Source organism: Triticum aestivum, chromosome 3B, assembly GCF_018294505.1.
Source record: "Triticum aestivum cultivar Chinese Spring chromosome 3B, IWGSC CS RefSeq v2.1, whole genome shotgun sequence".
Taxonomy (NCBI): domain Eukaryota; kingdom Viridiplantae; phylum Streptophyta; class Magnoliopsida; order Poales; family Poaceae; genus Triticum; species Triticum aestivum.
The window spans coordinates 412,170,918-412,243,006 of NC_057801.1; the positions used below are offsets into that span (position 1 = coordinate 412,170,918).

General features: G+C 45.5%; 2 protein-coding genes across 8 annotated transcripts; both read left to right on the forward strand.

Annotated features, from left to right (window-relative positions):
• Nucleotides 1-7,034: 7,034 nt before the first annotated feature.
• Nucleotides 7,035-11,488, forward strand: LOC123070114 (uncharacterized). 7 transcript variants are annotated; one of them, XR_006433395.1, is made up of 6 exons: nt 7,100-7,486; nt 7,640-7,800; nt 8,546-8,717; nt 9,106-9,544; nt 9,791-9,920; nt 10,907-11,488. XR_006433395.1 is itself a non-coding variant. In XM_044493139.1 (4 exons), exons 2-4 carry the CDS (start codon nt 7,776-7,778, stop codon nt 9,254-9,256), a joined length of 348 nt encoding a protein of 115 aa, XP_044349074.1. In that variant the 5' UTR covers nt 7,104-7,486; nt 7,640-7,775; the 3' UTR covers nt 9,257-10,844. The 7 variants fall into 7 exon arrangements, 1 of the variants encoding a protein (XP_044349074.1); XR_006433396.1 differs by lacking the exon at nt 9,791-9,920 and having other exon boundaries at nt 7,101-7,486; nt 10,907-11,046; nt 11,149-11,482; XR_006433393.1 differs by having other exon boundaries at nt 7,101-7,486; nt 9,106-9,920; nt 10,907-11,485.
• An 8,408-nt stretch (nt 11,489-19,896) lies between these two features.
• LOC123070115 (uncharacterized protein At1g03900) lies at nt 19,897-23,344 on the forward strand. The gene is made up of 8 exons (XM_044493140.1): nt 19,897-20,285; nt 20,405-20,436; nt 20,881-20,981; nt 21,062-21,134; nt 21,264-21,295; nt 21,559-21,649; nt 22,061-22,172; nt 22,772-23,344. The coding sequence occupies exons 1-8, from the start codon at nt 20,193-20,195 to the stop codon at nt 23,159-23,161; spliced, it is 924 nt and encodes a 307-aa protein (XP_044349075.1). The 5' UTR covers nt 19,897-20,192; the 3' UTR covers nt 23,162-23,344.
• Nucleotides 23,345-72,089: the final 48,745 nt, after the last annotated feature.

Here is a 72,089-nt window from a genome sequence, read left to right on the forward strand (position 1 = left end):
GGCACAAGCGGGCACGGGCACGCGTTAACGGGTGCTGGGGCGTGCGTACCCAGCGACCAGTACCCGACGGCTGGGGGGAAGGAGTGGGCGAGGCCAAGCGGCCGGACCAGCATGCCGCGGCGAACGCGGCGCTGACGCGGCTTGCTAGAGCCGGCGAGGTAGGGGGGAGGGCTTGCCAGCGGAGAGGGCGGCGATGGCCGGGGCGCGGGGAGGCCTGGGGCCACGGGGCGCCGACCGGTCGCCGGAGAAGGAGGGGGAGGCTTGCCGGAGCGCGGGTGAGCAGGGGGCCACGGCGGCATGCTCGGGCGTCGACGGGGCGATGCAGAGCCGCGGCAGGGGCGCACCTGTGCGAGGACGAGGCCAGGCGCGGCGCTGGCAGATGGTTGCGTGCGCCGGCAGAGGCGGCGTCGGGCGCGGGACCGTTGTGAGCAGGGGAGGAGGAGGAAAGGTGCTCACGGGGAGGGGCGCGTAGGGTCTAGGCAGTGGGGGTTGAGGAGGAGGGCGGAGACGACGGCGTCGAGGAGGCAGTCCAGCGAGGGAGGGCGAAGCAGTCCGGCGGGGGAGGTTCGGCGAGGTGGCCTCCGGTGAGGTCCTCGGGCGGCGGTTGTGTCGTACGGCGACGGCGTCGATGAAGGGGGCATCGGGCTCATTGCCCCTTCCCATCGGATCGAGGAAGAGGAGCGGGGGGGGGGGGGTAGGCGAGCCGGAGACGGGCGGCGGCGGCGGCTCTAGATCGAGCGGGAGGGGTGCGAGAGAGAGTGGGGGGGGATCAATCTCGATCCAGGGGAATCTGGGGAGGGAGTAGAGCGCGTGGGGGGGCGAGTGGGGGTGTGGTGGTGGATTAGGGTTTGGGCAGGGTGTGTATAGGGAGTGGGGTGGGCCGGTTGGGTCGCTCGGCTGGGCCTTGGCCCAGTTGGCCAGTGGGAGGGGGGTTGTTTCCTTTTCTCTTTAGTTTTGTTAGGTTTTCTTTTTTTTATTCCTTTTCTTTTATTTATTTCCTTTTATGTTTTAATTCAATTTAAAATATTTATGTATTCTGTAAAAGTGTGTTTCCTTCACCTTAAATATCTAAACATTATTTGGCACAACCAGAACATTTTATTTTTAATGTTTGAAAACTTTGATGTTTGCCTTTAATTAAATTTGAATTTGGATCGGTTTTGAACTATCGAGAGTTTATCAACAGTAAGCGAGGTGACGTGGCATCGTTAACGTGGGATTACTGTAACCTGATTATCCGGGCGTCACAGAGAGCTCGGGCGTTTGGATCGCATGCCAAAGGTTATGCATATTGGGTACGTTTTGATCGCTATCAAACCTGTCCATACAAAATATTGGCATGATTTATCCTGCTGTTGGCTAGATCTGAAGTATTACCTATCAAATCAATGTTTCTTTCTGTTTTGAGGCCACATGCATGTTGATTCTGTCAACACACGAGATCCCTGTAGATAGAACCATAAGAGGACTGGTCCTCTGATCATTGTAGGCCATCAACGCCCATTTAGGAATTAGGACACACATGTTATGTTTTGTTAGCAGCTGGTGAAGTTAATTTCGTAAGTCTACAATCTGCATGGTATACATCAGTTTAGTCGCTCGTTTGTGCCATCGTTGAGCTTGTCATGTCATGGTACGAGATTTTGTACCATCTATCTTTTCTATAGTTATTTTAATCTTTCATCGAGATGGACGAGGGTGGTAAAAGATTTTTTGAGATTATTGTTCCCATCTTTGCATATTGCTTGGCTCTCGACATAGTGCTTATCAACCAAAGTTGAATTCTTGGTAATGTGACCTTCCTTTTAGATTTCAGTTATGTGCAACAGTAGAAGATGCTAGCCTTGTAATATAGAGCGAATGTAGAGAAAACATTTATACAGATGTATTAGTTATGACTTGTTATAAATATGCCCCACCACCTATGTAATTCAAATTAGTCAAACTTTAAGGAGGGTGGAGTCATGCTAGATTTATACTATAATATCCTTAATGTCTATAACTATAAGTGATGTCCTCTTTTATGCGGGTTTCCACTTAAAGAAATGATTTTTGAATCCTATTCAATAGAAATGTGAAAATATGTAAACGAAATAGAAGAAACAAAAGCATATAGGATATTTATTATATTATATTATATATTCCTAGGTTAGATTCATTATCTACATCATGTTCTCCGATGTGCAAGTTTTCGCAAACATTTCTATATTTCATTTCTAAAATGGACAGGCGCGGCAACACTTGCCTTTATGATAGAAGCCTGACCAAGAACTGTCAGTGTAATGAAGGATTTTTCGTTATTTTTGTGGTATTGGATTTTATACAGAATGACAGGGATGGGCCCAAAATCAAGGATATGTTATATAGCCCTTGTTCATACTTGGAACTCCAATCTGATGGATTGTGCTTGTTATTACTAAACAAATGATACTATTCTTTATTGTATTGCAGATTATCAAGACATTGGTGATCACATTAAACCAACATAGTATTTCTTAGTTATGCTGAAGTAAGTACTGCTATTGACCTTTTTCTGGGAACAATGTTTATCATTAGCAATATATTTTCACAATGTTGTTCTGTATTTTGTTTTCAATCAGATTGGTATTACTTGGAAAATATATCGCACAAGAAATCAGAGCATGGATATATAAACCAGAGCATCCCAATGTTGATATTACTTGGATTAGTATTTGTCTATTTACCTTTTATTAAAATCTTCTGCATGTTCTAACAAGAATAAAATCTGATAGACTACTGAATGTACATGTACGTATGTATTTCAATAAAATATGTACTGGTAATTCTGTTGGCATAGCATAAATTTGCTTTTGTCATCTATAAAATCATTACTGACAGTTTTGTGAATGTCAACACATGTTAAGATGTCTTCACTAAGAAGATTGAGTCTATATATAATTCTGCATCTTAATTGTCTGATTATTGGAGCATTACACGACATTGTCTGATTTGTATCATGTGAGAGCAGAAGAATAGGCGCAATCAACTAAGAACCATGCCAGGTGGATGGTGCAAGTTGTTGTCAAACGGACATATATATGGTGGTTATCCCGGGAAAAGTTGTTTGTTTTGATAGAAAAACTAAGGGAAAAGGATCCATTTGTGAAAAAACAAAGCCATTGGTTCGCAATACTGGGGTCATATCCAAGATTCAGCAGGAAGATAAGGTTAACTTGTTATCTACCTACTGTCTATCTATTCATGTTGGATGTTGACTTCTCATTCACCATCCTAGCGGCAGTTTCATTGTTTCTTAATATAGGCCTCTGATGTGGATATATTGGTAATCATTCTTCACCTGTTATGACTGAAGTTTGAATTCCACGTTGTATTGCCTTGATTTACAAATTGGTTTAAAAAATGAACATGATTATTGCCTACCATTTGTCCAAAATCGGTATATACAGAAGATCAGAAATCATGGCATGGTTCCTTGCCTGCTTATTGTGATGTGTAATTATTTTTGACAATCTGATGTTTTCACACATCATTACAAGATTCTTTAAAACTACCTTTGTAGAATATTTCAAACCCCGGTCTAGGATTATTCAGCTAACCATGTTTTTAAACCAACAGAGAATGTGAGAGAAAATATGTTGCTCGATACTGGTGAGGATAGTACACTATTTTGCTCGATATTGAAGCATCAGATCCTTCTTGTTCTATGCAACAACTAAGACTATTTTTCGCCACTACAGCCGTGAAACTTCAACCAATACATATGTGCTTGAGTTGCTTTGCAACACATAATGACCATCCAATGTTTGCTGTGGGTGGTCGCTTTCATCGTTGGAGTGAGCAGCTTGGCCTGGTACCATGCGCAGCAGTCCCACGGGATCTACCATCGCCTTCATTGCTGCCAAAGCCGGTGTAGTGTGCCGAAGATGTCAATGGTGGCGACACAAATGGTGAGCGGCTGATAAAGAGAAGATTGCTGTTGAGGTTTTTGTGCGGGAATGCTCTGATTATTGATTAGGGGAGCATTGTTTTGATTTAAGAGGAGATTAGTAGCTTATTTTGTTCACACATGTTTAAGAGGGGACCGAGAAAATTTCTTGCTAAGCTTATAACGGTGTTGCACGTGCAGGCATCTGCCATAAAGAAATATAACTACAAACAAAGCATTTTTGATTAGGAGTAGATGTATCTTTAAAAGGAGTTTTAGCCAAGACGTGTGTTGCACGTGCAATCTTACTATGCCGCAGAGGACGATGAGCATGAGGAGAAGCTGAAGAAGGAAATGTTTGTGTTGTTCGTCTTAGCTACTTGCACGAGCTCTCACCTTTTTGATTCGTAGAATGATGAACTGACCACGATGATCTCACACTGCTTTGGTTTGTAGATTGACGACTTCCCCACATATTATGGTTCGTAGGTTGCTAAATCACCCTTTTTGTTGCTTGCGCTTAATTCGGTAATCCATCTACTAGCCTTTTGTTGAACAACACAAGTGAAATGTATGCAAGTACACAATTTATTTTAGGTTCGAAAGGCACTTAAGAGTTAAGACACTAGCTATAAACCTACTAACAAGGGGAATGTCTATGTGTCTGTGTGCAGTGTCCTTCTAATCGGTGGGGTTTATAAAGTGTGGCTGTGGGCACTTAATTAAGCATAATCCTGTTGTGGCAGAGGAGGAACCGGATTTACCTCCAATGAAGAGAAGCATTGTTAGCTAATTTTGCCTCTTTATCGAGTGGGTTATTGTATTGGGAGATGCCAGTGCTTATTGTGGTGTCATATACCAAAATTTCTTTTTAGTTCATCAGTTTAGTCCAATCTTGCAGAACAAAAACAAATAAAGTGCATAGAAATATTGCATTTGATAGAATTTATATGATGTTTCAAGGAACCGCGTGCTGCACTCTATGTTGCCATGTTGAATGGAAGCAACAACGGCACCGAGGAAACATGAGTTTATCGTTCAAAAGAGGTCTCTGAAATTTTAGAGGGTTGTGGTATATGAATCATTACTGGATGAGGAAAGGAGTGGGGGAGGATCTGCAGGTGTGTATTGTAGAACTTTACTGATGTAGGCGTTGATTTCATTTGCAAGATCCTGTATTGTTCTTTACCCATCTGCTCCTGGAATTGTGTACTAATTATGATTTGTTGAAGTTTCATGCAGCATTGTACGATGGATTTATATGGCTGCCTCACTAGGTAAAAGAGCTATATATTTTAGCATTTCTAATTCAGATAATCTATTTCTTATGGACCTATGAAACCTTAATGTTAATTCACAAAGCTCGGTCTTGCAAGAAAAACAAAAGGCAGCATAGCTGTGAGAAGATAACATATATCTTGTTTACTTTGTTGTAATTTGTGTGCTAACTTGGTCAGAGTTTTCCTATTTTGTAGTTTATGAAAAAAAAATCATGTTGTAGAAGATTTGCAAAATGTTCATCAAATTTTGGTTTATATTTCTGCCTAATATAAGAGCTCTATTTTCCCTGTTCATCCAACACTGCCCTTTTGATTGCAGTTCTTTCCTACACATACAGCCGAAACTTACAATTTGAACCCTTGGCCGATGCAAGAGATTAAGGATTAAACTCATGGCATCTAAAAAATTAGCTTGGGCTGTAAAAGGATCTAAAAAACGGACTCCGAATGTCCTGTCAAAAGTGACTGACTCTGATAAACATTGATAATGGCATTTTGATCTAAAAAGTGGCCAGCCGATTTCCTAATTAACTAACTCTGAACGTCCCATAAAAAATAACTCCAAACGTCCAACTTATATTATGTTGGTGCTTAATACTAGGATGCTAGTGCCTGCATACGAGCTGATGTTCGGGAAGCCATCCCTCCACAGACTCTTTGAGGGCTACTTCAATCAAGCCGGGAGGGGGAACACAAGGGGTCATTTTGAAGATGCTGCAAGATCCTCATGTTAATTTGATCACAACTATAGGAAACGCCCTGTGGGTGTCGTTTCTTCACACATAAAATATATATTTTGGGCACTGACAACCATGTGCTCACATTCTTACATATTTATTATTTTTACAGGAAAATGTGACACCAACAACTAATGATGAACACATTCGTTCACTTATTTACATTGGCATTTTTTTGTCACCGGGACAATTTTATTGCCATGCATGATTTTGTTTATGAGACTGTTCAGGCATTTCCGAGCTTCTGTAAAGATGAGTACTATAAACCTTGCTTGTTCTCTCGGACTAGGCCTACCGCAAGCTTACCTCGACTGATTTCGGTGGCCCAAAGTGGCACTAGCTCGGAGACGACATCAACAAGCTCCTGAAGACTTGTTTGGTGGTGAGGCGCCTAGGCGATCTTGTGGATGGCTTTGAAATTCAATGGCATAGAAAGTGCAGAGGGAGAGGCGTGAGCAGTGGCGGTGTGCCTCCAGCATCTCTCTCACACATGAGCATTTGTGGCTAACAGAGGGCATGCGAGAGGAGAAGCGGGCGTTTGTCTGTTTTGGGAATTACAAGGATGGCACAATATCCAGGGTATTGTTGGATGTTAATTTATTTCTATGAGTTTGATCAAAGTTTGACTTTTTTGAACTGAAGTTTGACTTTCATAAACCTAATATAACATAGCGATACAAAGAAAGAAACTCAACGGTATTCGTCAAAGAGGCGAGCACCTGGAGCTTTCTTGGTTGCGACTGACCCTCCCCCGTGCTATAGTGACAGGAGAGGCGAAAAGGAGGTTCCCCTCGATCCCTCGCTCCGCCGACGGCTGGATCGACGGTTCCCTCCCTCTCTGGCCGCTACTTCAGCGACAGGGGAGTGGGGGGACCTCAGATCTGTGCTTGAAGCGTGTAGATAGTAGGGTAGTTGTCTCCGGCGGCGTTGGCTGTTTTTTATGTATGTCATCTTATACTACCATCAACAACATAAGTATACATAAGTATGAGACATGCACACAAGGTATATTTGATTGGGAGTAGATGAATCTTTGAAAAGAGCATTAGCGGAGACGTGGGTTGCACGCGCAAACTTACTAGTCTTCGTTAACGCTAATATGCACGATCCACTTCGCCAACTGCCCGCCCACCCGCACCACAGTTTCCCCGCCTCCGCTCGCTGCCCCGCCTCCGCCGCTCGCCCCGCCCGCCGCCTCCCCTTCACGCCGCCCCCGCTCAGCCCAGCCTCCGCCCGCTCGCCTCCCTCCCCGCCCCCTCGCAGCCTCGCCGGATCTCCCCGCCGCCTCGCCGGATCTCCCCGCTTCCCCATACATCGCCCTCACCGCACCGGCGCGCTCCTCACTTCCCCGAGCAGGCGACCCAGGCTGCCTCTGCCATTGGAACCACCACCTCATCCTTATGCGAGCCGTCGTCGGAGCCATGACTGTGGGCCGACTTTTGCCGCCGTTGCCGCCGCTGGGATCATCCTACTTGTCCCTCCACGCGCCACCAATACAAGCTGCGGAACCGCTGCCGGCACAGCCCTCAGCCGCATGAAGGAATAGTCGCCACCTCTTACAGGTAAGCAACGAAGCATCTCGCCTCACCAAGTCGCGTCCCGGTGCGCCATCACCAACAACCGAATGAAAACTATTCTCTCTTCATCAAGCTAAGAAATAATTCCTTCATGAACTGATTTCGCTAATGACATGTTGATTTTGCGTTGTACTGAAGTTGATGGCAAGTTGACGACATGTTGATTTTCCGTCGTACTGAACTTGATGGACAAGTTCTTATATCAACCACAACGAGCGAGAGCAATTTATAGGGCACCAGATTTGCACAGCAAGATCTAACATCGACAGGGTGGATGCATGCACCTTCACCGCCTGCAGGTAACCACTGCTTGCTTGAGTCTCCTTCCTATGTGTGGGTACTGTATTTGTTACTTGCGTGGATCCACAGACCAAAGTGTCTTGGTTGCAAGAACTGCACGAGTAAATGGTGATTGGACAATGTCTTAAGATGACTGACTTTTCTACATGGAAGTAAGTGATTATGCAAATCCAAACTATGTATGTATAATGGTTTGACACTATTATTAATACCGATTTAGGTAGCATCATTTAGTTCATGCAACTGTAAGGCCATTTTGGCTATCACTACGAGAAATAACACCTATACAGGCTCCACCAGTAAACATCACAATTCATGTGTTGTTTTGGAAATTGACATGACAACAGTATGCTCCTCAACCTTGTAATCCTATGTTATGGGGGAAGAACAATTTTCAGTTATTTTCATGACTGCACATTTGATGTTTTCTGTTCAATGTTAAATCATAACCATTTGTGTTTTTAAGACATATCTAGACTGCAAAAACTTAACCATTTAGTTTTATGTATGAAAAATTACAATACTTTAATGAAATTCTAGATAGACAAGTTTGTTAAGGTGATTTTCTGTACAAAAAACAGTAAGTATGCAGCCCTAACTTGTTATCTGGATGGTTCAGCATGTGCATATAAGCTTTTGGCCTGCAATCAAGTTTGAAATTAAAAGTTCTGGAAAAATATACATGAAGTTCAGAGTTACTTTCTAAAAGTCTGATGCATCTCAAACTCTATTGCCTTCCTGCAGAGGAAATGGAAAGAGAGGTGGAGCTGGTGCAGGCTTTCCAGGCCATCGAGGCGGCCGCGCAGAGGTTCTTCGTCACGTACCAACAGGTCGTGGCGGCGGTGTGTGCCATGATGGAGGTGTCGGGCAAACGGGCGCTGTTCGTGCCAGCGAGCTCCACATTCTGGTTCGACATGTATGTTATTTTTCTCAATGAGAATGGTGTTAAATTAGATTACTCAGAATCCCGGTTTTGGCCATGTATGTGCATTTTAAACGTTTGTTTATATATGAACCAAAAACTGAGGTGAGTTGTGATTTCCGAATCTGGTGAGGGAATTAGAAAAACTTAAGACGAAGTAGGAGAGGGTCTTGAAGTATACTGCCATCAACCTGATCGATATGTTCCTCCTTGCATTTGCTCCATTACATGAACTGAAAATCCAGCAATGTTGTAAAAGAGATAAATAGTGAACTTATGGGTTTTTCATTTGTAGATGCTTTTGACTGCTATAAGTTTCATAAAATATTTTGTCCATCAAACTCTATGTTTCTTATACATGAAAAAAGATATGCAACTGCAGGAAGAAAGAGTACAATGATCGTTGGAGAGTGGAGACGGTGGAAGAGGGTGGGAACCACATGATCATTGCAGCGCTTTGCTACTTACCATTGTCATGTAGAGGGTGCTCCCGGGTGATTGGCAATGCATGCCAGTTACCATTTGTTGGTTAGGTATTTTTACAAATTGTAATAGAAATGGTATGAGTTCTCAAGCAGGAGCTGGAGCTACTTTTTGTTCGTCAGTTTAATTTTTACTAACCTGTAACTTAAGCTGCAACTACTGTGTCAAGTGGCAGCTGGTGAGCCAGATCAAAAATGGATCGATGAGTGTCAACATCCTTGGTTCTGAAGCAATTCGTGAAGCGTCTCCGGCCAGAACAATCTGCTGCTTACAGAGTATTGTCTGCCTAGAAGCCATGTTGCTAGATAAGTATAAACACTGGGACTATCAAGAAGCTGGTGAGTTTCTACCATCCTTCATTGTTAGCATGATTAGACATTCAATATATTTATTCATATTCATATATTTTTTAAATCTATGCGAAGCTCATGTTTAGATACTTGATGCTGACATGTGCACCAAAAATCTAAAATGAACACAATTATTAATGGATGATACTTTGATCAATAATTTCTATGGCTTCGGTCATGCACTGATTTTGCTATATTCTGTTCTTCTAAAAACAATTCATCACAAAATTTCAGCTGAGCTCCACTGCATCTTATCCTGAATCTCCGTCGATTATTTTTTCAAAGATTTATTGCATTTATGACTGCCTTGCCGGCCATCATCCCACTCCCCATGGCATCGATGGAGTCTTGGGGCAAAGTTTAGGTGATTATTTGGCAATGCAAAATTAGTACGCTCGTCTAACTTGGCTACCATTGGTGCATTACTTTCTTTGACAACATATTTGGACTTTGCATGAATACAGAAGTGATGGTTGGAGTAATAGTTGTGGAGAAATAGAGTTGCATTTTAGGATAATGGGTAAAATTGGAGCTATGATTAGTTGTGGGTTTAAGAATTGAGATCTAGAAAATGCATTGTTCATTTACTTCATTTAAACTGGCATGTCACTTGTCACATCCATGGAAATAATTTGCTGAAGAGACAACAAAGTTTAGTTTCAGGTCGTGTCTTCTTTTGTTTCACGGTTGTTTAAACTTTGTGGCGTCGCTGTTCCTGTCGGCCTTCATTAGGTTGATGTACTATTCTCTTCTTAATAATATATTTATACACGTAGCATGTTCATGGAAAAAATGAAATGAGTTTTTGCTACATTTGAGCATTGCATTTTAAAGTAAAGTTTCAGCCATTATTTTCTACCAGAAATTTAGTGATCTATATGCAAACAATCTCTCTATTTTTAGTAATCTTGTGGGACGTCAGAGAACAGATGACATGATCACATCCCCAGTAAATGTGTCAATCATACTAAACCATTGACAATTTCTAATTTTGGATATTGAAAGAATGATATTTTCTCGAGTAAAATGAGAATGCTGATTAATCCATTTTCTATTTCTGAGCTATCTTGATAATTCTTAGCTATTTTGATGTTTCGCTTGATAGCAATTATTACTGTCTAAGAAGACTTAAGTGTGGGAGACTGTGGTTTCAAATCAGAGAATTGTGTTTCGAGATTACTAACATACTACTCCCTCCGTCCGGAAATACTTGTCATCAAAATTAATAAAAGAGAATGTATCTAGATGTATTTTAGTTCTAGATACATCGTTTTTTATCCATTTTGATGACAAGTATTTTTGGACGGAGGGAGTATTTCATATGATTTTTTTTTCTTCATTTACATATAGGCCAAGATGTTCTCAATATGCCGCATCTGGAACGTCTAGGAAAAGATTAACCATCTGAAGACTCGGTTACCTGGTTTTATTTTAAATGAAGTTGTGTGTGTGAGGAGAGCAATAAATTCGTGCATGAACTACCTGTGTTGGTAAGAATTTAGGTGTTCCTAAAATTGATTAGATGATTGACCCGATCTTGTTAGTCAGCTGGTTGTAACTAACATAGTACACTCTTTTGTTTCCATCGAAAGATAAAATATGCCAGGAATGATGTGTTATCGATAATTTTTGGGTTCACTGAACCACGAGCGAGGTGGGAGGAGAGTCAGGCATATTATTCTGGAGTGGCATATTTTTGGGTTCACTGAAGCAGGAGCCCAGTCTGATCGTAGATGTTCTTATCCCCTTAGCAGGAGAGGGTAGGAGAGAGAGAGCAAATCATAGCTTCTTAACTATATGTGCGTTGCACGTGCATGTTTACTAGTATTGGTGTTAAACCTACTGTATTCCAACTTTTTATGGATTATAAACTATTTTACTGTGCGTTGCATGTGCATGTTTACTAGTATTGGTGTTAAACCTAATGTATTCCAACTTTATATGGATTATAAACTATTTTACTAGCCATAGATTCATCAAAATAAGCAAACAACACATGCAAAATAGAATCTGTTAAAAACAGAACAGTCTGTAGCAATCTGTAACTAACGCGAATTTCTGCTACTCTAAAAATCCTACCAAAATAGGAAGTACTGGACAATTTGTTTATGAACAGCAGAAAAAAGAATCAACGCAAAAGCACGTTTCTGTGATTTAATAAAATTATATTCGTGCGTGCAAAGTTTCTGCTTTTCAGCAGAATCAAATCAACTTATCATCGTAGATTATCCTATAAGTTTTACTTGGCACAAACACTAATTAAACATAAAACCACATCTAAACAGAGGCTAGATGGATTATTTATTCCTAAACAGAAGCAAAAACAAAAAACAAAAAATAAAATTGGGTTGCCTCCCAGCAAGCGCTATTGTTTAATGCCCCTAGCTAGGCATAAAAGCAAGGATAGATCTAGGTATTGCCATCTTTGGTAGGCAATCCATAAGTGGCTCTCATGATAGATTTATATAGTAATTTTATTTTTTTTCTAGGGAAGTGTTCCATGCCTTTTTTAAGTGAAATTTGAATCTAATATTCCCTTCCTTCATATCAATAATTACACCAATCGTTTTAAGGAAAGGTCTATCAAGAATAATAGGACATGAAGGATTGCAATCTATATCAAGAACGATAAAATCTACGGGCACATAATTCCTATTTGCAACAATAAGAACATCATTAATTCTTCTCATAGGCTTTTTAATAGTGGAATCCACAAGATGCAAGTTTAGAGAGCAATCATCAAAGTCACGGAAATCTAGCAAATCACACAAAGTTTCTGGAATAGTGGAGACACTAGCACCCAAATCACACAAAGCATGAAACTCATAATCTTTAATTTTAATTTTAATAGTAGGTTCCCACTCATCATAGAGTTTTCTAGGGATAGAAACTTTCAACTCAAGTTTTTCTTCATAAGATTGCATCAAGGCATCAACAATGTGTTCGGTAAAGGCCTTATTTTGACTATAAGCATGAAGAGAATCTAGCACGGATTGCAACAAAGAAATACAATCAATTAAAGAGCAATTTTCATAATTAAATTCCTTGAGATCCAAAATAGTGGGTTTAGCAACATCTAGGTTTTTATTTCTTTCAATCCCATATTTATCAATTTCATCATCAAGATCTAGAAACTCCGAATTCTTAGAACGCCTTCTAGGTAAAGGAAGATCATATTCAGTTTCATCAAGATTCATATTGCAAAACAAAGATTTAATGGGGGACACATCAATAACTTTTAGATCTTCATCTTGATTTTCATAGGAATTGGAAGAACACGCTTTAATAAAGGCATCTTTGGAAGCACGCATCCTAGCAGTTCTTTCTTTGCACTCATCAATGGAAATTCTCATGGCTTTGAGAGAATCATTGATATCATACTTAGGAGGAATAAATCTAAGCTTTAAAGAATCAATTTCAAGAGAAATTCTATCAACGTTCCTAGCCAAATCATCAACTTTAAGCAATTTCTCTTCAAGCAAAGCATTAAAATTCTTTTGTGAATTCATAAACTCTTTAACACTACTCTTAAATTCAGAGGGCATCTTATTAAAATTTCCATAAGAGTTGTTGTAGGAATTTCCATAATTATTAGAAGGATTACTAGGATAAGGCCTAGGATTAAAATTCCCTCTATACGCGTTGTTTCCAAAACTATTCCTACCAACAAAATTCACATCCATAGATTCATTATTATTCTCAATCAAAGTAGACAAGGGCATATCATTGGGATCAAGAGGAGTATTTTTAGTAGCAAACATCTTCATAAGTTCATCCATCTTTTCACTCAAAACATTGATTTCTTCTATAGCATGCACTTTTTACTAGAAGATCTTTCGGTGTGCCATTGAGAATAATTAGCCATAATATTATCAAGCAATTTTGTAGCATCTCCTAACGTAATTTCCATAAACGTGCCTCCCGCGGCCGAATCTAAAAGATTTCTAGAAGCAAAATTTAATCCGGCATAAAATTTTTGTATGATCATCCATAAATTCAAACCATGAGTAGGGCAATTGCGAAGCATCAATTTCATTCTTTCCCAAGATTGGGCAACATGCTCATGCTCAAGTTGTTTAAAATTCATAATATCGTTCCTAAGAGTGATGATCTTAGCGGGAGGAAAATACTTAGAGATAAAAACATCTTTGCATTTGTTCCAAGAATCAATACTATTTTTAGGCAAAGACGAAAACTAAACTTTAGCACGATCTCTAAGTGAAAACGGAAATAACTTCAATTTGACAATACTGTTATCCGTATCTTTCTTCTTTTGCATATCACACAAATCAACAAAATTGTTTAGATGAGTAGCGGCATCTTCACTAGGAAGGCCGGCGAATTGATCTTTCATAACAAGATTCAGCAAAGCGGTATTGATTTCACAAGACTCATCATTATCAAGAGGAGTAATCGAAGTACTAAGGAAATCATTATTATTGGTATTCGAGAAGTCACACAATTTGGTATTATCTTGCGCCATGGCAACAAGTAATCCAACACACAAGCAAACAGAAAGGCAACGGGAAAAGGAAAACGGGAAAAGGGGAGGAGATTGGGAAAGAGAGGGCGAATAAAACGACAAGGGTGAAGTGGGGGAGAGGAAAACGAGAGGCAAATGGCAAATAATGTAATGCGAGAGATAGGGATTGTGATGGGTACTTGGTATGGTTGACTTGCTCTTGCGTGAGCCTCCCTGGCAACGGCGCCAGAAATTCTTCTTGTTACCTCTTGAGCACTGCGTTGCATTTCCCCGAAGAGGAGAGGATGATGCAGCAAAGTAGCGTAAGTATTTCCCTCAGTTTTTGAGAACCAATGTATCAATCCAGTAGGAGGGCACGCACAAGTCCCTCGTACCTACACAAAAAGATAGCTCCTAGCAACCAACGCGATTAGTGGTTGTCAATCCCTTCACGGTCACTTACGAGAGTGAGATCTGATAGAGATGATAAATAATATTTTTGGTATTTTTGGTATATAGATGCAAAGTTAAAAGTAAAAGGCAAAGTAAAAAACAAAGCAAGTAATAAAGTAATGGAGATGGATATGATGAGAATAGACCCGGGGGCCATAGGTTTCACTAGTGGCTTCTCTCAAGAGCATAGATATTCTATGGTGGGTGAACAAATTACTGTTGAGCAATTGACAGAATTGAGCATAATTATGAGTATATCTAGGTATGATCATGTATATAGGCATCACGTCCAAGGCAAGTAGACCGAAACGATTCTGCATCTACTACTATTACTCCACTCATCGACCGCTATCCACCATGCATCTAGAGTATTAAGTTAAAAACAGAGTAACGCCTTAAGCAAGATGACATGATGTAGAGGGATAAATTCATGCAATATGATAAAAACCCCATCTTGTTATCCTCGATGGCAACAATACAATACGTGCCTTGCTGCCCCTTCTGTCACTGGGAAAGGACACCGCAAGATTGAACCCAAAGCTAAACACTTCTCCCATTGCAAGAACTACCAATCTAGTTGGCCAAATCAAACGGATAATTCAAAGAGACTTGCAAAGATAACTCAATCATACATAAAAGAATTCAGAGAAGATTCAAATATTATTCATAGATAAGCTGAATCATAAACCCACAATTCATCGGTCTTAACAAACACACCGCAAAAAGAAGATTACATCGAATAGATCTCCACGAGAGAGTGGGAGAACATTGTATTGAGATCCAAAAAGAGAGAAGAAGCCATCTAGCTACTAGCTATGGACCCGAAGGTCTGAAGTAAACTACTCACACTTCATCGGAGGGGCTATGATGTTGATGTAGAAGCCCTCCGTGGTGGATGCCACCTCCGGCGGAGCTCCGGAACAGGCCCCAAGATGGGATCTCGTGGATACAGAGGTTGCGGCAGTGGAATTAGGTTTTTGGCTCCTCTTCTGATCATTTGGGGGTACGTAGGTATATATAGGAGGAAGGAGTACGTCGGTGGAGCAACAGGGGGCCCACGAGGCAGGGGGCGCGCCCTAGGGGGGGGCGCCCGCACCCTCGTGACCGCCTCTGTTACTTCTTGGAGTAGGGTTCAAGTCTCCTGGATCATGTTCGGTGAGAAAATCACGTTCCCGAAGGTTTCATTCTGTTTGGACTCCGTTTGATATTCCGTTTCTTCGAAACACTAAAATAGGCAAAAAACAACAATTCTGGGTTGGGCCTCCGGTTAATAGGTTAGTCCCAAAAATAATATAAAAGTGGAATATAAAGCCCAATATAGTCCAAAATAGTAGATAAAGTAGCATGGAGCAATCAAAAATTATAGATACGGTGGAGACGTATCAGTAGGCTGTTGAAAGCTTCGGTCAGCTCGCTCTTCACGGACCGAACCTTTTCCATAACCGCACCCATCAGAGTGCGGTGTTCCTCGACAATGGAAGCGCGTTGCAGCGCTTCCTACAGAGTGTCAGCCGATGGAGCTCATGCTCCTTCCCCCTCTTTCAAAGGGGGTTGTTGGTCCGAACCTGGAGTCGTACTGGACTCCGGGACGGTGTTCGGCGGAGGCTCGGACTGTTGAAGCCCCCCACCCTAGGTGGTTATGGGGGTCGCCGTGCCCCGCTCTACGGCGTCTGAGGTGTTGTCCTCGGGCGCCTTCTGGACGGTATCGTCCGCCCCTCTCCGGCTAGGAGATGGCCTTTGGGATGACACCTCGGTGTCCTCCATGGCAGGGGGGAGAAGGCGCGAGATGGCCCGTCACTCTCCGCCTCTCTAGGGGCTAGAGAGTTCCCTTCCGAAGTGGAGGGAATCGGGATCTCACACGGAGGGCTGAAAAGCAAAAAAAAAGATTGGGCATGACAGAGGCAGATTAAAGCGATATGAACGAGTAAGTTTCTAACACTTATGTTTCGGCCATGGGCTTCTCCCTTTGGGCCCTCTCGGGGCTGTGTTCGGACTCCGAGTCTGAACTATCCGAGAGGATCGCTCTCCCCTTCTTCGGCGTCACCCCCTCTAGGTTCTCGGAGGCTGTCCTCTTTCCCCACCTCATCTTGAGGGGGAGGCGCTCTCCACTTCCTCTTCCTGCTCCTCCTTCCCCTTCTCCTCCTCTTCGTCCTCGTCTTCCTCGTGGGAGGAGACAGGCTTGGTCTCTCCGGACGCAGCTTCCGGAGGACCTTTGCAGCGGGGCCCGTCCTTGGGCCCCTTGCTCTTCTTCTTGGCCTTCTTCTCCGGCGCCTTATAAGGCGCCGGGACCAACATCTCCTCTAGCGCAGGAGTGACTGGGTCTTCAGGCAACGGAGTCGGACTCTTGATTCACTCCAACTTCTTGGTCCAGCCCTGTAACAAAAAGATGGGCTGATGAGTTCGGTATAGATCGAATATACATATATGAACTAGTTATGTCTTCGGAAATATCAAATACTTACCGGAGAGGTCGGATTCATGGCGTTGAGGCCGATTCTTCGGTCTCCATGGGCCAGCTCTTCGGTGCCTTGAAGAGTAGCTTCCACATCCCCTCGTGTGTGGTGCCGAGGAAATGTTGTAGAGTCCGCGGCTCCTTCGGCTTGAATTCCCACATGGGGGAAGCCCGACACTGGCATGGGAGAATGCGGCGGAATAGCATAATTTGAACCACGTTGGTTAGACCAACGTTCTTCCCCAGCACGTTGGTGATGTGCATTTGCAGCGCCTGCACCTCCGTCTGGGATCCCCAACTGTGGCCCTTCGCATTCCAGGAGGGGAGCCCCATGGGGGGTCCAGATCTGAACTCCGGAATCGCCGCCCACTTAGTGCGGCGGCTCAGTGATGTAGAACCACTCCTGTTGCCAGATCTTCACGGTCTCCACGAAGGCACCCTTGGGCCATGTGGTGTTCGGTAGCTTGCTGATCATAGCTCTGCCGCAGTCCGTGTGCTGCCCGTCGACCACCTTCGCTTCACATTGAAGACCTTGAGCCATAGGCCGAAGTGTGAGTGGACGCAGAGGAGAGCCTCACACACGACGATGAACGCCGAGATGTGGAAGAAAGAGTTCGGGGCTAGATTGTGGAAATCTAGCCCGTAGTAGTACATGGGTCCACTGACGAATGGCTGGAGTGGAAAACCTAACCCTCTAAGGAAGTGGGGAAGGAAGACGACTCATTCGCCAGGCTCCGGAGTGGGAATGACCTGACCTTCGGGGGGAAGCCTATGCTTGATGTTGGCGGCGAGGTACCCCACACTCCGGAGATCTTTTATCTCCTTCTCCATGACGGAGGAGGCCTCCCACTTGCCTTTGGAGCCAGATCCGGCCATGGTCGGAGGAGGTGGTGGTGGTGGTGAGAAATACAGAAACTTTGCGGGCGCAGAGAGCTTGGGAGATTGGAAGGCTGAGGAGATGTGAAGGCATGGGGGAGAAAGTAAAGATCCATTTCCCTCTTATAGGCAGTAGTAATGCCAACCGCCCCCACTCGTGCCTTGAATCTCGCCTATTCCCAACGAAAGCATGCATCGCAAACGGTTGGATTACCCAAATATCATTGATGTGCAATCCTGTATTAAGTGGGCACGATCTCTGTTTTGACAGGACGTGCCAATGAGGCGTGGCCTTGAAACATGGAACGCGGGGTGGGAAAACGGTTCAAAATGCCGAAGGGTCAAGTCTGACGCTTCGCCGAAAAAGTTGTCAGTAAAAGACACTGTTCTTATTTTTTTAATATATATCATGCCTTCGTAGCTAAGGGTTGTGTTTATTGTGAAAAGCCGGATACAGTTCTTTTACAGAGGAAATCCGATGTGTATTCTTCAAGGAACCTGCCTTGCAATGCCGAAGACAATCTGAACGCCAAATATATCATCATTGAAGACTGGTTCAGGGGCTACTGTGGGAGTCCTGGACTAGGGGGTCCTCGGGCGTCCGGTCTATTGGACATGGGTCGGACTGATGGGCCATCGAGATACAAGATAGAAGATCACCTCTCATATCTGGAAGGGACTCCTGTATGCATGGATGGCAAGTATAGGTGTCCGGATATATTATTCCTTTCGGTAAAACCGACTTTGTACAAGCCTAGGCCCCTCCGGTGTTTATATAAACCGGAGGATAGATCGGAGGCAGGATCACAACATTGCTGGGCTAGCCAATCTAGGGTTAGCCAACTCGATCTCGTGGTAGATCAACTCTTGTAATCCCTATACCCTCGAATATAATCAAGTAGGAGTAGGGTTTTACCTCCATTAAGAGGGCTCGAACTTGGGTAAACACTGTGTCCTTTGTCCATAGTTACCTTCGGTCCTCAGACATACAGCTTGAGCCCCCCTACCTGAGATCTGCCAGTTTTGACACTGACAATGGAACAACAAAAAATTATAGATACGTTAGAGACGTATCAATACCCCATCCACAGTCAATACATTCAAAGCAGAATGTAGGTTTTACCTCTTCGAGAGGGCCTGAACCTGGGTAAACATCGGTGTCCCCTTGTGTCATGCTACCATCTAGTCAAGACTACTAGATCGGGACCCCCTACATGAGATCTGTCGGATTCGATTCCGTCCCCTAGCCACCGCCACACCATTTAGAACACAGAGATAAGAGATCCAGAGAAGAAGAACCACCGGAGACCCTTCTAGTTTTGTTTTCCATCTCCATACCCATATTCATTTCACCTTCACCATTACAAGATGAAATCTTCCAACCCCTACAAACACCTCACTCGTCTTTTTTATACGCCTGGTCCTGGCGCCAGGGGGCTTGGACCACCCATACCGTGACATCGGCAGCTACATATTTACCTACTCCCTTTGCATCACTTTAATCCATACCTTCTCGTAGAGGGTGGTACATGCCCATGCCCTAGCTTTTCATGCCATGGTCCTTGCCGAGGTATGCCCCTCTTATGTCAGATCATCTTTCCTAGCCACTTGGGCGCGATCGAACATGCTGGGGTGCGGGACCTTCTCTCCCCGGAGAAGAGGGAGTTCCCCCGAACACTTCCCATTGCCCATCGGGTTGATCTCACGGAGGGCCCTCGATGGCTCCTTCGGGGAGGCCCAAGGGGTACCCCCGTCCTGATCCCGTCGACAACCGGTGACGATTATTGCGATGGCGTGGTGATGCTGCTTCAATGGTGACTGGTTTTTTCCTCATCGGGACACGCAACTCGAAGTAGGGTGGTTGGTGCAGAGCAAGGCAGTCGACACAATGAGTGTAGCTGAGACTAATGGCTAATGGCCGTCTGTGCCGCCACGAATTTGTGAGGCGTGCTGCTCGATAGGCGGCGGTAAGCGGCAGTGGGAAATGCGGCGGGGTTTGGCGGCAGCCGACGACGATGCCAAACGTCGAGCTAAGTGGTTACCCCGGCGATAGGTGCGGGAGAAGGGGAAGGGGAGAGGGGGAGGATCACACGGCCGCGCGCGCGCTCTCTCATCTAACGGGCAGGGAGGTGACCGGCCACGGCTGGCGCCGATCGACAAGGCCAACTCTCAACACCTTCCCTTCCCCTTCCTACATTCCTCGTCCTCCTCAGTCTCTCCCCTCTCAGCCCCCAAAGGATCCCTCCTCTTCACACTCCGTCTCACCACATTCGGAGCTCGGATTCAACCACTGCTTATCCCACCCGATCCCTCCCAAATCATCCCCGCACCCGATTCGCTGCTCCCCTGCAAAGAGAGGTCTGTACCCCTACCTTGATTCGGCGGCCGGCGCCATGGCGAGCGGCAGCGAGCAGCCGCAGTCGGAGACCGAGCCCGAGGCGGTGGAGCTCGTGCTGTTCCAGGTCGCCGAGTGCTACGTCTATCTGGTATTCGCCCTAATTTTCTTTGGTTTCAGTGACAATCTAGTGATGGGGATTCGCCGAGCGCTTGCTGTGCATGAATGTGTTGCCGACGGCCTGACGTTTTGGGGCCTTTTTGTGTGCAGATACCTCCTAGGAAGACGGCCGCCTCTTACAGGTTCTGCTCCTCTTAGTTCGTTGAAGAATCTGATAACGGTTTGTTAGGATTTGTATCTGTTGACTGTCAGGTTGAATAGCGTTAGTAGCTAAATAAACCACGAAAATCACAATTATCTAAAGGTTGCAGGCCTTGTTTCAGCATTTTTTTTCGCATTTGCAAACTTGATTGCAAAGATAATGCACTATTTTGCTTCACGATTGCCTGTTCGTCCTTTGTGGTGTTCGGTTCGAGTGATGGATTGAACATCTTTTGTTTGTTGTTGAATGTATCACCAGTTCGCAGCCGCGTCATTGCTTATACGACCGTGCTAACAGAAGAAAAGACTAGGAAGGAAATCCTACATATATCATGGACTACCCCACCATAGGATTAATCCACTCCTCAGACCATATCATGCCTTTCGCAATTTATTGAAAATGATCTAACATTAGTGACATCTAGGGCTGATGAGTGGAATGTCAACAAATGGGCTTGGGAAGGGGCACTTAAGGTTGCCAGCAAGGGAGAAGAATGTGTCATCAAACTAGAAGACAAGAGCACTGGTACAGTAATTTCGTTACTGCTGGCCATTCCTTTGTAGCGTTTGTAATCCTGACTTCTTAATTTCTCTTGTTCATTTCAGGTGAGCTGTATGCTAGGGCATTTCTGAGAGAAGGCGAACCACATCCGGTGGAAGCTGTAATTGATAGCAGCAGGTCGGTATATATTGCTGCCACAGGGCAGTCTAATTGTATAATGAAATGTGTGCCTTTGCAGTTTCATTCTGGGTTAGACACCGCAAAAACTCTATTAGCAGAACCTGAAACGATTCTTATTGCCTGCAGATATTTTGTACTTCGCGTTGAAGAGAATATAGGTGATAACTTGTCTTTCCCTTGAGTTATAAGATCTTGCATTTGCACTGATATTCTACTTACTGCTGAGTTTAGCCGTTTGACATAGTATTTGATACTTAGTGTCGAGCTGGTGAGCATAGTGTTTGTTAAGTTGTGTTGAGATGGTGAGCATGGTATTTGGCAAGTAGTATTGAGATGCTGAGCATATTGCTTGATCTGGTTAGCACCATTTCTTGCAATGGTTCGTATATAGAAGCATGACAATTCTTACTATACGCTGCAGATGGGCGTCAGCGTCATGCTTTTATAGGTTTAGGCTTCCGTGAAAGAACTGAAGCATATGACTTCCAAGCTGCTCTACATGACCATATGAAGTATCCTTTTATCTTATCTTGAAACACATTATGTTGCCTGTAATTATGATTGTCACATGAATGTTTCCCATGCAAGTAAGTCCACGACCAGAGACTATACATGTGGAATTCCATTAGATCAAAAAGTAATGTCTGCTTAGCACAATATATTATTGTTTTGAAACTTAACAATTTTAATACTAAGTGGGTCTACTACATGAATCCAGTCAGGTCACTGAGCAAAGCTCGGAACTTTGAACGCACTTCCAGTTGACAAAAATGTTTCTTTTAAAGTTATACGAAATATTTCTTGGCCAGTCACTTTTCTTCTTCTTTCCTGTTTCTTTATTATTTCTAAATATATTGGTGTATGGTATTAGAGTTGTACAATAAGTTGTTCATATAATCTGTTGTTCTCTTACATTATCAAAGATATCTGAACAAGAAGAAGACCGCTGAAGAGATGGTGCAGCACTATGAGAATACATCATCAGTGGATTATAGCCTCAAAGAAGGGGAAACTTTAGTTCTTCAACTAAAAAATGTAAGTTTTCATTGGACTTCTTATTCCAGGAGAAATGAATTAAAGCTTGGTCATGAGAGTATTTTTAAATGTCTTAAAAATTACTCCCTCCGATCCAAAAAAAGTGGCTTTAGTTCAAATTTGAACTGAAGCTGAACTAAAGGCACGACACTTTTTTTGGATTGGAGGGAGTAGCATATATGATTTCTTTATGCTTAACTAGTATTTTTCCTCTTTAAGATGCACAGTTATTCTGTGTGCAACCTCCGTTTCCGGTCATGCATGGGATTTATTGAATTGGAGTAATCTTCTTATCTTGACCTAGAAAACACAGTCTAGTGCATCTTCAAGGTTCCTCCAATGGCATTTGAGAACATCATATACCCTTGCATATTCGGGGATATATCAGTTTGAGCTGCTGTCACACAAGAACTTGAGAAAAAACTGAACCTTACTAAGATATAGTTAAGAATATTTTTGTTCATGCGGCAAAATGAGTTGACTAAAGTGTATTATGCTACAGTAGTAAATTTGTATGCATGCCTTTGATAAGCACTTGACTTGCCTTGTACTCATGTTCTTCACGTAACATGCCCCTGATTTTTGGGTCTGTTATGCAGAAAGAAAGTGGCAGCAAGACGAAATCTGCATTTTTCGAGCAAGGCCTGAACAAGCTGTCGTTCAATGAAAAAACAAACACCAAGGAGGCCACAGTGTCCCTCAAACTCCCACCACCTCCACCCTCACCCGTGTCTCCAACTGATTCTGGAGTTGCCATGTCCCCTTTCAAAGCAGAATTTCCTTCCCAGGAACAACCAGGCACCGGGGATGCTGGAGCCGCCGCTGCTCCTTTCAAAGCAGAGTTTCCTTCACAAGAAGAAGCACTGGATGATACCGTGGAAGCTAGAGCAGAAGCTGCTCCTCGTAATCAACCAGCCGCAGCAGAGAAGAGCAAACAAGGAAGCGTGGATGATGAGTTTGACTTTGGGGACTTCCAGGCTGCTGCTTGAATCATGTATCCTGTACATACGTCAACTTTATTACGTGGACACATACATGTCTCCTTTCTTTTTCTTGGATCTCCCGTCAGTTGTGACTTTTTTTCGCCACCCGAGTTGTTTGTTGTACAGAGAGCTGTCATATGATAAGCCGTATAAATTAAGAATACATATATAAGCCGTGTTCTACGTGGATGGAAACATTCTGGATTTTTTTTTGAAGCATGTATTTTCTATTAAATTTAAATGAGCAATACGTAAAAAGTAGCCAAGAAAAGAAAGAAAGAAAAAGGGAAAAGAGCCAGATCCTATCCAATTCATGCTATAGGTATCCCCATAGATTTGATCAACTAGAGCGAAACATCATCCCAGATTGGAAAATGATCCATCCTTGAGGGCCTGTTCATGCTTAATTTTGAAACTGTGAATTAGAAGGGTCAGGTTTTGAGTAAGTATTTCCAGGAATTTCTGCAAGGAACTTCCTGAAAATCATTGCCATTTCTTAGAATCCATAAGTTCCAGCACCCTAGAATGATTATATCCATGTCCAAGGCCTTGGGAAACTTCTGATGGGCTAGTAAAATCTCATCATACATATAAATTCCAGCACCCTAGAATAATTATATCCATGTCCAAGGCCTTGGGAAACTTCTGATGGGCTGGTAAACTCTCATCATACATATAAGTTCCTCTTTGCCTATAAGTGATTACAGAGGCCCAACAGTCCCGAGGAAAAGGACGGTCCCAAAAAAGATGAAGAGAGGGTTCTTCAGCACCCTCATTGCAAAAAAACAGTCATAGCAGTCCAAGTGCGTGATTTTCCTCTTAAGAGTTTTTTGTGTTGACCCTGTCATGAAGAAGTAGCTAGAAAAATATCTTATGCCTAATCTTGTCAGCACGTTTCCAGAGCCATTTGAAGATCTTGTGTGCTTCCACTCTATCTATCATAGTATTGTACACTAAGATGGAAGAGTAGTCTTATTATTATTAGAGCATATCCACCTATCTTGATTCTGCCAATTGGTGTGTTGAGAAAGCAACAATTGAAGCTCATTCCGTTGAGCAAAAGCTTGAGCTGAGAGAGGGGTGTGGAAGAAGACATAAATGTCAGCACTCTTAACCATATGTTTCAGACATTGAGTATCATTTCTAGCAAAGGAATCATGCCAGAATTTAATTGTGTGACCAGACCCACCCTTGCAAAACAAGATTTCTTTGAAAGTAGGGAATAGTTTGAGGTGTGCCTTCCAGTAGCTAGTATCCACCATCCTCTCACCAGGGAATTCCTCGGAGTAGTATTTGCCCAAATTAGTTGCACCCAAGGAAGACTTACTTTATTGAAGAATTTTTGAAGGTTTTCCATCAAGAGAGCTTTATTGTGGACAACCACATCTAGGATACCAATCCCACCCCGACTTTTAGGCTTGCGTACTGTGTTCCAGGCTATTAAAGTCTGCCTAGAGTTTTCTTGTCCATATTTCCTCCAAAAGAAGTATACGAGGTATTTGTTTATTTGCTCACTGACACCAGCAAGTAGGGCTAAAGCACACATGAAGAAAATAGGCATGACAGAGAACACAAATTTAATAAGTTGTAGTCTTCCATCATATGATATAATTGTGGAGCAGCCGGCCAACCTTCGCTCTATTACTTGACAAAATAGGATTAAAATCTTCATTTCTCAATCTTCCATCTCTTAGAGGAGGCCCAGATATGTGAGTGGAAACTTACCCAGCTTGCGTCCCAGGAGATCAAGAATTTTGTTTGGATTTCATCAGGCACATTCAATGGAACGAAAATTAATTTTCTATAGTTAATCTTCAGATTAGTTTGAGTAGAAAAATGAGCTAGAAGATTATTCAGCTGAAGAATTTGAGGTTCCTCTACTCGCATGATCAAGATGGTGTCCTCTGCATACTAAATCACTGGAAAAATCTTGGTTGGAATGTGGTAAATGGGGTACCCGAATCAAATTGGCATTCGTTGCTTCATTAGGAATGGTTTGCAAAAGATCGGCGACTAGAACAAAAATAAGAGGGGAGAGAGGGTCCCCTTGTCTAACCCCTCTTTTACAGTGAAATTATTTTCGTGAACACCCATTAAGCAATACAGATGAGAAGTATGTGCTATGAACCATGCTCATCCACCCAATCCATATATCACCGAAGCTTTTTCCCTTTCAGAATTTGAAAAAGAGTCTCATGCTCAATCACATCAAAGGCCTTCTCAAAGTCAAGTGTTAAAAGAATCATTTCTTGGTTTTGCTACTTTCACTGATGTATGTATTCAAAGGCCCAAGCCAGACAATCTTGGACTGATGTTTTCCTAAAAAACATATTGATATATGTGCACCAACTGGAGAATGATTTTCTATAGCCTGTTTTCCCATAACTTTGTGATGATTCCGATTGTGCAGTTGAGCAAAGAAATATGCCTAAAGTCACTAGGAAGGAGAAGATTGTCCTTCTTCAAGTAAGATGATGAAGGAGCTATTAATAAGCTTGAGATCAGTATCTCCATTGTAGAAATCTTGAATGAGCTCATAAAAATCATTAGATATGATATCCATCCCAAACAAGCCTTTATAAATGCACCATTAAATCCATTAGGACTAGGGGCTTTGCTAGAGGGCATATTTTTAATCATCCTATCTATCTCTACGCTTGAAAAAGGTTCTTCCAATTAATTAGTCTGAGCATTGTTCTGGAGTAAGCTTGGCGGGTGAAAGAAATTGGAAGTTGGAGAAGAAGTGCCAAGTCTATCTTTAAAGGCTCTCCACGGGATTGCAAGTTTGGTTTGATGATCGGAATGTTCAGCTTGGTTTTCATCCACGAGCATAGGAATATAATTATTTCTGTATTTGATTGTTGCTTTTGCTTGGAAGAATTTTATGTTACCATCACTAGATTTAACCCATCTTATTGTTGCTCTTTGCTTCCAATAAGCACTTTGATATTCCAAAAGGTTACCCATATACTTTTTGACAATGTTCCTTCCATTACATTCTTTAGTACTTAAGGGTCTGAATTCCTCTAAAATGTCCCTAACAAGGGTCAATTCATTTGAATTACTGATGTAATGTGCTAAATTTGAGAAGTTCTTAGCCCAAATCTCGAGCCCCTTTCCGAGCCTTTTAAATTTAACAGTAATTCTTTTGGCACTAGAAGTTGTAGACACCTCTTGATCCCAAATTTTTTACCACATCTCTGAATTCTAGGAATTTTAACCAAAAAATTTAAATATGAAAATATTAGCTTTGGGAATGTTGGATCCCACTTGAATGACACAAGGGACATGATCAGATATGGGTTTAGCAAGACTATAAGCATAAGTATTGGGGTAATTTAATGTCTAGGAATCAGAAGAAAATACTAAGCCAACTTTTCTACTAAGGGTACCTCTTGCATATTGCTCCAAGTGAGCTTTCTACCTTTGAGTGGAATCTCAATCAAGCTTAATTCACTGAGGTTGAGTTAAGTTCATCATGTCACTGAACTGCCTCCAACTCTGTTTCTGTCTTCAAGGTACCTGATGTAGTTGAAATCTCCTATAATTAACCAATCCACATGAGGTGGGAGTTGATGACACACAAGTATAGGGGATCACGACAGTCTTCAAGTGTAAAATTTCACCTCTATTTATTGATTCGACACAAGGGGAGCCAAAGAATATTTATGAGTATTAGCAGGTGAGTTGTCAATTCAACCACATCCGGAGAACTAAATATCTGCAACAAAGTGTTTAGTAGTACAATATTATGATAGTTTGATAGCAATATTAATAGTAGAAACAGGAACATGAAAAGGAACAGTAGCAGTTTTGTAGTGATTGTGCCAACAACAACAACGAAAGTAACTTAGCAAAGATCACTATGAGAAAAGCGTAGGCATTGGATGAGCGATGGATATTTGTGTTGGATGATATTCATCATGTAACAGTCACAACCTAGAGCGATATACAATAGCTCCAATTCATCAATGTAATGTAGGCATGTATTCCGTATATAGTCATACATGCTTATAATAAGAACTTCTATGACATCTTTTGTCCTACCCTCCCGTGGCAGCGGGGTCCAAATGGAAACTAAGGGATATTAAAGCATCCTTTTAATAGCGAACCAGAACAAAGCATTAACACATGGTGAATACATGAACTCCTCGAATTAGAGTCATCCCTGGAGGGTATCCCAACTATTATCACTTTGGGGTCTATGGATCAGAACAATAACAAGTGCATATAACTAGCAGATAGGATCAAGAACTCAAATATATTCATGAAAACATAAAGGGTTTAGATCTGAAATCATGGCACTCGGGCCCTAGTGATAAGCATTAAGCATAGCAAAGTCATAGCAACATCAATCTCAGAACATAGTGGATACTAGGAATCAAGCCCTAACAAATTGACTCGATTACATGACAAATCTCATCCAACTCCATCACCTTCTAGCAAGTCTACAGAGGAATTACTCACTCTCGGTGGTTAGCATCATGAAGTTGTTGTTGGAGAAGGGTTGGTGGTGATGATGGCGATGAATCCCCCTATTTGGAGCCCCGAACGGACTCCAGAACAGCCCTCCCAATGAAGAACAGGAGGTGGCAGCGGCTCCATATTGTAAAATGCGATGAAACTTCTTCTCTTATTTTTCCCCAGGAAGATGGTATCTATGGAGTTGAGATTAGGGTCAGCGGAGCCTCGTGGGCCCCACAAGGTAATAGGGCGGGCCCTAGGGGGGGTGTCGTGGTTCTAAGCCTGACAGTAGAAAGGGGGGTAGGTATGGAGAGGCAAGATCTTAGCTATGGCGAAGATGTACACACGAGGTTTACGAGTTCACGCCCTTCTCGGAGGAAGTAACAACCCTACGTCTCGGTGCCCGGAGGCGGTCGATTGGTTTATATGTGTTGTGTTACAGGGGTGCCAACCCTTGTCCCAGAGGAGGGGGGCGGCTTATATAGAGTGCGCCAGGACCCCAGCCCACCTCCATTACAAGGGGCTTAATGTACATAAAGTAAGGGCATTACTGGTAACGACAATCTTAAATACTCTTAATGCCCATGAAGACTAAGGAGTGAATGCTCGGCCGTTGTGCGTTCTTCCGACTCCTGGTCTTCGATATAGTCGAGTCATTCCCCATATGGTCGAGTGAAAGTGGGGAATGATGGTCGAGTGATTATACCGCCGAGTGGATTCTTGGTCTTCTTATCTTCTGGGGTAGTGGCCTTGGGTAGGACGTATAGGTCAGGCCTATGACCCTACCCCAGGTCTGTATCCTCATCAGTAGCCCCCGAATGGATTAAGGTGCGAGTGCAAAATGGGCTGAAATTGAACTTGTTCTGAGCTTTGGGATCTCGCGAGTGCTTTCTGCTAGTCCAAACGCCCGCGTCGATATTTGGTATCAACTCAGTCGCCTTGATCCAGTCAGTGGATAGTCGAGTGAACTGTTGATCTTATGTGCTGAGTGTCATGTTGGAGCGCGGGATCCTGGGCGCGATTGCCTGCAGTGTATCCCGGATTTTGCGGGATACGAAATTTCGGGGAAGCGCGCCAGACGGGGAGTGCCGAAGCGGGCGGAGCGGATAAACAGTGATTCCTCGATTCCCGCGCCACCTTTTTCGCCATGTACGCTGCACGTGACTGTTGCGAGATTTGACAGGATCGCCTGGTCCCACGCGTCAGCCACTCGGAAATAATCTCTTATAAGGTGACCAGACCGAGGCGTCTGCACTGTGCACTTCTTCTCTTCCTTCTTCTTTCTCCGCTTCTCCGCCGCACCTTATTCTTCCGCTCCGCCGCCGCCGCCCCGTAGCCATGGTGAAGGACAAGACGGCGGTGCTAGAGCGTGCGAAGAAGACGAAGGAGGTGGCGAAGGGCAAGAAGCAGCAGCGCGGGTCGTCATCGCGCGCAGGGCTGCCGCCGGGCTGGATCCAGGGCGATTGGATCCGGTCTTCGATTCGGCAGGCGGACCTGGACAAGCCGGCGGAGTCGGGATTAATTGCCAAGGGAGCGGCGAGGCTTCCGGAGGGGGAGATGAGTCCTCAGCCTCGACCGGGTGAGTGTGTCCTGCTCGCCACCCACGTCGACCGCGATTTTTCTCTTCCCCCGCATCCTTTCTTCCGGGGGTTCCTGAACTTTTTCGGTGCTCAGCTCCACCATTTCTCTCCCAACACCGTCACGTACTTAGCTGCTTTCGTGTCGATGTGTGAGAACTTCTTGGGGTGTCGACCGCACTGGGGGTCTTTTCAAACACATCTTCACCATTCGTTCCCAATCGGTAAAAAAGGCGAAGTCGAGTGACTCGAAAACCCATGTTATCCAGATGTGTGGGGGTTTAGGTATCCAAAAGAGGAAAGGGAGTGCTTTTCCTGCCATGACTCTTCCTGACTCCGTTAGAGGCTGGCAGTCGACTTGGTTCTATTGCCAAGACGTCGCGGCTCCAGGTCAGTCGACCGGCCTTCCCCACTTCTCATTTGACCGAGTCCAGACTCCTGTTCCACTAAAAGTGACTACTAGCGAGACCATGGAGACGAGGATGTTGGTGGACAGGGTGGTTCAGCTTATCTATGATGGCGTTACGGGTCTGGATCTGTTGGAGGTGTTCCTCAGTCGACGCATCCAGCCTCTCCAGGCCCGCGATCACCCGATGTGGCTGTATTCCGGACCGGACAACACCGCTCGGGTCCATCCAGAATAAGTGCCGTCTGAAATGGTGGCTTTGTGGCTGAGGAGCATCACAGGCAATTAGGACAATCCCATAGGATCCAGACGAGTTGTTCCCTTTAGCAGCGTAAACCCACCCGACAAGGTATGCTTTTTGTTCCGACTGCTTCTCATTCATGCTCTGACTGCACTTGATATTGACCGACTCTTGTTCGACCAATTTGTTCTGCAGGTGTTCACTGAGATGCATTCGATGCCCAATGGTGAACAGGCTTTGGAACAGGCCCAGGAGGGGGAGGACAGCACGGAAGATAGTGCCAAGTGGGATTCTCAGGGATACGACGAGGAGGAGGAGAGCGAGGAGTCGGACGAGGAGGAGGAAGTCGACTCGCCGCCGCGCTCCGAACGTCGATCCAAACAGCAGCATGATCCAGCTGGCGGGCGCGGGAAAGGTGCGGGTCCGAGTGCCAATACTTAGAAGCGCACTCGGACGTCGACTCCGGAGCTGACGGAGAAGGTGGCCAAGCAGCCTAAAGTTGCTCCCTCCATGGCCCGGAAGACATTGCCGCGCATCAAGATGGACGTCCCCGTTGCCTCAGGGTGGGTATCTTGTTTGTGTTTCCGTAAGTCGACTGAAGATTTTCTTGATCTGACCGACCAATCCTTGTGTCTTTCCAGCCCCACCTCTGCAGCCACTGACATGGACGTTGACATGGCACCAGGAGACGAAGAGGCCACCTCACGAGCTGGTAAGTTCGTTCGACCGAGTCCTGTTTACTCGAGTGGATGGCCAATTGACTGAAAACTTGACACTTCTCTTCTTATGTAGCTCCACAAGATATCGTTGTGCTTCCTGATGACGAAGAAGAAGAAGTGCCTCTACAGGAGAGGAGGAAGAAGAGTGGAAGCTCAAGCAGGAAGAAGCTTGAAGTCCAGGTCTCTTAGTCGACACCGACGCCTGAAGCGATAGTCCGGACCAACGTCACATTTGCTAACCCGTTGACGACTGATCATTCATCGGGGTCGACTGCGCAGACGCCTGCTGCACAGGTGCAACTCCACTCATCTGACCCGACAGCTACTTTGACCCCTCTGGAGCCATCCCTCTTTGCTACATATCAAACTCCAGACGACTCGCCGGGTGCCGCTAGGGAAGCTCTTCGCCAGGCAATCCTTGTCATGGAGCAGGTGAAAGTGATGCATGAAGCCACTCAGATAACTTACAACGTCAGCACTGCCCTTCAGACCAATGTTCAGGTCAGCAAAATTTCGACTGAAATTTTTGAATGTCGCTTTATATCTGATCACCCACTAGGTGTTCCTTCGTTTAGAACTCAGGAAATCTTCAATTCTGCACTTTTCGAATCAGTGGGGGCACGTCGAGTGCACCCACTAGGTGTAGTCCCCGGGACCACGGTCGGCTGCTGGCAGTCGACTAAGGTCTAATGATGTGTCTCTCTTTCTTTCTCTTTTTTTTGAACTCACGCTGAGTATTGATCTGATCTAGTGGGGGCACGCTAAGTGCACCCACTGGGTGTAGTCCCCGAGACTACTGTTGAATATTTGATTCGGCAGTAGTCTTAGAGTAATTCTTTGCTTTCACTCGGCGCTTCTATCTATCGACTGACATGTCTGTCTTTCTGGCTGCAGAGGTCTTGTGATCTTGGAGCTCGGCTCACCGAGTTAGAGAAGAAGCATATCAGCATTGAACTTGACCTCGAACTTGCGAAGAATAATCTGAAGACTGCCCAACAAGAAACGACCATCACGGGGGTAATCACTCGACCCTCTTGTCTGTTTTGTAGCTTCATACTTTGCGCTAGTTTTTCCTTCATTCTCTTTGAACTGAGTGATTTCACACGAGCAGATGTGCATAGTGAAAATCGTCAACTTCAGTCTTGTCTGAAGAGTGTTGTTTCTTTAGAGAGGATGAAGGAGGCTTTGGAGCAGAAGGATCTGGATCTGGCAGCCGCTCAGAAGGAAGCACGCGAGAAGACGAAGCTTGCGGACCAGAAGCTGGCTTCGGTCAGCAAACTGGAGGAGGAGAACGCGAAGCAGAAGACTGCCATCTCAGACGCCAATCGGAAAGTCGAGCAACTGAAGAAGGACAAGGAAAATCTGACCACTGAAGTTGGCGGCCTCAAGACCAAGACCGACAAGCTAGAGTCCTATCTGGAGCAACTCGCCGCCAAACTTGTTCTAAAGCTTGAAGGTATGATCAGTTGACTCATCACTTTGTTGCCGATTGAACTTTGTTGTCACGTCGTCGATTCATCACTTTTTGCAATGGGACAGAACTGTGTCAGGACTTTGAGGCTAAAACTGGGCGGGTCGAGACATGTCTCGACCCCATCAATTGTCCCATGAAAGATGAAGTTGCGATGAACTTGCTTCGACCGGAATCACGCTTGGACGGTGCAGTCGACTATCTGGCTTGACTGAAGGCGGCGATGGCCCGAGTGGACGCCGAACTCTAGCCTCGGGAGGAAATGTCTCAAGACCTCGAGTCCTTGATGACTCGGCTAAATCAGATTCCAGGCCGAGTGCAAGAGTGGAAGAAATCTTCTGCCCGCTGTGGCGCTGATGTCGCTTTGTCTTTGGTCTGAGTGCACTGCAAGGAGGCTAAGGAAGACAAGCTGGTAGCTCTCAAAGTGGCAAACACTAAGAAGCACTCCTTCCAGGACTTCATGGGCACTTTCCTTGAGGCAGCCACTCGCATCGCCGACAACATCGATCTCGACAGCTTCTGCGACCCGGCCAGTCCTTCTCCCGCCGAGTGATTTAAAAACATTATGCTATCACTTTTATTTGCCTTGGAATGTCGAGTGAATTTGTAACCGTTAAAACTCCTTCGGGCCTGATGCCCGAGCACTTTATTCTATGGTTAAGAAACTTTGGATTTATCATCTCATAAATTGCGTCTGTCTTCGAACAAAATTCGTTTTTCCCTCGAATTGTTGTCTGTTTGCTTGATGCCGCTTCTGGAGAAGAATAGCCAGTCAACTGATCGGGCGGTCCTTGAGCAACATTGATCAGCTCATCAGCGAGGCATTCAACAATGGTCTCGGTGTTCCAGTCAACTAATCTGGTGATCTTCGAGTAGCATTGATCTGCTCATCAGCAAGGCACTCAGCAATGGTCTTGACATTCCAGTCGGCCGATCGAGTGATCGTTGAGTAGCATTGATCAGCTCATCAGCAAGACACTCAGCAATGGTCTTGGTGTTCCAGTCAACCGATCGGGCGATCTCTGAGTAGCATTGATCAGCTCATCAGCAAGGCATTCAGCAATGGTCTTGACGTTCCTGTCAACCGATTGGGTGACCCTTGAGAAGCATTGATCAGCTCATCAGCAAGGCACTCAGCAATGGTCTTGACGTTCCTGTCAACCACCTGGTAAGGTTTTTCAAACTTAGGCGAGCACTGGGCTGCAGCTAAGCCTCCGAGTGGGAGGATTGCTCACCACTCGGTAGGATTTTTCAAACTTAGGCGAGTATGGGACTGCAGCTAAGCCTCCGAGCGGAAGGTTTTCTCACCACTCAATAGGATTTTTCAAACTTAGGCGAGTACGGGACTGCAGCTAAGCCCCCGAGTGGGAGGTTTGCTCTCCACTCGGTAGGATTTTTCAAACTTAGGCAAGTACGGGACTGCAGCTAAGCCCCCGAGTGAGAGGTTTGCTCATCACTCGGTGGGATTTTTATCACTTAGGCGAGCACTGGGCTGCAGCTAAGCCCCCGAGTGAGAGGTTTGCTCATCACTCGGTGGGATTTTTATCACTTAGGTAAGCACTGGGCTGCAGCTAAGCCTCTGAGTGAGAGGCAGAGTCATCACTCGGTAGGATTTTTCAAACTTAGGCAAGTACGGGATTGCAGCTAAGCCCCCGAGTTAGAGGTTTGCTCATCACTCGGTGGGATTTTTATCACTTAGGCGAGCACTAGGCTGCAGCTAAGCCCCCCGAGTGAGAGGCAGACTCATCACTCGGTAGGATTTTTATCACTTCGTCTTAGGCGAAATAGATTTGCAGCTAAGGTAATTCGTACAAAAGAAATAAAGAACAATCATTCGAAAGAAGTAAATTATGTCTTTTGATAGTCAAACTAAAAGGTATTTCTTATTACATCTCATCATTCTAAATATTTAAGAATAGAAAGGGCGGAGCAGATCCGCATTCCAGGCGTGTGGCTCATCTTTATTATGTTCGACGTTGAAGAGACGGTATGCTCCGTTGTGGAGTACCTTGGTGATGACGAAAGAGCCTTCCCAAGCAGGAGCAAGCTTGTGAGGTATTTGCTGGTCCACTCGAAGAACCAGGTCTCCTTCTTGAAATGCTCGACCCCTCATGTTTCTAGCGTGAAATCTACGCAAGTCTTGCTGATAAATGATCGACCAGATCAAGGCCATCTCTCTTTCTTCTTCCAAGAGGTCGACTGCATCTTGCCGAGCTTGTTGTGCTTCTTCTTCTGAGAAGAGTTCGACTCGAGGTGCATTGTGGAGCAAATCACTGGGGAGCACGGCTTCAGCTCCGTAGACTAAGAAGAATGGAGTCCTTCCAGTCGACCGGTTAGGGGTTGTCCTCAACCCCCACAACACGGATGGGAGCTTGTCGACCCAGGCTCCTGCTGCATGTTTTAGGTCACGCATCAACCGAGGCTTCAATCCTTTGAGAATCAGTCCATTTGCCCGCTCGGCCTGCCCATTCGACTGAGGATGAGCGACCGAAGCGTAGTCGACTCTCGTGCCTTGGGAGCCACAAAAGGCTTTGAATTCTTCAAAATTGAAGTTCGAGCCGTTATCTGTGATGATGCTGTGAGGAACGCCATATCTGAATATAAGTTCCCTGATGAAACTCACAGCTGTGCTTGCTTCAAGGCTTTTGATGGGCTTGGCTTCGATCCACTTGGTGAACTTGTCGACTGCTACCAGCACATGAGTAAATCCACTCCTGCCTGTCCTCAAAGGTCCAATCATGTCCAGTCCCCAGACGGCGAAAGGCCAGATGAGTGAAATTGTTTTTAGAGCCGACGCAGGTTTATGAGACATGTTGGAGTAAAACTGGCAACCTTCACACTTGTCCACTATTTCCTTAGCCATCTCGTTGGCTCGCGGCTATTAAAATCCGGCTCGGTATGCTTTGGCCATGATGGTCCGAGAGGACGCGTGGTGACCACAGGTCCCCGAGTGAATATCATTGAGGATCACTCGACCTTCCTCTGGCGTGATACACTTCTGGCAAACTCCAGTTGCACTTTCTCTGAACAACTGCCCCTTTATCACAGTAAAGGCCTTAGATCGCCGGACGACCTGTCGAGCCTCTTCTTCTTCCTCCGGAAGTTCTTTCCTAAGAATGTATGCGATGTACGGCACTGTCCAGTCGGGAGTGATGACCAGAACCTCCATGACTAAGTCGACCACGGCTGGGATGTCAACTTCAGTCGGATCTGTAGCACTCTTGGGCTGTGGCGACTCTTCTGTGAAGGGATCCTCCTGAACCGAAGGTGAATGAATATGTTCCAGAAACACATTGCGGGGGATGGCCTCTCTCTTGGAACCTATCTTCGCCAACTCATCTGCAGCTTGATTTTTCAATCGGGGCACATGGTGAAGTTCCAACCCCTCAAACTTCTTTTCCAGCTTCCTGACAGCATTGCAATAACCAGTCATGGCTAGACTTCTGACATCCCATTCCTTCATCACCTGTTTAACCACCAAATCTGAATTGCCATACACCATGAGGCGACGAACGTCGAGTGAAATGGCCATACGCAACCCATATAGAAGTGCTTCGTATTCTGCTTCATTATTGGAGGAATCAAAGTGAATCTGGAGAACGTAATTGAGCTTGTCTCCACGGGGGGACACCAATACTACTCCAGCACCTGATCCGTTTAGCATCTTGGAGCCATCGAAGAACATAGTCCAATGTTCCGAGTGGACTTGAGTCGGTAGTTGCTGTTCGATCCACTCGGCAAGGAAATCTGCGATTGCTTGGGACTTGATAGCTTTCTTTGCCTCAAACTTGATGTCCAGTGGAAGGAGTTCAATCGCCCATTTTGCTACTCGACCAGTTGCATCTCTGTTATTCAGGATCTCAGACAACGGTGCGTCGCTGACGACTGTGATAGAGTGATCAGAGAAGTAATGTGCAACTTTCTTCATGGTCATGTAAATTCCATAGACAAGCTTCTGATAATGAGGATAGCGTTGCTTGGATGGAGTCAAAACTTCAGAGAGATAATAAACTGGGCGTTGAACCTTGTAAGCTTTTCCTTCCTCTTCTCGCTCGACCGTGAGTACTATACTGACAACTTGTCCAGTGGCTGCAATGTAAAGCAGTAAAGGCTCTTTGCTGATTGGTGCAACGAGCACCGGCTGGGTGGAAAGCAGGGCTTTGAGATTTGCAAACGCTGCATCAGCTTCTTCAGACCACTCGAACTTATCAGATCTCTTCATCAATCGGTAAAGAGGCAAGGCCTTTTCACCTAGACGAGAGATGAATCGACTCAAGGTGGCCAAACAACCAGTCAGCTTCTGAACATCATGCACTCGCACGGGGCGTTTCATTCGGAGGATGGTATCAACTTTTTCTGAATTGGCGTCGATCCCTCATTCGGAAACGAGAAAACCGAGCAGCTTTCCTCCTGGAACTCCGAATGTGCACTTTGACGGATTAAGCTTGATATCGTACCTTCTTAGGTTGGCAAAGGTTTCTGCGAGATCAGTCAATAGGTCGGAACCTTTGCGAGACTTGACCATGATGTCATCCATGTATGCCTCCACATTCCGACTGATTTGGGTGAGCAGGCACTTCTGGATCATTCTCATGAACGTGGCTCTGGCATTTTTAAGACCGAATGGCATGGTGACATAGCAAAAGCACCCGAATGGGGTGATGAAGGCTGTTTTTATTTCATCAGGACCATACAGTCGGATCTGATGATACTCGGAATATGCATCTAAAAGAGACAAGCGCTCACACCCCACAGTCGAGTCAACAATCTGATCGATACGGGGGAGAGGGAAGTGATCTTTCGGGCAGGCCCGATTGATATGCTTGAAATAAATGCACATGCAAAGTGAATCGTCCTTCTTGGGGACCATGACGACATTGGCAAGCCACTCGGAGTGGTAGATTTCACGGATGAACTCTGCTGCCAACAGTTGAGCCACTTCTTCGCCGATTGCTTTTCTCTTCTGAACGGCGAACCGCCGAAGGTGCTCTTTGACAGGTTTTACCTTGAGGTCGACACGCAAAGGGTGCTCAGCCAGTTCTCCGGGTACACCTAGCATGTCAGAGGGTTTCCATGCGAAGATGTCCCAGTTCTCACGGAGGAACTGGATGAGCGCTTCTTCCTATTTGCTGTCGAGCGTCGTTGATATATGAGTCGGTGCAGCATTGGGATCGTTCGGGTGAATATGAATCGGCTTTGTTTCACCAGTCGACTGAAATGCAGAGTCTGTCGCAGGCTTCTTGGCTCGGAGCAAATCACTCGGATCTACACTCTTCTGATACTCTTGGAATTCAACCGCCGCCATCTGTGCATCGGTGATTTTGGAACCTTTCTGGAAACATTCTTCTGCTTTCTGCCGATTGCCAGTGACCGTGATCACACCTTTGGGGCCAGGCATCTTCAGCTTGAGGTACGCATAACACGGTCAAGCCATGAAACGCGCGTACGCCGGTCTCCCCAGGATGGCATGATAAGCACTCTGGAAATCCACGACTTCAAATGTCAACTTTTCTTTCCGGTAATGCTTGGAGTCACCGAAAACCACGTCGAGCGTGATCTGGCCTAGTGACTCGGCCTTCTTTCTGGGAATAACGCCATGAAAGCTCATGTTGCTCTCGCTAAGCTTGGACATCGGGATGCCCATCCCCTTCAAGGTTTCAGCATACAGGATATTCAGGCCGCTACCTCCATCCATCAGCACTTTAGTCAGTCGAGTGCCACCAACCACTGGGTCGACCACAAGCGTTTGCCTCCCGGGGGTGACTACACGAGCAGGATGGTCTGACTGGTCGAATGTGATGGCTATCTGGGACCATTTCAGGTACATGGTCGTCGTCGCCGGAGCAACCATATTCACTTCTCTGTTAATGACCTTCAACTGACTCTTGCTCTCAACATTGGCGAAAATCATGAGGGTGGAATTGACCTTGGGGTAACCGTCATCTTCCTCTTCCTCCTCATCTCTGTTCGACTCCTTGTCCTTCTCATTGGACTGTTTCTCCTGGAACTGTTGGATCAGGAGTCGACATTGTCGAGTGGTATGCTTTGGGTAAATCAGATTACCTTCCTCATCTTTCTTCGTGTGGATGTGACACGGCAAGTCCAGCACATCATTTCCTGCTTGATCCTTCACCTTCTTAGGAGGCCAGGGCCCCTTAGGTTTTCCCTTAAATTTTCCTTGAGCCACTACTACAATCTCCCCAGGTGCCGCTGGCTCGGCTTTACGCTTTTGCTTCCGACTGGAACCACCTCCACTGGCCTCTTGGCCGACTGGTTTACTCTTCCCGCTTCGGAGTCAATCCTCTTCTTCTCTGTTAGCATACCGGGTGGCTATCTCCATCATCCGGGTTAGAGTCATATCTCCAGTCCGACCGAACTTCTGAACCAACTCTCGATACTTGACGCCTTCCTTGAAAGCGCACACCACCTGATGCTCTGATACATTCTCCACAGTGTGATGCAAAGTGGTCCACCTCTGAATGAATTCCCTCAAAGTTTCATTCGGCTTCTGCACACAATGCTACAACTCGGAAAGCCCAGCTGGCCGCTTGCACGTGCCCTCAAAGGTTCAGACGAACACTCGAGATAGCTCTTCCTAGCTGTGTATACTGTCTAGGGCCAACTGAGTCAACCATGCTCGGGCTGATCCATCCAACATAAGAGGGAGATGCTTCATTGCTATCTCGTCGTTTCCGCCTCCAATTTGCACAGCCACTCGGTAATCTTCAAGCCAAGTTTCAGGCTTGGATTCCCCGATAAACTTACTGGCTCCTGTTGCCAATCTGAAGTTGGGAGGTATCACCGCTGCTCTGACGGCTCTGCCGAAACACTCTGGGCCTAAAATATGTAATCTGCTGCCACTCGGACGATCTCTGCCCAGGTCTTCTCTGTGTGCTTGATTCCGGTCGACCAAGCCTTGGACGAGAATGGATCTCGCATCGAAGCCCAGCTCCCTTGGGTCGACTGGAGCTCTGCGCTCGTCCCTGTGACGGCGTCTGTCATTGTTCTGCCGAGGCACGTACGATGCACTCCTCGGAGGAGGCGTTGGCACTCGTCGACGATTGTCGCGGTCGAACTGACGATCGTACTACCCACGGCCTTCACGCCGCGGGGGCGATCATGGGCTATGGGCCGACTGAACTGTATCTGCTACCACGAATCTGCTGTGTATCCTGTTCCTCGACTGAGACACCATAGAATTCTGCTCTCCTGCCGCTCGGAGTAGGGCCCGGATCTGCTCCAACCCTCTGCCAGCCTCTGGCTGGGAAGGTTGAGTCGACTCTGCAATTCGGGCCGCAGCAGTGAGGTTTTGAATCAGAGTACGGTATACCTTAGGTGGAGGTGGGAAAAGCTGTCGTCGACTGGAATCAGGAACTTGATCCCGGGCTTGCTCGTCGAGAGCGCGCTGTAGGTTCTCCAGTCGAGTGCGCTCAACCAAGTTAGCCAAGCGCGCCTCCTCCAAGGCCCGAGCCTCGGGAGTTTCCCCAACGATGGGGGTGTGAAGTGCGTCCATGTTGCAACGACGAAGATCCTCTCTCTGCTGCGAAGAGAGAGGTTCGGGATGGTACTCCTCGTGGACCCGTGATGGATCGCCGCCAGTATCTTCACCATCCTCGCGGCGAAATCCAGGCGGACCACGCGGACTGTCGACCATCAGGACCTTAGCCGCCGGATCGCTGCTATCGCACTTGGACGCCGTCTCCGCGGAGCCAGTCGACAGATCAAATAGGCCGTGGAGAGTTTCGTCGGGCTCGATTGCCGCGACTTGATGAGTTGCTGAATGTCGAGCCACCGCATGCTTGACCCACCGCTGAAGCTGCGACCGACCAGATCGCTTGCAACGGAGAACAGCGGGGAGGGAAGATGTCGCCGGAGCCGACTGATACTGAGTCGACGGCTGCCGAAGAAGGACGCGACGAACGCATGCGTGGAAGTGTGTCGCCCCTCTGACGGGGAGTGCCTCGACATCGAGCGGAGCTTCCTGGAGCCACGCCAGTTCGTTGGCGACGAAAACGAGCGCGCCGAGATGGATCTCGCGGCCCTCAACCATCTCGCCGCCGGAAACCATGATGATGATCGAAAAAACTTGCAATTTCACCAATAAGTCGCTAAGACACCGGCCCCACGGTGGGCGCCAACTATCGTGGTTCTAAGCCTGACAGTAGAAAGGGGGTAGGTATGGAGAGGCAAGATCTTAGCTATGGTGAAGATGTACACACGAGGTTTACGAGTTCAAGCCCTTCTCGGAGGAAGTAACAACCCTATGTCTCGGTGCCCGGAGGCGGTCGATTGGTTTATGTGTGTTGTGTTACAGGGGGTGCCAACCCTTGTCCCAGAGGAGGGGGCGGCTTATATAGAGTGCGCCAGGACCCCAGCCCACCTCCATTACAAGGGGCTTAATGTACATAAAGTAAGGGCGTTACTGGTAACGGCAGTCTTAAATACTGTTAATGCTCATGAAGACTAAGGAGTGAATGCTCGGCCGTTGTGCGTTCTTCCGACTCCTGGTCTTCGATATAGTCGAGTCATTCCCCATATGGTCGAGTGAAAGTGGGGAATGACGGTCGAGTGATTATACCGTCGAGTGGATTCTTGGTCTTCTTATCTTCTGGGGTAGTGGCCTTGGGTAGGACGTATAGGTCAGGCCTATGACCCTACCCCAGGTCTGTATCCTCATCAGGGGGTGGGCGTGCCCTGTTGCCTTGTGGGCAACGATGGCCCCCCTCCGGTGGATCTTTGTTCCAGTATTTTTCATATATTCCATAAAAAATCTCTAAAAAGTTTCATCTGATTCCGAGAACTTTTATTTCTGCACAAAAAACAACACCATGGTAGTTCTGCTGAAAATTGCGTCAGTACGGGTTAGTTTCATTCAAATCATGCAAATTAGACTCCAAAGAAGAGGAAAAGTGTTTGGAAAAGTAGATACGATGGAGACGTATCAACTCCCCCAAGCTTAACTCATTGCTTGTCCTCAAGCAATTCATTTGACAAACAGAAAGTGATAAAGAAAAACTTCTACGAACTCTTTTGTTCTTGTATCCATACAAAAGCTTAAATAGCACCGAAGTTTTCAACAAAGATCATGAACTAACCATGCAAATGATAACACTTAGAGTTCACATTTACTCATATCAATGACATAATCAACTAGCAAGCAATAATAACATATCTCAGATGCCAATAATTTGTCAAAACAATCATGATATAATATGATAACATGGTATCTCGCTAGCCCTTTCTGAGACCGCAAAAGATAAATGCAGAGCACCTCTGAAGTTCAAGCAACAACTGAACATTGTAATTCATGGTAGAATAAATCAGTCATGCTCACATCAAACATTAACTAGACTCAATGCATCAGAATGACAATAGCGCTACCAGGATTGATGCTTTAAGTAAGAAGGTGATGACTCAACAATAAAAGTAAATAACATGAAAGTAAATAGATAAGCCCTTCACAGGGGGAAGCAGAGATCTGCAGAGGTGCCAGAGCTCGAAGCTTAAATCAGAGATGAATACATTTTGAGTGTTGTGGTTTTCCTCAACATCACGACAAAGGGATCTTCCATATCTTCCATGCTAAACTCATCATCGGCTGTTCCCAAGCGGAAACGTAAAGTTTACTCCCCCTCAACCATACAAACACAAGCCATGGCTAGCCGAATCCTCGGGTGGCCTCCAAACAATTAACTTTCCGAGGGAGTTTATTTATTATATTTTTCTTTATTTTGATTACAAGACTGGACATCCCAATTACCAGCCTCTCGTGCAATGATAAGTGAATAAACACCCATAGTGAGAATAACCCGCTTAGCATGGAAGATATTGACCGCTCCCCATGGCTCCATGAGCGGTACAGGCACATAAAACAGATGATTGAATGATTAGAGATGGCAGATGCAAATTTACTTGGAATAATAGAGTAATACTGAATATAGGTCGATATGATGGACTCATCTAGAACATCTTTGGGTTTAAGGATTTGGATGCAGAAGCAACATTCCTGCTTAGTACAGGCGAAGACTAGCAAATATATTGAGAAGCGACCAACAAGAGAGTGACAACGGTCATAATCATGCATTGCTAATAATTAACATTAAATACTAGCATGAGTTGGATATAAACACCCTAAACATAAATATCATGAAGGCTGTGTTGGTTTAGAATCTACTACATGTGTGAACATGTGCCAAGTCAAGCCACTCGCATCATTGCGAGGAGGATACCATACTAACATACTACATCATAACTACTTTAATGCATGTTAACATTCAAGATAAATCATTATCCACTCCTAGCTACTTAAGCATGGCATGAGCAGCTATAATCTCTAATTTTCATCATAAACATGTTTACTCATAATATGCTGAATCATGGATGCCGAGTTAAACATATTTACAAAAACAAAAACAAGAAGAGTTCATACCAACTTTTCCTTGCCACAGTCACTTCATCAAATCATCGTCATTATTGCTTTTACTTTCATGAATGAATGATGTGAAAATAATAATAGTGCAAGAGTGTTGTGGACTAAGCTGGCATCTGCAAACATTTTATTCGAAGGAGAAGACAAGGTAATATTGGCGCTTCGTTAGATCGACAACAAAGCATATGAGAGGCACTCAACAATTTCTCGTGGTCTTCTCCTTACAATGACTCAACCAAAAGAAAAGAAATTCAGAGAAACACACTGATTTTTTTGGAGTTTTTAGTTTTTCTGAAGAAAGCAAACTAAAGAAGAAAAACAAAAGGCAAGAAAAACTATTTACACGGAGAACTCCCAACAAACAAAAGAAGAAACGAGAAATATTTTTGGATTTTCTTTTACTACTATGAACTAATTGTTGCAAATATGCCCTAGAGGCGATAATAAATTGGTTATTATCATATTTACTTGTTCATGATAAAGATTTATTATTCATGCTAGAATGTATTGACCGGAAACTTAAATACAAGTGTGAATACATAAACAAATACTATGTCCCTAGTGAGCCTCTACTAGACTAGCTCGTTCACCAAAGATGGTTAATGTTTCCTAACCATAGACATGAGTTGTCATTTGATAATGGGATCACATCATTATGAGAATAATGTGATGAACAAGATCCAACTGTAAGCTTAGCATTCAATAGTATAATCACGTGAGTTTATTGCTATAGCTTTCTTCATGTCAAGTATATATTCCTAGGACCATGAGATCATGCAACTCCTAGATACCGGAGGAATACCTGTGTGCTATCAAACGTCACTTCATAACTGGGTGATCATAAAGATGCTCTACAGGTATTTCCGAAGGTGTCTGTTGGGTTGGCATGGATCGAGACTGGGATTTCTCACTCCGTGTGACGGAGAGATTGTTAGGGAACGTTGCATGAAAACAGAAATTTTCCTACGCCCACACAAGATCTATCAAGGAGATGCATAGCAACGAGAGGGGAGAGTGTGTCTACCTACCCTTGTAGACCGTAAGCGGAAGCGTTTCACAATGAGGTTGATGTAGTTGAACTTTCTTCATGAACCAACCGATCGAGTACCAAATGTACGACACCTCTGCGTCCAGCACACATTCAGCTCGGTGGCGTCCGCGCCTTCTTGATCCAGCAAGACGGAAAGGTAGTGGATGAGTTCCAACAACACGACGGCTTGGTGATGGTGATGGTGAAGTGATCTCCGCAGGGCTTCACCTAAGCACTACGAAAATATGACCGGGGGTGTAAATGGTGGAGGGGGGGCGCCGCACACGGCTAAGACAATTATCTGGGGTGTGCTAGGCTCCCCCTTCCCCCCCATATATATATATATATATATATATATATATATATAGGTGGGAGGGAGGGAGGAGCAGCCAAAGGAGGCTCCCAAGTAGGAGGAATCCTACTTGGAGTCCCTCCCAAGCCGCGCCCCCTCCTGCCTTATATAAGTGCGGCGGAAAGGCAGGTGAGGGTGGCGCTCCCCCTTTCCTTTCTCCCATGAGAGGGAAAGGCAGGAGGGGCTAGCCCTCCCCCCTTTCCTGCCCTTAGGGCCTGCTGTCCAAAGAAGGGGTGCACCAGGTGCTGGTCTGTCCCCCTTTTGGCCCATTAGGCCCATACACTTACCGGGGGTGTCTGGAACCCCTTCCGATGACCCGATGACTACCCGGTGCACTTTGAAACTCTTCCGGTGTCTGAATACCATTGTCCTATATATCAATCTTTACCTCTCGACCATTTCGATACTCCTCGTCATGTACCTGATCTCATCCGGGACTCCAAACAACATTCTGTCACCAAATCATATAACTCATATAACACTATATCATCAACGAACGTGAAGCGTGCGGACCCTATGGGTTCGAGAACTATGTAGACATGACTGAGACACCTCTCCGGTCAATAACCAATAGCGGAACCTAGATGCCCATATTGGCTGCTACATATTCTATGAAGATCTTTATCGGTCGAACCGTTATGATAACATACGTAATTCCCTTTGTCGATCGGTATGTTACTTGCCCGAGATTCGATCGTCGGTATCTTCATACCTAGTTCAATCTTGTCACTGGAAAGTCTCTTTACTTGTTCCGTAATACATCACCTTGTGACTAAGTACTTTAGTCGTTTGCTTACAATCTTATGATGTGTATTACCGAGAGGGCCCAGAGATACCTCTCCGATACTCGGAGTGACAAATCCTAATCTCGATCTATGCCAACTCAACAAACACCTTCAGAGATACCTATAGAGCATCTTTATGATCACCCAGTTATGTTGTGACGTTTGATAGCACACAAGGTATTCCTCCGGTATCTAGGAGTTGCATAATCTCATAGTCGAAGGAATATGTATTTGACACGAAGAAAGCAATAGCAATAAACTGAATAATCAATATGCTAAGCTAACGGATGGGTCTTGTCCATCACATCATTCTCCTAGTGATGTGACCCCGTTATCAAATGACAACACATGTCCATGGTTAGAAAACCTTAACCATCTTTGATCAACGAGCTAGTTCAGTAGAGGCTTACCAGGGACATAGTATTTTTTTATGTATTCAACATGTATTTAAGTTTCCGATCAATACAATTCTAGCATGAATAATAAACCTTTATCATGAATAAGGAAATATAAAATAACAACTTTATTATTGCCTCTAGGGCATATTTCCTTCAGTCTCCTACTTGCACTAGAGTCAGTAATCTAGTTCACATCACCATGTGATTAACACCAATAGTTCATGTCGCCATGTGATTAACACCCATAGTTCACATCGTCATGTGACCAACACCCAAAGGGTTTACTAGAGTCAATAGTCTAGTTCACATCACCATGTGATTAATATCCAAAGAGTACTAAGGTGTGATCATGTTTTGCTTGTGAGAGAAGTTTAGTCAGCGGGTCTGCCACATTCAGATTTGTATGTATTTTGAAAATTTCTATGTCTACAATGCTCTGCATGAAGCTACTCTAGCTAATTGCTCCCACTTTCAATATGTATTCAAATTGAGACTCAGAGTCATCTGAATCGGTGTCAACGCTTGCATCGACGCAACCCTTTACAAAGAACTCTTTATCACTTCCATAACCGAGAAATATTTCCTTAGTCCTCTTTAGGTAACTAAGTGATAGATCTCCAACGTATCTACTTTTCCAAACACTTTTGCCCTTGTTTTGGACTCTAACTTGCATTATTTGAATGAAACTAATCCGGACTGACGCTGTTTTCAGCAGAATTGCCATGGTGTTATTTTTGTGCAGAAATAAAACTTCTCGGAATGACATGAAAATCCACGGAGACACGTTTTAGAATTAATAAAAAATATTGGCGAAAGAATCAACGTAAGGGGGCCCACACCCTATCACGAGGGTGCAGGGCGCGCCCACCCCCTGGGGCGCGCCCCCTGCCTCGTGGGCCCCCTGGACCTCCACCGACCTCAACTCCAACTCCATATATTCATGTTCGGGGAGAAAAAATCAGAGAGAAGGATTCATCGTGTTTTACGATACGGAGCTGCCGCCAAGCCCTAATCTTCCTTGGGAGGGCTGATCTGGAGTCCGTTCGGGGCTCCGGAGAGGGGAATCCGTCACCATCGTCATCATCAACCATCCTCCATCACCAATTTCATGAAGCTCACCGTCGTGCTTGAGTAATCCCATCGTAGGCTTGTTGCACGGTGATGGGTTGGATGAGATTTACCATGTAATCGAGTTAGTTTTGTTAGAGTTTGATCCCTAGTATCCATTATGTTCTAAGATTGATGTTGCTATGACGTTGCCATGCTTAATGCTTGTCACTAGGGCCCGAGTGCCATGATTTCAGATCTGAACCTATTATGTTTTCATGAATATATGTGAGTTCTTGATCCTATCTTGCAAGTCAATAGTCACCTACTATGTGTTATGATCCGGCAACCCCGAAGTGACAATAATCGGGACCACTCCTGGTGATGACCGTAGTTTGAGGAGTTCATGTATTCACTAAGTGCTAATGCTTTTGTCCGGTACTCTATTAAAAGGAGGCCTTAATATCACTTAGTTTCCAATAGGACCCCACTGCCACGGGAGGGTAGGACAAAAGATGTCATGCAAGTTATTTTCCTTAAGCACGTATGACTATATTTGGAATACATGCCTACATTACATTGATGAACTGGAGCTAGTTCTGTGTCACCCTATGTTATAACTGTTGCATGATGAATTACATCCGACATAATTATCCATCAGTGATCCATTGCCTACGAGCTTTTCACATATTGATATTTGCTTAGTTACTTATCCGTTGCCACTGTTAAGATTGCTACAAAACTGCTACTGTTACTTTTGCCACCGTTACCGCTACTTCCATACTACTTTGCTACCAAATATTTTGCTGCAGATATTAAGGCTTTCAGGTGTGGTTGAATTGACAACTCAGCTGCTAATACTTGAGAATATTCTTTGGCTCCCTTTGTGCCGAATCAATAAATTTGGGTTGAATACTCTACCCTCGAAAACTGTTGCGATCCCCTATACCTGTGGGTTATCAAGACCTTTTTCTGGCACCATTGCTGGGGAGCATAGCTCTATTGTTTGAGTCACTTGGGATCTATATCTGTTGATCACTATGAGGAACTTGAAAGATGAAAGAACCAAGATTTTTCCCTCAACTACGAGGGGAGGTAAGGAACTGCCATCTAGCTCTGCACTTGATTCACCTTCTGTTATGAGTAATTTTGCGACACCTACACCTGCTATTGATTCTGATATGTCGCATGTTATTGATGATGCCACTTCTGCTATGCATGATGCTTATGACGATACTACTTCCATGCTTGATAATACTGTGCCATTGGGTGAATTTCTTGATGAACAACTTGCTAGGGTTAGAGAGAATGAAATTATTGAAATTGATGATATTAATGGAAGGATGATGAAGATTCTCCCCCTAGATATGAATTGCCTGTTGTACCTGAGGGTTATGTTATGGATGAAGAAACTGCTAGAGACCTTCTTGCTTGCAATGATAGATATGATCTTAAGAAACTATTAGCTAAGCTGAAAGAGAAGTCTTTGAATGCCAGAATGCAATATGACCCTGCTTTTGCTACTTCACCTATCTGTGTTACTGATAAGGATTATGAATTCTCTGTCGATCCTGAGTTAATCACTTTGGTTGAATCTGATCCTTTCTATGGCTATGAATCTGAAACTGTTGTGGCACATCTTACTAAATTGAATGATATAGCCACCCTATTTACTCATGAGGAATTTTTTTTCTATTATTATATCCTTAAATTGTTTCCTTTCTCATTAAAGGGTGATGCTAAGATATGGTTTAATTCTCTTGCTCCTGGTTGTGTGCGTAGTCCCCAGGATATGATTTATTACTTCTCTGCAAAATATTTCCTCGCTCAAGAAACAAGCCGCCTTAAGGGAAATATTTAATTTTGTGCAAATTGAAGAAGAGAGTCTCCCACAAGCTTGGGGGAGGCTTCTCCTACTTTGCCTGATCATCCTCTCAAGAAAAATGAAATACTTGATATCTTTTATAATGGACTAACCGATGCTTCCAGAGACCACCTGGATAGTTGTGCTGGTTGTGTTTTCAGGGAAAGAACTATTGAGCAAGCTGAATTGCTATTGAATAATATATTGAGTAATGATAATGATTGGACACTTCCTGACACAACTTCTAAGCCAACTCCGAAGAAAAGGGGTATTCTATTTCTCAGTCCTGAAGATATGCAAGAGGCAAAGAAATCTATGAAAGAAAAATGTATTAAAGCTGAAGATGTTAAGAATTTACCACCTATTGAAGAAATACATGGTCTTAATAACTTGACAGAGGTAGTAAAGGTAAATTCCCTCTATAGATTTGATGAAGGTGATATTCCTCGTAATAAGTCTGCTAGCCAATGCTTGGATGAGTTTGATAATTTTATTGTTGAACAAGAAAACTTCAATGCTTATGTTAGCAGACAATTGAAACGCAATGCTTATATGGTTGAACATTTGAGTGATTATATGTCAAGTTAAAGGTGATCTTAGTCTCATTAGTAAACATGCATCCATGGTTACCACTCAAGTAGAACAAGTGCTAAAAGCACAAGATGATTTGCTCAATGAATTAAATAATAAAAATAATGATAATGCCGTTAGAGTTATGACTAGAGGTGGTAGAATGATCCATGAACCCTTGTATCCTAAGGGCCACCCTAAGAGAGTTGAGCAAGATTCTCAGAGAACTAATATTGATGCACCTAGTCCTTCTAAGCAAAAGAAAAAGAAAAATGATAGGACTTTGCATGCTTCTAGTGAACCTGTTGTTGACACACCTGAGAATCCCAATGATATTTCTATTTCTAACTCTGAAACACAATCTGGTAATGAACATGAACCTAGTGATAATGTTAATGATGATGTTCATGTTGATGCTCAACCTAGTAATAATAATGAGGTAGAGATTGAACCTGCTGTTGATCTTGATAACCCACAATCAAAAAATCAATGTTATGATAAGAGAGACTTTGTTGCTAGGAATCACGGTCAAGAAAGAGAACCATGGGTTTAGAAACCCATGCCTTTCCCTCCTAAGCCATCCAAGAAAAAGGATGATGAGGATTTTGAGCGCTTTGCTAAAATGATTAGACCTATCTTTTTGCGTATGCGTTTGACTGATATGCTTAAAATGAATCCTTATGCTAAGTATATGAAAGATATTGTTACAAATAAAAGGAGGATACCGGAAGCTGAAATTTTCACCATGCTTACTAATTATACTTTTAAGGGTGGGATACCAAAGAAACTTGGAGACCCAGGAGTACCAACTATACCATGCTCCATTAAAAGAAACTATGTTAAAACTGCTTTATGTGATCTTGGAGCCGGTGTTAGTGTTATGCCTCTCTCTTTATATCGTAGACTTGATTTGAATAAGTCGACACCTACTGAAATCTCTTTGCAAATGGCTGATAAATCAACTGCTATACCTGTCGGTATTTGGGAGGATGTGCCTGTTGTGGTTGCAAATGTTACTATTTTAACGGACTTTGTTATTCTTGATATTCCCGAGGACGACGATATGTCGATCATTCTTGGTAGTCCCTTTTTGAATACTGCAGGGGCTGTTATTGATTGCAACAAAGGCAATGTCACTTTTCATGTTAATGGTAATGAGCATATGGTACACTTTCCGAAGAAACAACCTCAAGTTCATAGTTTCAATTCTATTGGAAAAATTTCAACGATTACTATTGGAGGTTTTGAATTCCCTCTTCCCACTGTCAAAAAGAAATATGATATTCTTATTGCTGGGGACATGCATATCCCCGTTGAGGTAACCTAGTGTTATTCGAAAATTCTCCGGTTTCATGTTATTCGGAAGAAATTTGTTAATAAGACTTGATCAACCTTGTTAGGGGATTCCTTTTGATGAGCATGAGATGGATGAAGTTAGAAAGCACCAGCTTCTGTACCCTCTTTTTACTTTTTTTTATTTAGATTAAATAAAGTGAAAATAATATTTTCTATCTGTTTTTTGAATTACCCTTGCAATAAAAAATACCCCAAAAATAGAAGTTCTCCAAATGCCCTGAAAATGGAGTATGATTTTTTGTAGAAAATATTTGAGAATTTCTCGCACTTAGAACACACCAGGGGGACCCACTATTTGGCCACGACGGCATAGGGCGTGCCCACCCCCCTAGGGCACGCCCTGTGCCTCATGGGCCCCATGTGGCCCCCCTCCACTTATTCCAGCACCCACACACTTCGTCTTCCTCCAGAAAAAATCACCCCGTAGCTCAAACTCATGTTCTAGCTTGTTTTGCTGCCATTTTTGATCTCCTTGCTCAAAGCTCCATTCACAAACTGCTTTGGGGGATTGTTCTTCAGTATGTGACTCCTCCAATGGTCCAATTAGTTTTTGTTCTAGTGCTTTATTTATTGCAACTTTTTGCTGCTGAGGTGACCCTGTTCTTGAGCTTGCATGTCAAATTTATATGGTCCAAAGTAGTTTTAATGCATAATTTAGCCCCTAGGCACTTGTGGGAGTAGTGGCTATCAATCTTGTTGAGTTTGGTTCACTTTTATTTTGAGTCACTAAAAATTTCAGAAATTTTTTAGAGGAAGAAAAATGTTTAGGAAAATGTATGAAGGTGGTTCTTCGAGGAAGCAAGAACCAATGCTCACGATACGTGAGCCGGACCTTGAACCACCAAGGGAAGCTCAAGTGCGGCCCTGTGAATGTCCGTCAGAAGAATTTATGGTCCAAGCAGGCTTCAAGGATGAATTTGATGCGTATGTACATAATGCTGAGCTTTAGGACTTCATGGCAGATAAGTGCTGACAATACTACTGCCTCACTGATTCCTTTGTGAGGAGGTTTAAATTTTCAAACGCGCAATACTCACACTGTTTTATTTGATCTTTATGATAAATCATATACCATGGACCTTGAAGATTTTAATACTACTTGTAAAATCCCGCATTGGGGCAACTTTAGTGAACCTCGCAAATCTAAATATAAAGATTTTCTTTCTAGTATCACCGTGGGAGAAACTAGAGAGATCGCACAAGCTACCATAGGGAGCATTCATTTCCCCTCCATACATTACTTTGCTCTCATTATAGGTAGATGCATTAACGGTAAAGATGAGGTTTGTCACATGTGCATTCCAAATCTTAGTGTCCTCAAGAGTGCGGTATTAGGTGATAAACAATATAACTTGGGGGGCCATTGTTGCACGAACAGTTCCTCCAGTACCGACTAATTTTTGACAGACGGCATACTGTCCATATTACTCTCCCTGCTCCTACTTTCTTTAACTTTCAAGCAAAAAGGAGATATTTTATAACCAGGGAGGAGGCGAGTGAATATGAGAGGAGGACAGAGGCAGCTCGCCTCCAAGAAGCAGCTCTTCAGGCAGTAGCTGCTGCATCTCAGTACAACCCCGACTACGACTTTGGATATCCGCCAGACTAGCCACGGGCATAAACCAACTTAGGCCAAAAATCCTAAGCTTGGGGGAGTACGTATTTCTCACAAACATTACATTCATGTTCACACACTCATTCCAGTTGTCGGTGCTTATACTTTTTCATTGTACTATCCATTCTAGTTTATTTTCTTTTCTCGCCTTCTTCTTGTGTGTTAGAAAAACTTTAAGAAAAAACAAAAAAAAATAGTTGTAGCTTTTAGCTAGTTTACTTTCCATGCTTGTAGTAGTAATATTAAAAGAAAACCCAAAAAGATTTCCCGTTCTTCTTCTGCTTGTTGGGAGCTTTCCAGTGTAAATAGTTTTAGTTCTTTTCTTTTCTTTTGTGGTCGAGAGGAGAAGACCACGATGAAAATGTTGGGTGGCTCTCATATGCATTATTGTTGATCTAACCAAGAGCCCATATTACCTTGTCTTCTCCTTTGTATTACATGCTTGCAGATTCTAGCTTAGTCTAATGCACATGCACTATTATTATTATCCACACCGTTTGGTCGTGTAAGTGAAAGGCAATAATGACAATTTATGATGGATTGATTGAGATGAGAGGAGCTGGTATGAACTCGACCTATCTTGTTTTTGTAAATATGATTAGTTCATCATTCCCGATTCAGCTTATTATGGATGAAACATGTTTGCAATGACAATTAGATATTATAGTTATTCGTGCCATGCTTAATTAGCTAGGAGTTTATAATGGTTTACCTTGTATGCCAACATGCTATTAAAATGGTTGTGATGTGGTATGAGAGGGTGGTATGATTTGAGTGGCTTGACTTGGCACATGTTCACGCATGTAGTTGAAACAAAATCAACATAGCCTCCACGATATTTATGTTCATAGTGATTTATATCCTACTTGATGGTCAGGTGTTCATTGACTTGGAGAAGGCCTATGATAAGATATCGCGGAATGTCATGTGGTGGGCCTTGGAGAAACACAAAGTCCCAGCAAAGTACATTACCCTCATCAAGGACATGTACGATAATGTTGTGACAAGTGTTCGAACAAGTGATGTCGACACTGATGACTTCCCGATTAAGATAGGACTGCATTAGGGGTCAGCTTTGAGCCCTTATCTTTTCGCATTGGTGATGGATGAGGTCACAAGGGATATACAAGGAGATATCCCATGGTGTATGCTCTTTGCGGATGATGTGGTGCTAGTTGACGATAGTCGGGCGGGGGTAAATAGGAAGTTAGAGTTATGGAGACAAACCTTGGAATCGAAAGGGTTTAGGCTTAGTAGGACTAAAACCGAGTACATGATGTGCGGTTTCAGTACTACTAGGTGTGAGGAGGAGGAGGTTAGCCTTGATGGTCAGGTGGTACCTCAGAAGGACACCTTTCGGTATTTGGGGTCAATGCTGCAGGAGGATGGGGGTATTGATGAAGATGTGAACCATCGGATCAAAGCCGGATGGATGAAGTGGCGCCAAGCTTCTGGCATTCTCTATGACAAGAGAGTGGCACAACATCTAAAAGGCAAGTTCTACAGGACGGCGGTTCGACCCGCAATGTTGTATGGCGCTGGGTGTTGGCCGACTAAAAGGCGACATGTTCAACAGTTAGGTGTGGTAGAGATGCGTATGTTGAGATGGATGTGTGGCCACATGAGGAAGGATCGAGTCTGGAATTATGATATACGAGATAGAGTTGGGGTAGCACTAATTGAAGAGAAGCTTGTCCAACATCGTCTGAGATGGTTTGGGCATATCCAGCGCAGGCCACCAGAAGCTCCAGTGCATAGCGGATGGCTAAAGCATGCGGAGAATGTCAAGAGAGGGCGGGGTAGACCGAATTTGACATGGGAGGAGTCCATAAAGAGAGACCTGAAGGATTGGGGTATCACCGAAGAGCTAGCTATGGACAGGGGTGCATGGAAGCTTGCTATCCATGTGCCAGAGCCATGAGTTGGTTGCGAGATCTTATGGGTTTCACCTCTAGCCTACCCCAACTTGCTTGGGACTAAAGGCTTTGTTGTTGTTGTTGTTGTTGTTGTTGTTGTTGTTGTTGTTGTTGTTGTTGTTGTTGTTGTTGTTGTTGTTGTTGTTGTTGTTGTTGTTGTTGTTGTTGTTGTTGTTGTTGTTGTTGTTGTTGTTGTTGTTGTTGTTGTTGTTGTTGTTGTTGTTGTTGTTGTTGTTGTTGTTGTTGTTGTTGTTGTTGTTGTTGTTGTTATTGTTGTTGTTGTTGGTGGTGATTTATATCCTACTCATGCTTGCACTCATTATTGGTTAATCTTAATGCATGTTCATGACTGTTGTCGCTCTCTAGTTGGTCGCTTCCCAGTCTATTTCTAGCCTTCACTTGTACTAAGCGGGAATACTGCTTGTGCATCCACTTCCATAAACCCCAAAGTTATTCCATATGAGTCCATACCTTCCTATATGTGGTATTTACCTTCTGTTCAAAGTAAATTTGTATGTGCCAAACTCTAAACCTTCAAATGAAATTCTATTTTGTATGCTCGAATAGCTCATGTCTCAACTAGGGTTATCTATATCTTCCATGCTAGGTGGGTTATTCTCACGATGAGTGGACTCCACTCATCATTCATGAGAAAATGGCCGGTAACCGGGATGCCCAGTCCCATGCTCAAATCAAATAAAAATAACTGCAAACAAAACTCCCCCAGGATTGCTGTTAGTTGGACGGTACCCATTGTGTCATGGAATTGTCAAGACAGATGTCCTAGTGTGATGACTTATCATGGAGCCATCACAACTAGGTTAGCTTAAAGCGGTTAAACGGGACAAAGGACACATGGAGTTTATACTGGTTCGGCCCCTTGCAGTGAAGGTAAAGGCCTAATCCAGTTTGAGGTGGTATTGCTTATGTCTCGATTACCAGGGAGCGAATCCGCTTGACCTAGCTTTCGATCTCTTGTTTCTTGCCCTAAACCGCCACCGGGTCGTCCCTTTATATACACAGGTTGATGCCCAGCGGCTCATGGAGTCTCGGCTGGCTCATCAACAACGTGTCCAACCCGGTGACTAATTATACTTGCCTTACAATATAAGTCATACACATATGGCGGTTTACCCCTATGGGCCTTAAGTCACCTTTGGGCTTTGGGCCTGTCGGTGTCAAAACCGGCGGATCTCGGGTAGGGGGTCCCGAACTGTGCGTCTAGGCGGATGGTAACAGGAGACAAGGGACACGATGTTTTACCCAGGTTCGGGCCCTCTTGATGGAGGTAAAACCCTACGTCCTGCTTGATTAATATTGATGATGTGTGTTACAAGAGTGGATCTACCATGAGATCAAGGAGGCTAAACCCTAGAAGCTAGCCTATGGTATGATTGTTGTTCGTCCTATGGACTAAAGCCATCCAGTTTATATAGACACCGGAGAGGGCTAGGGTTACACAGAGTCGGTTACAATGGTAGGAGATCTACATATCCGTATCGCCAAGCTTGCCTTCCACGCCAAGGAAAGTCCCATCCGGACACGGGACGAAGTCTTCAATCTTGTATCTTCATAGTCTTGGAGTCCGGCCGATGATGAGAGTTCGGCTATCCGGACACTCCCTAGTCCAGGACTCCCTCAGTAGCCCCTGAACCAGGCTTCAATGACGACGAGTCCGGCACGCATATTGTCTTCGGCGTTGCAAGGCGGGTTCCTCCTCCGAATAATTTATAGAAGATTGTGAACACCAGGATAGTGTCCGGCTCTGCAAAAATAAATCCCACGTACCACCGTAGAGAGAATAATATTACACCAGTTCAATCTGCTGACGCGTTTTATGGCGTGACATCACACCACTACCAAGCCTTTACTCGAACTGTTTTTATTGTACCACCTCAGTGCATTTAGCGAAGCGGTTTCCTTGGCACGTCTTGTCGAAGCATAGATCATGTTCCCCTTATTCCGGGATTCCCATCAATACGGATGTGGGTAACCCAACCGCGCCATTGATTACAGCGCTTGGGGGATAAGCGAGTTTTATCAGGCCGGTGGGGACGCATGTTTGTGTCCGCCCATATAAGGGGATAAAGATCCAACCCTTTTACCTGCGCCTTCTTCCTCCTTGGCTTATCCAACTCCGCGAACTCGAGCTCCAGCGCCCAAGTCCGCACTTCTCACCTCAACCTTCTCCAACTATGTCCGGAGCGGGAGGCAAGTGGATGGCCTCCTCCGTCACGGAGGGGCAGATCCAGAAGCTGCGCGACGCCGGATATTTTTCCAGCAACATCGCGCACCGGCTCCCCGACGAGGGAGAGCTCATCCCCACCCCCAGGCCCCATGAGAGGGTAGTATTTCTTCCCCATTTCCTCCGTGGACTGGGCTTCCCACTTCATCCCTTTGTCCGGGGGCTCATGTTCTACTACGGCCTAGATTTCCATGATCTGGCGCCGAATTTTATCCTCAACATCTCGGCGTTTATCGTCATGTGCGAGGCCTTCCTCTGCATCCAGCCCCACTTCGGTTTGTGGCTCAAGACCTTCAGCATCAAGCCGAAGGTTGTGAAGGGCAGCCAAGCGGAGTGCGGAGGCGCCATGGTGGGCAGGATGTCCCACGTTACTTGGCTGGAGGGCACTTTCGTGGAAACCATTAAGGGGTGGCAATCGGGGTGGTTCTACATCACCGAGCCGCGTGACCCTGAATGGGCAGCGGCCCTCGAATTCAGATCCGGCATCCCCACATGGCTCACCTCCTGGAAAGAAAGTGGCCGGATCTAGGGTGATTCGGAGGAGCTGACCGGACTCCAAGCCTGTATCCAGAAGCTGGTGGACAAGAAGCTCAAGCTTGTCAACATAGTCCAGGTCATGCTCATCCGCCGGATTCTCCCGTGCCAACGACAGGGTTTCAACATGTGGGAGTTCGATCCGGCGCAGCACCAGACTCTGAGCGGGCTCTTCGACACTACGTACGAAGATGTCTAGAAGGTGCTGTTCAAGGGCGTCGAGGCTCCCGCATCCGCTACCGAAGATTGCGGATTCAGCTCGCAGCATCCGGCTGACGAGGTAAGTTATTTTGTCCTTTACGGAATGCTTGTTATCCATAGTTTGACTCTATGCGGGATCTAAACTCCCTTTACCTTTGACAGGACTGGCTGGCGAAGGCCGAACAGACTATCTGTCCGGCCCCATTGCCAGAGGACCCAGCGGACGCCCGCCTAACGGGGCTGCTGGCTCCGGCACCCCACGTGGTGCCGGAGAAGAAGGCCAAGAAGAAGGCCACGGGGACTCGGTAGAGTTCCCGTTTTCAGGTGCTATCGGATGACGACTCCGAGGCCGACTCCTCTCACCAAGGTGAGGAGGAGAAGAAAAAAGCCTCTCCCCCAGTGGGGGGAGAGAAGAAAAGGAAGGCCTCCCCAACGAGGGAGGCTGAAGGGTCCAAGAAGGGAAAAACTCTTCCCTCGGACTGTTCTGCCAACGCCAGTGACGACGACGAGGACTTGCCCCCAAGGGCCAAGCCCCTGGCGAGATCGTGAGTATCAGGACTCCCGAATAACTTTATGGTTTTTCTTTTTTGCCGCACAATGTCTTTCTAATGCCGCATACAACCCTGCAATCCGCCCAAGGATGATCTTCCCGCTTCGTCGAGCGGGTCCTTAGGTGCGTCGGATATGGATTCTCTTCCGACCGCCTCCACCCCCCGTGACACGGACGAAGCCGAGGTGGGATCCCGGGAAGGGACCCGCCAGGAGGAGGAGGCCCAGGAGGTGTCGCAGGACAACCTCCTGGACTTTGCACCGGACTCAGCTCCGGATCCCATAGTGGCTCCGGAGTCCGGCGGGCGGCCCCTTCGTAAGAAGGGCAAGACCATGACGCCGGCAGCCTCCGTCCAACCGGAGGCACCGGATAGCTTGCTGGAGGCTCTCAATGGCGCCTCCATTGAAGAGGAACACCGCACTGTTATGAGTGCGGTGATTCAGAAGGTGCAGCTCGCCAAGAGCGGGCTGACCGAAGCCTGCAGCAGGCTTCTAACAGGCTTTGAGGTAAGAATTTTGATATATGTAAAATAGTACCGCATAGACAGTAGCCCCTGATGCTCGGTTCGGTGTTCGGAAAGAAAAGCCGGACTGAGGATCTTAAGAAGATATACGCAAGAGTCATAAAAAATATGTCAATATGGGATTGCAGGCTGCGCTGCTGACCTCTGCCGCACTGACTGCGGAGGTCAATACTTTGAAGGAAAGCCTCGAGCGGTCCGAGAACGAGCTCGGCCGTGCCAAGAAGCAACTCGAGGACAAGGAAGGTGAGTAACACCTTATTAAAATTGTACCTTACAGAAAATGATTTTGGTTGCTAAAAGAATGACAAGGATAACGTGGGTATTGCAGGGGCCACGAACGAGGTGGCGACCCTGAAAGAGGTGGTGGCTGTGGCCGAACGCAATGCGGCCGTGGAGCGCACCGAGCGAGAGAAGCAGGAGGCGCGGGTGGCGGAGGTACAGCAAGAGCTCCAGGATCTCGTGAAAAAACATGAGAGCCTGGAGCGTGACTCGAAGACTCGAGAGTCTGAGCTTGCAACGGCTCTTGAGAGTGCCAAAGCCGCTAAGGCCGAAGCCTACAAGGCCCTCCAGGAGATCGAGGTGGTGAAGAAAATAGCAGCGGGTAAGGCATTTTTCATGCAAAGTAAGCATGTGAGTGTTAATTAACTGTTGCTTACCTGAATTTGGAGCTCTCCAGGAGCGTTCGCAGATCTTCCTCGCAGCGTGTCCGATGCTGCCGCGTTCTACCGGGCTGAGGAGGGGAGCTTGACGGAGAAGGTCTTCTGGTCTCAGTATGCTGAGACCGGTCATCCGGTGCCCCTTAGCGACCAACTGAAGCAGCTGGTCGAGCTCCACAAGGCAACCGAACAGGCCATGAAGGGCCTCATAGTTTGGCTGTGGCCTAAGGAGGCCATGCCTGGGAGCTACTTCGGCCTGGTGCGGCGGCTGGTGGATGCGTGCTCGTGGGTTGAAGTCATCAAGCACTCCGCCTGTATTGAAGGTGCCCGTTGGGCCCTTGCCCGCGCAAAGGTGCACTGGGGCAAGATGGATGCCCAGAAGCTCGTGACGGACCCGCCACCAGAGGGCAAGGAGCATCGCACGCTCGAGATGTATTATAAGAGTGTGCTGAAGGGCGCCCGCACTATTCTGGGTGAGTGCTCCAAAGATGTAATATTTGAGTAGACTCGCATTTTGTTATCCTGTGTGCTGAAAACTTAGTTCATTTGCGCTAAGCAATGCATTTTAATTTAAAATATTACCTTCTGTGCGGCTGTTTATCAAATCTGAGAGATGGCAAGTCGTCGGCTTCAGCCCCCATGCCACGAGTGCTGGGGTGTTCGGGATAAATTTGAGCACTCTTGTTCCCATATTTGGGTCCATCTAGGGAGGCGCTCAACACAACGAACAAGGCAACCGGACTTATAATGCTTGAACACTCTCACTTAGCCATAGAATTCTATAATTTTAAATTTCGGCGAAGCCCCTAGTCTTCAGAAGGCCGAGTTTGGGGCGCTATCCACGCCTGGGCCGGACTAAGTCGGCTCCTCGCTCTAAGCGGCATAAGTCTTTAAGGACTCGCAAAAAACCTCTCGAATAGCGACCAGCTCTCGCCTCATCATGACGGTCAGTTTTAGCTTTCTCCACTGAGGCGTTAACCCAGCTCAACTGGGGCGCAATCGCAGTGGTTCTCCCAGTGCTACCTTAGCCGATATAACGGAACGTAAGGTACCAAAACATGGGAGCCGGGCAAACCCAACTATTGACCCAAGACATGATTCAGAGCCGATGCATATAATGCTATAAGTTCGGGGTGCCACACTTGTGAAAGTGTTCGGACTTATCACACCATGATGCGGGGAATGTAAGCCCCTGGTGTATTTAGCCGTACCAAAACTTACGGATGCAACATGTCACAAATGAACATATGTATAAAAGAGAAATGCAATTAGAAGCAAAAAGGTGCTGCATTACTTATTCAAGAAAAACTGCTGTAAGTGCAGAATGATACAAATGGTGCGATAAGCAAGGGATGGGACTGTTAAACATGTACCCCTCCAGGGGTAGGCTGCCGAATGGTGCGTAAAACAGATTTAATGCTCGTAATGGAGACCACCTGGATATTCATTGTAGCTTTTATCCTTCCCTGGCTGTTGCATCGTGAGTTCGGCAGGTCTGCTGTCGGACAGGGCCTCTGACGAACGGAGTCCCGTGGGTAAAAAATAAAAAAGGAAAAAGAAAAGAAAAAAAAGAACGACACACTTGAGAGCCCCTAGTGTGGTTGAGCCGCAGTCTGGGCCTATCGTGCTCGTGCCCCTCTCCCCATGCCCATGGTATCTTCAGAGTGTAATGGTGTACGCGAAGGACCTGTCTTGACATTTTACAGGGGCTGGGGTTGGGGCCGCACTGCTACGCGTGCTCGGATCGTGCCAGGTGGTCTTGTTGTAGGTTACTCCGGGCGTGCTTAGCTGTGTCTGGCCGCTTAACGGCCGGACTCGAGAATTGCCTTAAGAGGCTGCATTGTACTTCTGCCGCGAGAGCCGCTGTATGTTCCTCTGTGCAGAGAGAACGTTCAGTGTTTCCGTTGACCGTGATGACTCCTCGAGGGCCTGACATCTTGAGCTTGAGGTATGCGTAGTGCGGCACCGCGTTGAACTTTGCAAACATGGTACGTCCGAGCAGGGCATGATAGCCGCTGCGGAACGGAACTATGTCGAAGATTAACTCCTCGCTTCGGAAGTTATCCGGGGATCCGAAGACCACTTCCAGTGTAACTGAGCCTTTACAATTGGCTTCTACACCTGGTATGACGCCTTTAAAGGTCGTCTTGGTAGGTTTAATCCTTGAGGGGTCTATGCCCATTTTGCGCACTGTATCCTGATAAAGCAGGTTCAGGCTGCTGCCGCCGTCCATCAGGACTCTGGTGAGGTGAAATCCATCAATGATAGGGTCTAAGACCAATGCGGCGAATCCGCCATGGCGGGTGCTGGTGGGGTGGTCCCTTCGGTCAAAAGTGATCGGGCAGGAGGACCATGGATTGAACTCCGGGGCGACTGGCTCCATTGCGTATACATCCCTGAGTGCACGCTTCCGCTCCCTTTTGGGTATGTGCGTTGCGTATATCATGTTCACGGTCCGCACCTGTGGGGGGAAACCCTTCTGTCCTCTATTGTTCGGCGGTCGGGTCTCTTCCTCGTCATCGCTATGCAGCCCCTTGTCATTGTTTTCGGCAATTAACTTGCCTGCCTGCTTGAATACCCAACAGTCCCTGTTGGTGTGGTTAGCTGGCTTTTCGGGGGTGCCGTGTATCTGGCACAAGCGGTCGAGTATTCAGTCCAAATTGGACGGACCCGAAGTAGTTCTTTTGAATGGCTTTTTCCGCTGACCGGGTTTAGAGCCTCTGAATCCAGCATTGACTGCCGTATTCTCACTATTGTCGCCGTTAATGCGGCGTTTGTTTTTGTTACAATGCGACCTGCCATTATGGTCCTTGATATCCGGACTGCCAGAATTTTTGCTGAGGTTGTTGCTGCGTGCTAGCCAGCTGTCCTCACCCGCACAGAAGCGGGTCATGAGTGATGTGAGGGCTGCCATGGATTTTGGCTTTTCCTGTCCCAGGTGCCGGGCAAGCCACTCGTCGCGGATATTATGCTTGAAGGCCGCGAGGGCCTCCGCATCCGGACAGTCGACGATTTGTTTTTCTTGGTTAAGAATCATGTCCAGAATTGTCCGGCCGATTCGTCTGGCTGCTGAATTATGTGGCTTAGGTCATCAGCGTCTGGTGGTCGCACATACGTGCCTTGGAAGTTATCGAGGAATGCGGCTTCCAGGTCTTCCCAACTCCCAATTGACTCTGCTGGCAAGCTGTTAAGCCAATGCCGGGCTGGTCCTTTAAGCTTGAGGGGGAGATATTTGATGGTGTGAAGATCGTCACCGCGGGCCATGTGGATGTGAAGGAGATAGTCTTCGATCCAAACCGCGGGGTCTGTCGTGCCGTCGTAAGATTCAATATTCACGGGTTTAAACCCTTCGGGGATTTGATGATCCATTACTTCATCTGTGAAGCATAGTGGGTGTGCGGCGCCTCTGTACTGGGCGATATCACGACGGAGCTCAAAAGAGCTTTGTCTGTTTTGTTCGGCCCGGCCGGACTTACTGTGTCCGGCGCGACGGTTGTCGTCACGTATCATAGGGCGCCCACGCGATCCATAGATCGATCTTGATTGTATTGCCTTATCCTCCAATATATCTCGCAAGTCGGAGCGTTCCCCTGTGGCTTTGTGCTCTTCGAGCGATGCTGGGGTACGGGTCTAGTGAAGGGCCTGGAGGCCTCTCTGTCGCGACCACGGGGTGGTCGGTCAGCCGTATTGTCTCCTGGTGACGCGGGTTCATACACCTCCTCCTCTAATCGGGGGAGCAGCTTGCATTCAGGGTAGCTTTTGGAGGGGCGTTTGAGCTCATGCTCTTCGGCCGCGAGGACTTCAGTCCATCTGTCGGCTAGCAGGTCTTGATGAGCTCTAAGCTGTTGCTGCTTTTTCTTGAGGCTGTTCGCCGTGGCCATAAGCCTGCGTTTAAAACACTCTTGTTCGACGGGATCCCCAGGCAAGACGAATTCATCGTCGTCGAGGCTTGCCTCGTCTCCGGAGGGAGGCATATAATCCTCTACCTCTTCTTCTGCCGCTCTCTCATGAGGGCTGGCATCTCCATCCTCCTGCGCTGGATCTTGCTGGAGTGGGTTGTCTTCGGCACTGTCCGGTGTATTATTATCTCCGGTGCCGGAATCTTCATTCTTGCTGTGGCGGGATTTAGAGCGGCGCCGCTGACGCTGACGCTTGGGCTGTTTCTTGGAGGGGTCATCCTCAGCTGTTCCTTCACCATTCCCATCCTTTGGGATATCCACCATGTATATGTCATATGATGAGGTGGCTTTCTAGTGCTCGGTGGGCGCTGGTTCTTGGTCGTCTCCGGCATCGTCGTCCATACCGTTGATGTCTTCGGAGTCGTAGTCTAGCATGTCGGTTAGATTGTCGACAATAGATACCAAGTGGGTGGTGGGTGGGCTTTGAATTTCTTCGTCGTCCGCATCCCAACCGTCCTGACCGCAGTCCGGCCAGGGCTCTCCTGATAACGAGAGATACTTTAGCGAACTCAAGATGTCGCCAAAAGGTGAGTGTTGAAAGATGTCCGCTGCGGTGAACTCCATGATCGGTGCCCAATCGGATTCGATCGGAGGGGGCGCGGGAGGTTCGGAGTCCGGCAAGGAGTCCGACACCTCGGAGTCACGAGCTTTATGAGGGACAAGGTCATTGTTTGGCTCTATCGCCGTAGAGGTTGCAGCCCCCGAGGCGGTGTCTAGCCATCCGTCTTCGACCTGCGCAGCCGGCTCCGAATTGAAGATCAGAGCGGGTTCGAGTGCGGCCTCCAGGGTACTGTCCGGCTGCAGAGCTAAATCATGCTCGCCGTGACAGTGCGGCACGCTCGGCTGTGGCTCGAATCCATCGAGGATCAAGTCCCCGCGGATGTCGGCCGTGAAGTTTAAACTTCCAAATCTGACCTGACAGCCAGGGGCGTAGCTTTCGATCTGCTCCAGTTGGCCAAGTGAATTGGCCCGCAGTGCAAAGCCGCTGAATACGAAGATCTGTCCGGGGAGAAAGGTCTCACCCTGGACTGCGTCGTTGATGATGATCGAAGAAGCCATCGAGCCTATCGGTGACGGCACAAAGGAACTCTCAATGAAAGCACCAATGTCGGTGTCAAAACCGGCGGATCTCGGGTAGGGGGTCCCGAACTGTGCGTCTAGGCGGATGGTATCAGGAGACAAGGGACACGCTGTTTTACCCAGGTTCGGGCCCTCTTGATGGAGGTAAAACCCTACGTCCTGCTTGATTAATATTGATGATGTGTGTTACAAGAGTGGATCTACCACGAGATCAAGGAGGCTAAACCCTAGAAGCTAGCCTATGGTATGATTGTTGTTCGTCCTATGGACTAAAGCCATCCGGTTTATATAGACACCGGAGAGGGATAGGGTTACACAGAGTCGGTTACAATGGTAGGAGATCTACATATCCGTATTGCCAAGCTTGCCTTCCACGCCAAGGAAAGTCCCATCCGGACACGGGACGAAGTCTTCAATCTTGTATCTTCATAGTCTTGGAGTCCGGCCGATGATGATAGTTCGACTATCCGGACACCCCCTAGTCCAGGACTCCCTCAGGGCCCTTAGCAAGTCTGCTTCATGAACCGGCATCTTCAACATCTTCATGGGCTTTGTAATGATGAACCGCCATTGGTATAACCCGGCCCCTCCTCGGTGGGTCATACTCAATAGTGATATCCCCAACATTAGGCCCCAGGTTGATTTGAACTTGTTCATGTCAATCTTCAACACTTCGAAAAATCCTTCTTCCTTTATTCTTGCGAGATCTTATAACCCGCCATGATGTCACCTCCTACGATTGTGGTAACCCGCCGTGATGTCACCTGTCATTAATATTACACAAAGCCCAAATCTTAATAAATCCTTTTCTTTTAATGAAACTCTAAAAATCGAGGCGTCTGTGCCGTCACATTTCCATTTTTTGGTCTCCTCGATTCCTATGCATGCCACTCATCCTTCCAGCCTTATAAATAGGGCCAGGGGTCCGTGTCACTTTCCCCCCTTGCCTCTTCGTCTGTCTTCAACCTCTCTCACGCGACGCATCTGCACCTCTGCACACCGCCGGCACTGACCTCATCGACTTCCTCGACCCCGGCCGCTGCATCGACCTGAACAGGACCATAGAACTACGGTGCTTCTCCGTTGCTCAGCGGATCCGGTAAGCTCCTTATCTTCTCCACCATAGATCTCCATTAGGGTTTCTGAAGTTCTTATGGGTTCATCATCGTTCTTCATCACACCTCTGTTTAATCCTCACTTTGATCCAAAAATGGCCTTTAAAATATGCACAATCTGTTTCTATCTTTCTCTTAATCACTGAACATGCCTCCTCGATGCAGAAATCTCGCCAATACATTAGCTCTTCTGCTGCTTCAATACTAGGTTTTAATTTTATTTTATTTTCCGAACAACGTCAGATCTGAAATTGCCTGCCCCAACCTGTGAAACTTGTTTATCCAACACTTAGTAGATTTTTCTCTTGATAGATCTTAAATACCAGTATTGTCATGGTGGCTTACATCACCAGTTATAGCTAGTCATATGTCATTAGGCCCCATTTAAGCCGCCAATATAAATATATGCTACAACATTCATCTCCGGCTTAACAAATCAACTTAATCCGGCAATATTTCTTTTAGGCTTTTCCCTTACAATGTCGAAGACAATTACCTCATCCAATTGGGTTCCTTCTATTGTCACCAAAAATACGCTCAAGGACTTTGTCAAAATCGGCTATTTACCAGCAAAAGATGTCCAGCATTGGCGCGCTCCCAGTCCAAATGAGAAAAAACCTCACCCGTAGGATGGTGAGATCATTGTTTTTACTGATCATATGAACCGGGGCTTCTCACCACCTTGATCCAAGTTTTTCCGAGATGTTCTGCACTTCTTTCAACTGCATTCTCAAGACATTGGGCCCAACTCCGTGTCAAACATCTATAATTTTCAAGTATTCTGTGAAGTGTACCTTCAAGAGGAGCCCAGTGTTGAACTATTTAGGGAATATTTTTATCTGAACCGGCAGAACTAATTTACCAATGGCCCCAGCTTAGAACTTGGCGGGGTCTCAATCAACGGAGAAGAGATGCTATCTTCCCCTATGCTCACCTAAGTCACCCCAAAGATTGGAACCAGACATGGTTTTATTGTAAAGACACCTCTCCGGCTGACGAGAATCCACTATCGGGTTATTGTGTCCAGCGGCTTGATCCAAAACATCATCTTCCCTAACGGCTTACCACTGCTGAATGTGCCAAGCTTGCACCCACTATTGCAAAGGTCAAGGCCCTGCTGGGAAATGGGTTAACCGGAGTTGACTTGGTTCGATGCTGGGTTTCCTGGCGAATCATACCCTTGAGCCGCCGATCCGGCTTAATATGCACTTATACGGGTGGTGCAAAAGATCCACTGCACCACAGCTCCGTGTGTTTAATTGATAATGCAGTCAAACAAATGACAAAGACCCTTCTAAACGAGAGCCTGGAAGACTGCATCAAAGTGGGACTGAACCCTTTCTGCAAACTTAACCCGCCACCAGATGTGAGTCTCTAAATCACTTATTTTACCTTGTCATTCAAATGTTCTATTAACTCAACTTTATGACTTTCACAGGCTGAATCTGATTTTTGGAATAAAGAATATGACCATGAAGGTGCCAAGAAAGCGAGGGCCAAAGCGAAAATCGCCAAGAAGAATAAGAAAAATTAAGCACTTCTGAGATGTTTGAACTGGACAACAACCCTAATTCGGAGGTAGCCCTTGATTCCCTTGGCTCCTTTTTCAACTATCTTATTGACACTGATTATCATCAGGATGACACTGGGGACAGCCAAGCGATTGAAGAAGAGGTAACTATTATTTCCTCCGACTCAACACGTTTGCCAAGACAGAAAATTTGACGAGTAACCCGAAAAGTAAGCTTTTCACACCCCTTAGCTCATTTGGATCCTCACTTTCTTTTGAAGCAACAACAACACGAGAACCGGTGACAAACTCGGACCAGCGGAGGTGAAGAGTTATCCTCTGGCTTACCAAATACTCCAGCTCCACGAAAATGTCGAAACGAGGTCCTTCCAAATTTAAACTCTTTTTATCCTCTGGCGGGTCTCATTCGCCAGCCACTTAATTCTTTCGATTCAAACTATCAGGAGGCTTCTCGCTCTTCTTCCAGCGACTCATCATAGACCCAGCTGCCAGCTTTCAAAACTGCGCCTGGGTAACAACAATTACTTATTATTTCCTACCTCCTTGGGCTCTTATATTTGTACTGACCTCTCATAACCCATGCAGTGGAAAGGAAAAAATTAGCAAGAAGGCAAAGGTGATCAAGCCGGCTAGAGACCCCAAAGTCCATGAACCGGAGCAGCAAATTCCACCGTCTGACGCCTCCGTGCCACAACCAGAAGAGCCTGTTCATGATGTTCCACCAGAAATTCCTACCTTTCCGGTGACCAGACAAACATCAATCCTTTGAACACTGAATCATCAAGCCCAATTAAACCGTCAGGAACACATGCCGACGATGTTATGATCACTAACACTAGCTTCAAAGAGCCGGGAAAACCTACTATCTTGGCGAAGCACTCCACCAAAGAAGAATTTATTGAAAAGCAAAAAGTGAGATTTGACATCACCAACTATTCTCAGTTGAGCATTAATGAAGTACTCTCTGGTTATCTCAATCAAGTGCATACCAGCCGCGACCTTGAAGTTGATATGGTGAAACAGATGCATACAAAATATGAGGTATGAATTCCTGCTTTAATAAGTTATGCATATCCTGTCAGCCCCCAAGTCTATTGTGTATGATAGGATTGAATATGCTGTAGACTTACAATAACCATGAGTATAAATAGCATCCTTGGTAGAATCCTTCAAAATCCGGCTTTCACCATCCGAGTTAAACCATGTCTTTAAGAATTAACATTGTATCCGTAGCCCCCAAGGGCTGGTTTAATCAGCATGAATGAACCGGTAGTGTTCACCATTGTTTGTAAATGAAAGCTTACTTGTGTAGCCCCCATGAGCCGGCTGTGGTTGTTTACATCACAACTAGATCATCATAAAGTAGTAATGAAACGCGAGAAATATGCATTAGGCCCCAAGTGCCAAGTGCTCTTGCTTGTAAAGTGCTTGGGACTTATTTATATGTGCTTTTGTATGAAGAATTTTTCTGTACCCATTAGCCCCCAAGTGCCGAGTGTTGTTGCTTGCGAAAGGCTTGGGACTTTACTTCTGTAACCCAAATATGAACATGATTGCAAATATGTGCATATACATGACACCACTGTTCAACTTCAATCACAATTGGCTGATGTGAAAACCCGACTGGAGCACCAAGAATCTGAGAACCGGAAAGCTGACTGAAAATTCAAATTTAGTCTGGATGAAACAGAAAAACTGAAGACCAGTTTTGATGCCGAAAGAACCGCCTGGGCTGAAGAGAAAACTGCTCTGATGCAGCGGGCTGAAAAAGCGGAAGCTTCTCTTCAAGACATGACCACTGAGCTTACCGGTTTAAAACACCGTATATCCCAGATGGTTTCTGCTATCTTCAGTAAGTATTGTTGCTAGCATCATAACCGAGTCTTATCTTTCATGTCATAAACTGTCTCTGATCAATTGGCAATTGTTACACAGGTCCTAGAAGCAGCAATCTTGGTCAAGAGATGGTTGTGAAGCTCAAAGCCGTATATACGCTTGTTGAACAACTATATACTGGAACTCAGCACACACTGGCCACGATTTCTCCAACTAACCAAGCACCCACTCTGTTGAGTGACGTCTTGAAAAGACTTTCTGTTCTACCTGCTAGGATTGAAGAAATAAAACGGTCATCTACAAGAGCCGGTGCCGTGACGGCTTTAAGACGGTCTAAAGCATGGCAAGCAGAGCTAGACCCGACCAAGCTAGCTACTGGGTATCCAATCTTGAAAGAAGATGGCATGCCCTTTGACAAGAAAGACTTTACTGCATGCGTGAAGGAAATACGTCCCCTGGCCAGTCTGATTGCTGATGAGACGGATATTTCAAAATATCAACCGACTTATGATATGGAGAATCAGAAGATGCCCACACTGGCTTATAAAGTGGTGGATCTAATCCCCCCCAATCTGCAAGCATACTTTCACCCCTGAAGTTGACCCGTCCGAACTTATAGATGATGAAGCTGAATTCCAAGCCTTGTGTGGCATCGATTGGTCATCCCCAAATTTCCAGGCAACGGAGGAGGACGAAGAATCGGAAAAGGATGATCCAGAAGCTTCAAGACGTCAAGGCCAAGAAGATTGATCCGCTGGGCGGTTCATATATTTGATCTTCTGAAAACACTTGATCACTTTGGCTCACTGAGTAATGTAATAGGCTAGTGAAACTTTGATCTGCCATGCTGTCGTGCATGTTTTGTTTTGCGCAACACTACTGATCCGCCAATTGAAAAGCCACCACTTTATGCTTATGATAGCGTCAATCAGATTTAGCATTATCATGCACACAAACAGATCACAAGTGCCCTGTGATATTTGATCACACTGCCAGCTTATCATACTAGTGCAGTAAGGGTAACAACCCAAAAGATTGAGCATATAATGCCCTGTTTAATTGTTATATACTGTCGGCTTACAACGCCGTATGCAGCAAGGGGTAATATCCCAAAACTTAGAGCACAATGCTTCCAAGTATTTAATATCATCATATACTGGTGACTTATAGTCCAAAGCCAGGCCGGGTTATCAAAAAACTACGGATATACTCAAAGATGAGCGATTGAAATTAAGGTTACATGGCCTGAATCGGTTTTTAAACCATATGTCAATATGGTACAAAGATGAACCAAAAATGTTCGAATAGCAAATAAAGCAGAAAAACAAGGCTTTCATAGGCCGCCAAGCCTAAATCTCAAGTGCTTTCAAAGGGCCACACAACCACTGAGTTAAACCTTCATGCAAACCTTATAAGCCGGGCCTCACATGACCAATCGTCGTTTTAACTTTGACAAGTTCAGGGTCTTATATAAGATTGACTGTCAAAAGTACGGCGGGTCATTCCAAGCAACCTGGGCGGAGTGGCAGACTTAAAAAGGCAGGATAAGACGGGTTTTAGGTGAATAAACCTGTCTTCCAAGCCTGGCTTTTAAGCCTATTACAAGGGTCATAGAAAATCTTGTCCATTGAACAAAGAGCCCCCAAGCATTTTATTAAGGGCATACAAGCTGGATCAAGAGGGTAATCAAGGCTATCAAAGCAGGGAACCTATGTTTGAGTTGTGCTTTGCAACATACTCTCTTTGGTCCCTTTATCCTGGGTAGCAAGCCCCCAGGTGTGTTGTAAGCATGGCGTATAAGCCGGATCAAAGGGTAATCGTAGCTTCGCTCAATGAATAGGAGGCCCCCATGTGACCATATGAAGTATCAATAAAGACTCGTTATTATCCAAAATGAAACGACAGAGGCCCTGCTTTATCAAGGATGTCGGTCGTATTATATTCATCATACTATATACCCCTGTTCAAGAATTCATCCGATTCACTAGTTAACTTGCTGATTAACCCCTACTCCTAGGGTCACCGAGTAGCCGATAAACCAATAAATCGTCCGATTAATTGATTAAATGACCGATTAACTTGCCGATTAGCCTATTAATCCCCTACTCGCTAGCCAACCGAGCAGTTACCAGTTAACGATTTCCTCAACAATGCTATATACATTGTCAAAATATGTACATCATAAGAGCCGGTGGCTCAGGTGTAATAAGGTCGAAGATGAGCAATATTCCATGGCCAGCGGGTCTCCTCCTCTGACGTGCGTGAGTCCTTGTGGCCTCGAACATCAATAAGTAGTATGACCCATTGTTCAGATTCTTGCAGACCACAAAGGGCCCTTTCCAAGGTGGGGATAGCTTGTGCATATCAGATTGATCTTGGATAAGCCGGAGCACCAAGTCGCCTTCTTGAAAGGTTCTGGTTTTAACCCGGCGGTTGTGATAACGGTGTAAATCTTGCTGGTAAATCGCTGAACGAGCCGCTGCGAGGTCACACTCCTCATCTAACAGGTCAAGTGCATCCTGACGTGCTTTTTTATTGTCAGCTTCAACATAAGCCGCCACGCGGGGCGAGTCTTGACGGATGTCACTAGGGAGAACCGCCTCTGCTCCGTAAACCATGAAGAAAGGAGTGTAACCCGTTGATCTGTTGGGGGTAGTATTGATACTCCATAACACGGAGGGTAACTCCTCAACCCAACAACCCAGCGTCCTCTGCAAAGGAACCATAAGCCGGGGCTTGATGCCTCTCAAAATTTCTTGATTGGCTCTCTCAGCTTGACCATTGGATTGGGGGTGAGCCACTGATGATACATCAAGTCGAATATGCTCACGTTGACAAAACTCTTTCATAGCTCCCTTGGACAGATTAGTGCCATTATCAGTTATAATGCCATGGGGAAAACCAAAGCGGAAAATCACCTTTTTAATGAACTAAACTGCTGTTGCCGCGTCACACTTACTGACCGGCTCTGCTTAGACCCACTTTGTGAATTTGTCAACTACCACCCAAAGGTGGGTCTTTTTATCCTTGGACCTTTTGAAAGACCCAACCATATCAAGCCCCCAGACTGCAAATGGCCAAGTAATTGGAATCATCCGCAACTCTTGAGCCGACACGTGAGCTCGTCATGAAAATTTCTGAAAACCATCACATTTACTGACCAAATCCTCTGCATCAACATGAGCCGTCAGCCAATAAAATCCATGACGAAAAGCTTTAGCCACGAGAGACTTAGAACCGGTATGATGACCACAATCTCCTTCATGAATCTCGCAAAAAATTTCATGGCCCTCTTAAGGAGAGACACAACATTGAAACACCCTAGTAACACTGCAATGGTGTAACTCTCTGTTGACAATTGTCATCGAATTAGACCGTCTGGTTATCTGTCTAGCCAAGGTTTCATCCTCGGGTAACTCGGCCCGGGTCATATAAGCCAAATATGGAACTATCCAATCAGGAATAGCGTGAAGAGCTGCCACCAATTGCGCCTCTGGGTCAGGAACAACAAGATTTCTTTTGTGGGCAATTTGACTGAAGGGTTATGCAGAATATCCAGGAAAGTGTTAGGTGGCACCGGATTACGCTGGGACCCTAACCGGCTCAAAGCATCAGCCGCCTCATTCTTCCTGTGATCAATATGTTCAACTTGATAACCCTTGAAATGACTAGCAATTACATCAACCTCACGATGATAAGCCGCCATGAGTGGATCTTTAGAATCCCAAGTGCATGAAACTTGCGGGGCACCAAATCTAAGTCGCCGAAACATCACACCCGGCTTAAATTCATCTCCTTAGCCATCCGAAGACCATGGAGCAAGGCTTCGTACTCAGCTGCATTGTTAGTACAAGGGAACATCAACCTTAAGACATAACAAAATTTATCACCTCATGGGGAAGTTAAGACAATTCCAGCCCTGAGCCCTCCAATTGCCTGGATCCATCAAAATGAATAGTCCAATATGTGTTATCCGGCTTGTCCTCAGGTATCTGCAGCTCTGTCCAGTCATTGATGAAATCTACAAGTGCTTGGGATTTGATGGCCGTGCGAGGCATATATTTCAAACCATGAGGTCCAAGCTCAATGGCCCACTTGGCTACTCTACCTGTGGCTTCTCTGTTTTGAATAATATCCCCTAAAGGAGCAGAACTAACCACAGTGATGGGATGACTAAAGAAATATTGCTTGAGCTTTCGACTAGCCATGAACACCCCATAGACAAGCTTCTGCCAGTGCGGATATCTCTGCTTAGACTCAATAAGCACTTCATTGATGTAGTAAACTGGCCGCTGAACCGGATATTCCTTGCCGGCTTCCTTCCGTTCCACCACAATAGCTATGCTGACAGCCCGGGCATTAGCAGCCACATATAACAACAATAGCTCCTTATCAATAGGAGCAGCAAGGACTGGCGGCTTAGCTAGTTGTTTCTTCAAGGCTTCAAATGCTTCATTAGAAGCA

Excerpts from the sequence above, each read along its gene's own strand:
- LOC123070114 (XM_044493139.1), top strand. The coding sequence starts at position 7,776 with ATGCATGCACCTTCACCGCCTGCAG. Across the intron at positions 7,801-8,545 it reads TGCACCTTCACCGCCTGCAG|AGGAAATGGAAAGAGAGGTG; the intron begins GTAACCACTGCT and ends GCCTTCCTGCAG. Across the intron at positions 8,718-9,105 it reads TCCACATTCTGGTTCGACAT|GAAGAAAGAGTACAATGATC; the intron begins GTATGTTATTTT and ends ATGCAACTGCAG.
- LOC123070115 (XM_044493140.1), top strand. The coding sequence starts at position 20,193 with ATGGCGAGCGGCAGCGAGCAGCCGCAGTCGGAGACCGAGCCCGAGGCG. Across the intron at positions 20,437-20,880 it reads AAGACGGCCGCCTCTTACAG|GGCTGATGAGTGGAATGTCA; the intron begins GTTCTGCTCCTC and ends AGTGACATCTAG. Across the intron at positions 21,296-21,558 it reads TCGCGTTGAAGAGAATATAG|ATGGGCGTCAGCGTCATGCT; the intron begins GTGATAACTTGT and ends TATACGCTGCAG.